Source organism: Medicago truncatula, chromosome 8 (assembly GCF_003473485.1).
Source record: "Medicago truncatula cultivar Jemalong A17 chromosome 8, MtrunA17r5.0-ANR, whole genome shotgun sequence".
Classification (NCBI taxonomy): domain Eukaryota; kingdom Viridiplantae; phylum Streptophyta; class Magnoliopsida; order Fabales; family Fabaceae; genus Medicago; species Medicago truncatula.
The window spans coordinates 4833322-4905410 of record NC_053049.1 but is presented as its reverse complement, the minus strand read 5'-3'; the positions used below and the strand labels follow the sequence as shown (position 1 = coordinate 4905410).

The following is a 72089-nucleotide window of genomic DNA, read 5'->3' as shown; positions in this document are numbered from 1 at the left end:
GTAAACTCAACAATTTCCTCAAACAAAAAAAGTCCATTTGCACATTTAACATTTTAAACAATATCGGTTTGTCTTGTTTATGATGCATTCCCCATTTAGATAACATTTATATATTTAGATTAACTGCTAGATTGCCACCTTACGGTTTCCAAAAGAAAATGCTGGCTAGTTCACTAGTTGTCTCTTTGGAAGCTTTGCCAATGCAGAAAAGGTATCATGGAAATTCATACCTAACACTTTGGATTATTCAATTTTGTTCTCTTTAATTCTTATCCTTTATGTCGTTATGCAACTACTAAATTAACATGTTCTGTAGTCATAAGCTAACTTTTTGCGTAGTTTATGAATATACGTAGGATTCGAGTCATTCGACTATCCACATAATATATCCTTACAAGTACAATTAGTGTTGTTAGGAATCTTATGTGAGTTTTTCTCATCTAAAGCACAGCTCGTTATAATTTGTTTTAAATTATTAACCTATTTTTTTTAAATAAAATAAATAAATGATTAATTTTCAATTTTTTATATCATAATATTTAAACAGAATATATATATATATATATATATATATATATATATATATATATATATATATATATATTTTTAAATACAACAACAACCAAACCTTATCTCACTAAGTGAGATCGACTACATAAATCAAATTACGTCGTAATGTTTTATTATAAATCATATTTAAATCAAACTCATTAATTTCTAAGTCTTTTTTAATAGTTTCTCTAATAATTTTTATTTTTTTATTAAAAATAAAAAGATATCAAAAAAATAAAGTAAATGGATCTAAAATATAAGATATAATGGCAAAGCACTATCTTATAACGAAAAAAAATAAAGTAAATAGATCTAAAAATATAACTTTAATTTGTCATATGAGAGACTAATTATTTTCACTCAATACAATCCATGGGAGAGCATGGGATGCTAAATTGATCTTTCTACTCTAGTAGTAATTGTTTAGATAATGGCAAAGCACTATGATCCGTCCCGTGAGCATAACTCAATTGGCAGAGACATGTATTGTTATATGCAGGGGCCGTGGTTCGAACCTCAGACATCCTATTTATTCACTTTAAAGAAAGGTGAATTCTAACCAACTACTTGACAAACAAAAAAAGCACTATGATCTGTGCCCTAGGAATTCATACAAGTACAATGGATTTTTACAAAGGATCTTCCACATAAACTCCAACGCATTGACCTTTTTTGAGATGGTTTATTAACGTTCTTTAATTGTACTTCACCACTATCAAACTTTTTTTCCCGTTTTGTTTTACCAACTATCTTGTACTTCACCCTAATCAGATTAGTTTAAAATAAAGGAACGTTCAATAGTGGAAAATCACCTAACAGTTATATAGTGTTACGATGCTGTAATTAATATAACCACTCTCATCCAAGGAAAATTAAAAAACATAAAACCTTAATGTTAGCCTCTTAAAATTTTCCAAAACTTTTTTGATCAAATCTTTTGTGCTATATATATGTTTTCATTATTATCATGTCATGCAAGTGGGCCATAAGAATAGACAAATTAGCAAAATAACAAACCTATCATCAATAACTATATTCAAATCATGCATATTGAAAAGATACTTCTACTTTTTGTTGCCTTGAACGAGATAGGATTAATAAGGTATATTAGGCAACAACAATGGGAAGCATAAAAAAGTTAAAGTACTTATTTTAGAGAAGAAAACAAATTTGGCAGCTCCTAATATGTTGTGAACATAATCACTTTGTTGAGCGATGAAGACCCTTATGAATTGTGATGGTTATTACGGTGTGTTTGAGACAAGTGTAATACCATAAACTTGTTCTAATAAGTGTTACTGGCCTCAGGCACATAGTGCTATTCAGTTCTCATCCAATGAATTTAGAGATAGCTTAACGTAAAGCATTAAAATTCAAAAGTGATGAGATAGAAAGGAAAAGCATGGCACTTGAAATTCTTAATGGCCAAGATTAAAGGTTTTAAAATCAGTATTTTCTTTAATTAAAAAAATCTAAAAAAAAATGTCATTGTTATATGCAGGATCAGGGGTCGAACCTCAAACACCTCACGTATTCATCAGACTAACCCAAAAAAAAAAAAAACATATTTCAGTTTCGTAGTTGAACATGATTCATGGAAGCACCTTGTTCCACCGCTCCGCCGCCGTAGCACCGTGGTATTCATGTTTCTTCTCTATTCTCGGTTCTTCTTGAAACAAATTTTGATGGAAACCGTTTTAAATAGAATTAAAAATTTCAAGTGTCGTGTGGTATGTATCTTGGAAGGTAACTGGATAATTGTTATTTTAAACATAGCTTATTAGTTTTCCCACAATCATGACAAAGTGCTTTGTTAACACAATGATTACTTATGTGATAGAATGACTAGAATTTAGGTACAAGATGTTACTTGCTTAAATTAAAAAGCATTTGCTCCAACATAGGTTTCTTCAAATAATTTATGTTAATGGCTTATGAGTCATCTAATTTACAATACTAATGACCATACAATATAAATTCTTAACCCTTTTTTTTTTTTTGAAGGAACCCTTTTAAACTGGTCTTCATGCCGTCATATATCATAAGAAATTATTAGTTCTAAGAGTTTTTAATTTTCAAAATTGCTTATGTAATGGGTAGGGACCCCAAGATAAACAACTCTTATATAGGATTGACACAAGCACTATTTTTAGGTGCTAATAATTTGGTTTTAAATTGCATATAGAAGCATACAACATATATTGATTTAGTTCACTGCTGCTACTTAATCAAGCCTTGATTATAGATCACATTTAGTATTTAGTCATTATTGACACGTCTTAACTCATAACATCAGCAAATTAACCGTGGCCAAAAAATTAAAATTTAAAACCTTTTGGTTTTGCTCACCTTTTTAATTTTACAGCAAATTATTAGAATTCAAGCAACAATTTTATTCCTATATAATATCAACACAAACAAAATTTATATAGGATTTTCAATTATATATCTCACAATTTTCTTTGATAACGGCGACTAATCTTCTTTGAGGAACTTGTTGGATATACAATGGATTCTTTATTTCAACCGAATTTTCTCAATTCTTCGAGGGACCTGTTGGATATATAATGGATTCTCTATTTGAACGAATTTTCTCTGTACGCAAGAGTCAGGAATGAATGAATGCGTGACTATTTATCTATAAGAACAACATATGTATGTATTATATTTTAACACAGCAGTAAGTAGTTGTTACAAATCTTTAAGTAATATCCTCTGCTGTAGCAAACAATGAATTTCTGCACTAGCATCCTGGCAATGACTAATTTGAACAGTAATAAATAACAAATTACATCCAGTAAAAATAGTAATAATATCCATAGCCATACATATAGAATAAATAACCAAAAGTTTCATGACATGGACTCTAGACAGCCACTTATATGATAAAAAGTAGTCTTTTCATTAATGTCTATCTCATACCAAAACATTCATACACTATCAGCACTTCCCAATAATTGTTAAACTTCTGCTCATGTAAGCCCTAGGCACTATATGTCTCATTCCTCAATCTGGTCCCACTTTTCATGCCATCACCTTCCTATAAATTCAATCCATTTCTCATACACCATTCTTCAGTTCTCTTATCATATCAAACTCTTAGCATATTAATTAATTTCCAACAATACCCTCAAAGTCTAATAAAATTCTAGCCATGGTTCCTAGTGAGATCAGAGGAGTCAATTATCTAACTCCTCCTGAGAATTCATTCCAAGTTCAACCAAACTTTGTCTTACCACAGAATGAAATTCCAAATTACCATATAAATAATCTTTTAGGCAGCTTACCAAACTTCCATTACCCATCATGTTTAAGCAGCAACTCAACTACTTCTGATGAAGCAGATGAACTTCAGTTTAACATCATCGATGAAAGGAAGCACCGACGAATGATATCAAACAGAGAATCAGCTAGGAGATCAAGGATGAGGAAACAAAAACACTTGGATGAACTTTGGTCACAAGTGATGAAACTCAGAACTGAAAATCACAACCTTGTTGACAAACTAAACCATGTGTCTGAGTCACATGACACAGTTGTTCAAGAGAATGCACGACTTAAAGAAGAAACTTTTGATCTTCGTCAAATGGTAGCTGACATGCAAATTGGTAACTCTTTTCCTTGCAACATGGAAGATTTATGTGAAATTCCATGCAACACATCTCAACACAAAGATGATTCCTCTAAAATTCATGATTGAGAATGAGATGAGACTATTTTCTAGTTTCCATTATAAAGATATAAATTACTCTATGTTCCTTCTTTTTAACTTTCTATGATCCATCCACCTGCTATATTTTACTTGTCCATATTCATTGGACAAGTATGAGTTTTAGAAGCATATATATAAATAAAAGCTTTAATTAGATGTTGATGTTCATTACTTGACCTTAGGGGGGCGGATATAGACATTTGATGTTGGTGTGGCTAAAATTTCAACCTCAAACTTTTTAGAAGCTTCCTTATCTAACTTCTCTATCACAACCTGTAAACTTATTCGCAAGCTCTCGGAACTATATACATACTTCGGTTGAAAAACTACCTTAATCAAGAAACCAATCCAACTGAGCCTAACTCAAGAACTTACATTCAAAATATAGAGTTAACGACGCCACTATCTCACACAAGATCAAAAACGATAATCTGGTGTGGCTACGGCCACACATAGTCATATGGTGGATCCGTCCCTGCTTGATCTTATTATAGTATCAACAAATTTTTAAGCTAACGTCCATTGTACAGAACAAATAGAAAACTTTTGTCTTTTGTGGGCCCAAGGGAGATAAGAGGAATGAGGTATGCACGTGCAATAGTAAAACAATGTATCATATGTTTTGAAAGAACATCCAAAAGGGTGTCCATTGTTGAAAAGAGTAACTACTACAGGGCCAATATGACAAATGATGGTGGAGGTTCTGGTGATAGTGATAGTGGATACCTCAAGTAGCAAAACATATAATGAATCAAAAGGGTATCCACTAAAAACATTGTGGACGAGGTTTTTTATGGTCTTCTCTGCATACCCCCCATCTTTCATTCATAAAAAACTTGATAATATCATCAAGTGGTGCAGGTGTCGCTTGAAATCACAATATACAAGGTTGTAAATAAGGTGAACACTCTGGTACCCAAGAGTTTGCGACGCAAATGCAACCATTGATGTGACCTTAATTTAAAAAAGTGACAATAAGTGCATCAGCAATACCCAATAGAGTATTCCACACTTTTCAATTTGTCAAACTTTTGAATTTCCTTTTGGAGGTGTGTGTGATCTAAAAATTCACTAACACACACGAAGACGTTTTCAGTATAAAGCAAAACTAGATATTCGAAATAAAAAACTACTAAAAGCAAAACTAGATACTGCATGTAGCACCAAGTGTATGTGAGAAAATTTGATTTTTTAAAATTGATTATTGCTATAATTGAGTTGAAGGTAAAGTGATTTATGTTTGGATATATTTATGAGAAAGTGAGTTGAAAAATAAATTTAAGTGTAAAAATTAATTCAAGAATCATAAGCTAGATTGCTAGCTTCAAGTCTAATCAATTTTTGAGGCAAAATCAATTCTACTTTGCATAAATAAACATGTCAAAATCAATTGTATAAATCTAGAATCAATTTTAGCACCTCCAAAATTGGAACCAAACATACACTAACACTTTATATTAAGTCGTGTTTAATGTCCCACATATGTTAGTGTTTGATATCTCATACCACCACCACGACACTAACATTTACGGGGGTGTATTGGATTAAGATTCTAAGAGATTTTAATAGACTTTTTATTATGAAAAGTCATGTGGTATTTAATCTCAAGATTTTTTATCGTTTAAAATAAATTTTGTGGTATTCAATCAAAAATTTTCCTCATTTAAAAAAGTCTTGGGGTATTCAAAATCATTCAAGTTTCAAAAGATTATTTAATAAATTAGATTTTGATGGAATTTGTGGAATTTTCTAGTGAAATTTTAGCATGAAAAAATATTTCATGCAAACATAAGATTTCTTAAAATTGTTTTTTCTTTTAAAATTTTAGTGTATTTCTCCCCTCTCTATGTCTTCCCTCCCGTCTTTCCTCCCTTCTCTCTCACCCTCTCTTTTTTCCTCTCATGCTCTCTCTCTCTCTCTCTCCCTATCTCTTCCCCCTCTCTCTCCTCTATGTATCTCTCTCGTAAAAAAAATAAAGTATAATAAATAAAATAGTTTGTGTTGAGAATATTGTAAGACAGAGTGTGTTATGTCTTATGATCATTTCTTTTCAACGAGTCCTTAAAATTTATAAAATCTTATAAATTTGTATATTCATTTAAAATTCTTTAAAATCTTATGATATAAATCTATTGAAATCCAAATTATAAATTTTAATAGTCTTTTAAAATCATCAAAATTATTAAAATCCTCCAAAATCTTTTAAATAGATTTACATTTTATTACTTTCATTTTTATGATACAATTGTCCAACATAGCATTGCACAAGGATATGATTTTATTCTACAAATTCTAAGATATATATCATTGATGAACGATCTAAATAACTTCTTTTGTTCTGAAAGTTATAATTAATATAGTTAAAATTAAATAAATGAATGATTAAAATAAATTAAAAGGAGATAAAACATCAAAATGAATATAATTATTGGTGTAGTAAAATATAGTCAAAAATATATTATTTTAGCTTATATAATAATAAAATATGAATTAATATGAACTCTGCTTGAGCCGTGTTTAATCGTTTCAAATCACAGCAGTTCTAGAGAATCGGCGCCGGAGATGGCGACACCGGGAATGGGAATGTTAGACGGCGGAGTACCGACGGCGCAACCACCAGGAACAGACATGACCGGAATATGCTTCAGAGATCAATTATGGCTAAACACATATCCACTCGATCGTAACCTCGTCTTCGATTACTTCGCTTTATCACCTTTCTACGATTGGACTTCTAACAACGAACAACTCCGAATGCGTTCTCATCATCCACTTGATTCCTCTCAACTCACGTACGTAATTCCCATAACCTCATTCTCAATTTTAATTTCAATTTTTTCACTCTTAACGATTTTTAGGGTTTCAGGAAAATGATTGGTATAGAATATGTGTTGAGTGAAGTTATGGAACCTCATCTTTTTATTATGAAGAAGCAGAAGAGGGATAGTCCTGATAAAGTTACTCCAATGCTTGCTTATTATATTTTGGATGGTTCTATTTATCAAGCTCCTCAATTATCCAATGTTTTTGCTGCTAGAATTGTATGTTCTATTACAATGTTTAAATTCTATGAAGCACGTACACTCATTCGATTAGGCGTGTCTCGTGTCCGACACCGACACTTGTAATTACACTGAATTATGTGATTTTTTCAAATTATTAGTTTTTTTTAATATTTGGTTTGGGTTTTTTTTAATACTGTTTGTGACATTGATCTTGTAGGGAAGGGCACTATATTATATTGAAAAAGCATTTACTACGGCCGCATCTAAGTTGGAGAAGATAGGATATGGTAAGCTCGATTTTTTTCTTTCTCTTTTGGTTTTGGGAAAATAAAATGTTTGTAACTCACGAAAACAAGGTTTTAAATTGCGATTACGTCATGATTTTTTATATGATGGAGAATCATGGTCAAATGTTGTTTAATTGCGGTTGCGTTGCAATTGTGGAGATGTTCAAAACTTTGATGTCAGCGGCCCATAGTGTGGCTGTGGACCTTTCTTAGACCCTGTATAAAAATGTGATAGAAACTTTGCAGCATTTGAAAAATTGTATTGCTGAAGCGATACAACTTTAGTAAGCAATTTTGTTTATGTAGAACCGTTATACATTTATAATTATAGTTAACAGTGTTTGTTTGGGCTGTTCAAATAACTCTTTAGAACCAAAATGAACCAAACTGATCTGCTAACGTGATTTACTAACTGAATCATGTTTAATATGTCAGTTCTCTAGCTGAACTTGTAATGCTTAGAATTCGGTGAACTGCGACCAACTGTGAACCTTCTATTGTGAAATCAAGCTTCAGGCCTTAGAACAATAACAGTAACATGAGATAATTCATATCCCCTAGATATATCATCTCATGGTGATATTAATTGAGGCATAATCTTGATAGATTGAAGTTTTTTTTCTTTTTGAATCACAAGGTCATATTGCTACTACGATGTGATGGTTAGCACTTAGCTGATACTATTCATATAATGGGACATGTGTTTCTTGCTATGTTGTTTCAATTCTACTTCAATTCAGTTTCTTCTGCAATTACTATGTGATACATAGTGAGTGGCTTTAGTTTTTGGATTTTGAAAACAATAACATAAAATTTAATCTGCTGAAAACCAGTTTGGTTCAGCATTGAAACCATAGTGCACTGAATCACATAACCAGTTTGGTTTGGTTCAGGTGAAACAATTGCAGTTTGGTTCGGTTTTCTCTGGCTGCTTTTGTGGTTCGGTTTTCTCGTAAAACCAAACTATGTAAAAGCCTAGTCTTTGTAGCTTTCCTTCCTTTTTCCATTGAAAGGGGATAGCTAGATAGGCTATTAAATTTTTGTTTAATTACTAGAAAACTTTGTTGAGGTATAGGATGTTTCATTTACGTCAAGTATGATGTTGCTATTTGCAAACTGTGGGCAAGCAAGGAAATGATGCTATTGTTACTTTGCCATTTTATTTTTCATGCATTCCATTATATCTTATGTTCTGCCTGCCAATTCACGTTCTTGTTGAAATTTTTAACCAATGATTTTTTTATTTATTGATTCTGTGCTCATTAACGGATTGTGTTTCTTCTGGTTTAGTCGATTCTGAAAATGAGACTACAATTCCGGAACCAAAGGTGGCTAAGGAGACAATTGACTTAAAAGAAATTAAGCGAGTGGATCATATTCTTGCTTCCTTGCAACGCAAGGTGAGTTGATATATTCTTTCCATTGTTTACTTTTCAAACAATCACATAGCACATCATTAGAGGTTTATTAAAATTTTAATAAAAGAGAAAGGGGATAGGTAATATTGAATTAAAACTTGTGTCTCAAGTATTTTATGAAATTGTTTATTTATGAAATAATATGAACTATTTATGGAAAATGCTTTATGTCATGTATTCTTAACACCCACAAAAGTCACGGCGATTTCCGCAAAACAAGATTTACTTTTTTCTATTTTTAGTCAATATTTATTTTTATGAAAATCAATAAAAAAACGTTTGTTTTTGTGCGATTTTTGAGGTTTATTATTCGTACTGAATAACACTGCTCAACATTTATAAACTGATTATCTTCTACATTCTGTCAAAAGTTTTGAGTAAATTAATATCCTCCTATTTAATCCTTCCAATTAATCAAAAGATCAAAGTATAAAACATGATTGTTATTCGCATGCTTGCATGGGTAAACACATCATGAATAGTGGCTTCCAATGTAGTCAGGAACGAGTTTCTACGTAGGTTCGATTGGCTGGTGAAGGGACGTAAAGTCGGGGAACGTAACACGGTTCGTAAGAACCCACTCAAGGGCAAAATTGTAATTTCTCATACACGCACACACAATCATATTAATATATAATACAAAAAAACATAGAACTCATAAGTACATTAAACTTAATTAATAAGTCATAATCAGAGATTGAAAACGAAACAGAAACAGAGTACTGGAAAGGAAGTGAAGGAAAGGAAAACAGAGTTTAAGTGAGGAAAACGAAAAAGGAAGTGAAGAATGAGAGAGAACTATGGGAAACCGGGCTACAGAGAGAACAACAGCGAGAAATTCGCCAGAAAAATGCCATGGCCGCCGTTCCTGTATTTTAGGGTTAGGTGAGGAAGATTGAGAAAAATTGAATTTCTAGGTTTTAATTAATTTATTAAAACCGGGATATTTTGACCCGACCCGGTTCGGGAAGCCCAAATCAATTTTGCCAAGCCCAGCTCGTTTTTTTTAACGTTCCTGCTTCAGGAACTCGTTCCTGACCACAAACATGGGGAAAACGAATCGTAGCAAGCTCGAAGCACGTTTTGCTGTGGGAAGCACGTAGGAACGGACGAACCTACGTGCCAGCACTCGTTCCTGACTACCTTGGTGGCTTCCATTTCCTGGCATTACTTCGAGTTTCCCGTTGTGGCTGCCATACAAGTGGTAAATCACGTCTTTTGCAGCTGCAACTTTGATGGCAATCGAAAACTGTCCTTTTACCCATCTCATCATAATCTTACTGATTAGTAAGAAACATAGAGAAAGTTAGAAACCCTTAGTCAGTCTCTCATGTTCACCGCATTGTTCTGCCCAAGCCCTGTGGTTTCCGGGCATAACATGCCACACCTGCACCCGCACCCTATTCTCCACATGCTCGGTTTTCTGTTTCTGACTGTACATCCTCTATTCTTCATGTGCAGGCCTGTCCTTTTATGTTCTGTCAAACTATTCTATTCCTAACCATAGGGCTTCTTTGAGTATTCTGACTCCTCATTGGTTACTCGTAATGATAATGATATTATCCTGTGTATTAGCTCAAGACTCGAGCATTTTGATTATGAATGCATATTTAGTTTTAAATTAACTTTTTATTTTCTAAGCAATTATATATCTGTAATATAAATTCTTTAAGCTTTATCTAAAATTTCTTTATAACAGCCTTGTTGCTGTGTGTTATCTCACTGTAGCTTTTATGGGGTTGACTGTTACGCATTTAATTTATTTATTACAACTTTGGAGTATTATAACTATGAGATTATCCCTTTCATACTAGGATGACAGTGGGATTAATAATAGCTACAGATTTTTTTCATTGTTTTCATGTTGTCTGAAGAAAAGTGAATAGTATTTTCCTAATCCTTCCTTTCTGAGTGGAAGAACATGAAGTTTTTTCTCCTTTTCACAGGGCCAAGAGATTCGATCTAGCCATAAGAACTAAGAAGAATAGAAGTCTTGGTCCATAATTAATTACTTCTTTGTTAATTCAATATGAGCCTACAGAACAATTATTTTCTCTTTGCTCTGTGTTGTCAAAAAGTTATTTGCCTGGTAAAAATTAAAAGATGGTGATCCTTTTGCTCTATGTTTCTTTTGTACCAACAAATGAGAGGTTTTTCCCAACACAGCTTGTCCTCCTAACTATAGGAATTTAAATAAGTAGTTATGATTGTGAGTTTGCTGATAAATACAAACTTAGGTTAAACGTAAAATATTATTACAATTTTACCACATTTAACTATTTAAGACTGAACAAATAGCCGATTGTAAGTGAGTTTTTATTTGCTGCTGCAGCTTCCACCTGCTCCGCCTCCGCCACCATTTCCAGAAGGGTATGTTCCACCTTCAACAGCAGAAACTGAGAAAGGCCCTGAAACTCAGGAAGCAGCTGAGTCACTAGCACCTACCGTTGATCCCATACTTGATCAAGGACCTGCAAAAAGAATGAAATTTTGATAGTTACAGGAAAAGTTGATTAATGTTTATTCCTTTCGGGAAGGCCTACCCAAAAGATGGTTAACTTTATGTTATTATTTGGTCTATAATATGTTGTTCTGTTACTATCTTCACCATGAATGTAAATATTCTCTATTAGGCTCACTGTGAGATGGTATCAAACTTTGACATTTCATTCTAGTCATTACATGGAATGATAGTGCAAGCAAAAACAATCTTAATTATCATTCGAAATTTTCTGTCCACTGAACTTCGCTACGTGGACTTGCTTTCATCTTAGTTTCCCTGAAAACTTCATTAAAATGCATTTTTGATTTTTTGTTTAATTGAGTAATGTATCCACAAGGGCATAAATTGAATTGTCTACGATTCCTGATGAGTATTAACCTTGAGGGGCTAAAACGAATGAAGAGTGTAACGAATAAATAGAACATTGAAACTTTTTTCTACAAAACTTTCAAAATGCTTTACACTTGTAACATAGGTCATTTTTGATTTTTCTCCTGTAATTTTTTTTAGATTGCATCCTTATAATTTGAATATTTTTAGTTTTAAACTTTCATGAATTTTGACGGTACAAAATTGATGATATAGAAGGGGTAAACTGAAATTTACTCAAATTATAAAATATGAGCATTTCAAAATGCAGAACGAAAACCAAACTTAATTATCTTCGGTGACCACATAAAAAGGATTAGGGAGCAATCTTCTAGATATCATAATGACCCACAAATAAGATAGAGGAAAGTGTTAAAAGTCTCGTATCGGACAAAAGATGGCATGTGTTTTCTTTGGTGGTGACTGGGATTTGAACTCCAGACCTTGCATATATTATGTCTGTCCTTACCAACTGAGTTAAACTCACACGGACAAGATGACATGTGTTTATAAGAGGGGCAATCTTCTCCTTACAAATTGGTTTTATAAAGATGAGTTAGACTTTAAATTTCTACATGGTATCAAAGTCTCTCGGTGTAAAGCCATTTTACACTGTCAAGCAATTAGAATTGATATTTTTGACACATAAGAACAAGTGAATTAAAAATGGAAGAATCCAAATCAAATCTTTAATAACTGTTTTGTTAACTAGTTCTTCTTTTTTCGGTATTGATAGCTTCCGTCTCCTATGATATTGATCCATGTGGTTCTCATCATCAACATTCTATGAAGATGCGTTGCTTAGTTAATTAAGATATTAGGACGTTGGTGGCTTTCTCATGAAATTTCTTTAATTAGTGAAGAATTACTTCATCATTGTTATTCAAATGGTAAGAATTGGTTATGATGAAATTATTTGATTTTGTTTACACTTTCATGTGTGCTCGTGTTCTGGCCCTTTCGATCAATTAAATGAATTATTTTGGTATAGTTTTAAGAGATATGATTCTTTCTTTTAAATTAACATCTCCTTGAAATTGGTATGATATCTGAGGTTAAACCGGTCCAAAAAGGTTTTAAAACTCATTTCTTCAAATCAAAATAGAATCAAATGGAGAAGCTCATCATGATCTCATTCAACAAATATGAACTAGGTTTGAAATGGTGAAAAGAGGCGGTAGTGTAGTACCTGATTATGGTGATGGAAAAGAGATACCATCAAAATGTAAAATAAGAGAAGTAGGAAGAAGGCAATTCATAGGAAAGATTTTATTTGATTTTGTTCTTTCTATTTTTAACACTTACGTTGATGTGTCTAAAAGAATAATTTTAATTGGTTGATTTGGTAAAACGTCTTTACATTGTCATAATGCTCTAGTTAAACTCTTAAAATAATTTCAACCATTTATAAGGGAAAAGATGAGAAAAGATTGATAGACAACAATGACAACGAATAAATGGGATATGGATTGGATTGCCATTTACTTTTACTTTTATTAATTTCGAAAATATAATACAACCATCTATCATGTTTAGTGTGTCAAGCGCGTGTATGTTTCTCACACTATATAGTATGTGTTTGACAACACGTTTTTAGGCTTCAAACGTGGGTTACTTTTGTCAAAAGCCATTTTGCCCATTTTCATGTTGTTTGGATGAATGAAAAAGCAAGTCTCAGAACGCAGTTTTCCTGAAGCTGAGATTCGGAACTTCTACGGAAGATTCAACAATCACGTTTTTCTCTGAAAGTGTAATTTACCTAATTACCCATGTTCGCATAAAATTCTTCTTCACTTCACCCAAATTTCCATTTGCATGTTGCCCTTTCTCTTTGGAATTCACAGCGATACACATATATCTTCCCCTTGGTAACCTTGAGACTGTCACAGAATATTGAGATGGGAAAAGAATATTCAGAGATATGGGGAGGAAATCGATTTGGTAGAAGTTAAAGTTACATACAAGAAATTGAAGGATCTATAAAATGGAGATCTTGTTTTTTCTAAAGAGATGGAAGGAGTTGCGAGCTATGGAGTGGCGGCCGTGGAATATGGAGTTGATTAGAAAATAAACTAGAATGTATCCTTTGTTGATAATTATTTTTGTCAAATTTTTTGAAAATATATAAATATTATTTTAATTGGTGCTGAAAATATAATAATTATAACTTCTTTTTTTAGGGGATTTCAAAAATAATTTTTGAAGCAATAAAAATCCATTTATTATAAGTAATAATTAAAATTAAAATGACATATGTAGTTTTAAATAAAATTAAAAGGATGCTTTAAAAAAATATAATCAAAAGAATAATTTGGTCATTTTACATTCAAAATCAATTTTAATTCAAATTATTCAAACAACATCAACTCATAAGAATCGCTTTTAAATAATTTTATCCAAACATAAATCAATTCACCTCAAACTCACTTTTAATCAAAATCAATTCTCTCAAACTCAATTATATCAGAATCAATTCTAGCCACCGCCATACCAAACACACATAGTAATTCCTTTCTTTCAATTGAACAACCGAAAGTTTAAACTATGTCAGGTAGATATAGCGGATAATCCAATCAATATATATGGCTACTTTTGTAATGTGTTGTACTTGTACCCGCCTTACACATGATAATTATTCTTTTTATCAAGTAGCCCAACGGTTAAAGAAATTCATCTAAATTAATGGAGAATTCAGAATTCAAACTCTGACCTCTGGATATATTATGTAGAACCCTTATCAAGTGAAATAAACTCACGAATTTGAATTCTCTTTTTCTCTCTCATGTTGCTATTTATACGAAAGATATAAATGCTTTTATTCACACGGGTGATATATAGATTTTTTTTTCTTCAGTCGATCCACTCAAGTGGACATTGCAAACATTCGTTCTTCTACGAAAGTGACATTGCAAACATAAAAGTTAGATATTTTATTACTTCAGTAACCGCCTATGTACACATTCACCTCAAAACTGTTTAGCTGGACATTATGATCAGAGTTTGAACTATAAATCCTTTACTAATATGTGTGAGTTTTTAATGGTATAACCATTTTGTTTATCTAAAAAACCTGTAATAAAACGATTTTATTAGGACAAATTAAATTGAAAAATGTTATAAAGACATTTGATATGAACACAAGTTCGAATTTGTAATTTTTTATTTCTTAATGCTTGATATCACAAAAACTTTCATCCCGAATGCTTCGCGACTGCACAAAACAAGCTGCCTTTTTTTTTCTTCCACCAAATCCAGAATTTAGGTGATTGAGCAGTTTAGGCACGTTTTCTTAAAGTAAAAATACGGTTCGTGGAATTCTCGGGAAAACAATTGCCGCTGGATTTAGCATTGCTCTTTTCTATTTCTGAAAACTTATGTATAAGCAAAAATATGTTTGATTGTCCATATTTTTTTGGTATTAGAAGAGGGTAGAGTAAAAAAAATAATAATAGAAAATTAAAGATTAAAAGAACATTTTGAGGCATGCAAATGTCAAAAATGTTATAAAAAATGAGACATTGAAGCTCTTTAGAAGAAGTCTCCATAACATGTAAATCAAATAGACTAAAGATAGACTAAAATTAGCTAACTAATTTGCCAATCTATTTCCTTCACGTCATGGTTGATTTGTACTTGCCAACTCATGCATTTTAGATCACGAATGCGCCGAATGAAGGTAAGAGCATTTCCATTGATTACGTTTTCTTGTCACCATGTCTACTAAAACTTTTAAGTCACTCTCCACTTGTAGGGGTGTGAACCCCTCTCTCTGAAGCATATCCATATCGATATATTTGCCTCACATCTCTGCATGTAGCGTGTCACATGAGCCTATCTTACGAGAATAACTACTAAAACAATTTTCGTCACATTTTGAAATACTAACTAAATATTTTACACGACGTCACAATTGAGTTTAACCCAACCCCATCTTCTAAACCCAATACATGCGCGATGTTAGAATCACATTGAACAACCATAATCGACATATTCACTTGCGGCCCTTTTAAGTTAAGGCGGAATCATGCCGCTTAACCAACGAACAGAAGCTTAATGTAAGTTTCTTTCTCGCAAAATTACTTACTTGGAAGAACTATAAAACCTAACCTAGCACGTGTAAGGCTACAAATACCTTAAATAGTACGTGTTGAATTGAATGAACAACACGTGTCATGTTATTGAGTTCTGAAAAGATACAAGGGCGGTTAAGGAAAACCATGTTTGAGGAAAAAACAGCTTATAATTGCAGCGCCTTATAAAACAACACGTGCAGTACTTGTTTGACTTGGTGCCACGTCATTGGACCCCACTTACTGCAGATGTTATCATATCCAACTCATTGCTGACTCACTTATCACAAAACAAATAATTCATTGTGGGTCCCACATAATCTCCAACCTTTGTCATTTTGTCTTCATGGAAGAAATCAGAATACTACACATCAAAATACAGCTATGTTCTTAGAGTTTTTGATTTGTGCTATCAGTTTTTGATTTGTGTTTAATCCAAATTATAATATGTCTATAAGTTTTTAAATTTAATTTGACTAAATTGAGTCCTTAAAAAAAAGAGTCCTCAATTTTAATTATGCATCATTTTCTGGGTGCTTACTTTACCTCAAGTTTTACTTATATGAAAGAAAAACAACTATTTCAAGACACTAATATTAATTAATCAATAAATTAGAATTAAAAGGTTAAGACAAAACATTTATTAAAAATTCTAAATAAAAAAGATACGGCCAATGAAAGAATATTCGTTAGAAAACGTCAATCTCTTAAATAAATGTGATAATGAGTTAGACATTTGATTAAACTTGACAAAAAAAAAGTGGTAATTAATGAGTTCCATCTATTGACAAGTATATAAATTAAATTAAATCTATAATATATACAATCACTCGCATGAATTAAGATATGATAATGAGCTTGATCTATGATTATTACGTATGAAAGAATATTCATTAAAAAACGTCAATCTCTTAAATAAATTTCTAAATCATGAAGGATTGATCTTTGATTTTTAGTTGAAGATACTTTCGAAAAAAAAATACGTGAATGAGTCTATACAAGTATGTTTTGGCTTAACTCTTGGTAGTTCAAATTGAACTCCTAAAAATGTACTATAATTTTGTGGATGATCATTCTATAATCTATGAGTCAAAACAGAAAATATAATCAGAGATTAGTCAATATTGTTATGTCACTTATGTGTGATGATCCTAAGTTGTTTTAGCAACCTACGTTAGATTATTAATTTTACTATAAAGTAATCATCACAGTACGTTAGGTGTAAAGGATATACTAAACATATACTCAAATTTGGATAAGAATAGATTATTATGATTATATATAAATCAAAAGATAATCACACTTGTTCTTATGGGACTCTTGTCCTACTGGAGATTTGTCAACTTGTTTGGCACTTTATCTTTGAATAGAAATTTCTAAAAAACGTAGAAGGTCGGTTTTCCTTGGTGATAAATAGTAATAAAATTATTAAGGTATCTAGAAATATAAATGTTTGTCCTAAAGATGGGAAGAAACAAAGAAAAATTTAATGTTAGGATTTTCAGAGAAGGACTTGAGAAGTTTCAATTCTCAGGGAAGGACTCTCCGGCCAATTATAAATAGCACCAATCCAATAGCCACCCCTTCATATCTCAATTTCCTTATTCTCTTTCATTTTCATTTTCTTCAACTCTCTCACCCTCAACATGACCATCCTCATTGATCAACCTGATTATTTTGGTAATTTTTAACCCCTTCTTTATTTTTAGCAAAATTTTATTTTTATCACTCTCACAAAAATTTCAATTTTTTTGGCAAAATTTATGGTTTTCCTCTCTTGTAGAAAATTTCATTTTTTTAGTGCAATATATGTTTGTTTGCTCCTCTGGCAAAACCAAAATAAAAAGTAGTTTTATATCTTGTAATTTTTGTTTTAAAAAAAATTGATTGAAAGATATTTTTTTTTTTGTTCATGATTTTGTAACTTTTTCCTTTGATTGTAATATGTGTATAATCTGTAATTTTTGGTCTCAATAATTGATCTAGATTTATATGCGATTGTGAATTTAGTGGGCCAAACAAATCTAAACCGTTGGATCTGAATCAGATAATTCATATTTTAACGTTTTAATTATAAATTCAAGAATTGGGTTGAATTGAAATTTTAAAATGTGCACAAAATTGTGTATTTTTTTTATTAAATTTCATTAATTGGTTAGTTATTATAATATTATTATTACAGGATCTGATGTCGAGGCAAAGACAGTGGTTGCTAATGAGACAGAGCTGGTGTTGGACGGTGGATTTGTTAAGCCACAGGCCAACTCATTTGGTCACACTTTTAGGTTCAATTCTTCATAACTTACTCACTATTCACTGTTTGTAATTAATTACACACTATAAAAAATAAACCCAATTGGATTTACCGATCGGATAGGAAATTTTTTTATATTTTATATGGTATTTGGATTGATCAATCTAAATAATATAGTGTTTTTTTTGCTATTGAGATGGATAAATCTAAATAAAAGTGGTTTTAAAAATAGATGATGTTAACATGTACTCTCTTCGGTCACATTTATAAGTAAATTTTGCTTTTTCATGTTCATTAAAAAAATTATGTATTTGAAATATAATATAGTTTATATACATAAATTATTTAATGAATCTAAAAAAGTACAATTTGCTTATAAATGTGATTGAAGGAAGTACTTCATAGACACAAATTAAAAAGTTAACAAAGGAACTTAAAAATGAACTTTTGTATTAAGCAATTTTAAGTATTTAAGTTTTTTTTTTAGAAGAGGTATTTAAGATTTTAAATGCACAATTTTTAAGAAGTTTTATTTTTAAGCTGTGCTTTTTAGATCCTCAATATCTCTTTAGGCCGAAAAATATCTCATGAGAGTTATCTTTCGATGATGTTAAAACTGAACAAACACCATTAAAAAGTTATCTATTGAATGATTATAGGGGTTTAAAAAGCACAACTCATTATTCTATTTCTATGTCTTGTTCTTTAGGCCAGGCCCATTAAGCTTCCTATTAGGACCCAACCAGTAATATAAGGTGTCAATTTGTTTTACTATACAACACAACTTTTCCTCTAAAAGAAAAAAGAAATACAACTATTATGAATATGAATAATGAAGTTGCAATTTGTTTTTAAGTTTGTACCACTTATTTGGGTGTGTTGGTGGTGTTATTACTCTAAAAAAATTACTCACAGATGAAATCTTAATTGGTATGTTGGTACTGCTTGTTATTTCACTTGCCTAATTCTACCGTGGATCACAAACTATGAAAAGTAAAAATGAATATATCCTCTAATTCTTCATTTTTTCACATGTTAAAAGAATTTAGTAAGAATTATCTTACATTGATAAGCTATTCTTAATCAGGGATTATGCTGCTGAAAGTGAGAGACAAGAAGGAGTGGAGAACTTCTACAGAAAAAACCACATTTACCAATCCTTTGATTTTGTAAGCATCTACCACAAATCTTTCATTTATTTTTCCTTCTGAAAAAATGTACATACAACACATTTGTCACAATTTGTGCTAGCAATTAGCATACACTTAAAAATATGAAGGTATGAAAAATGATATTAATATGAACATTATAACATATACAGGTGAAGAAAATGAGAGAAGAATATGGGAAATTGAACAGGGTAGAGATGAGCATATGGGAATGTTGTGAACTTCTGAATGAAGTGGTGGATGAAAGTGACCCTGACTTGGATGAACCACAAATTGAGCATTTGCTACAAACAGCTGAAGCTATAAGAAAGGACTACCCAAATGAAGATTGGCTGCACTTAACTGGCCTAATCCATGGTACTCTATGAAGCACAGACTCGGACACGGACACTGATACATTATGACTTCATTACATAAAAGATATATTTTTTCATGTGCTTGAAATTTAGCATATGCTATTTTTTTTTCTTCCCTTTTTGGTTTAACCAATTTGATTAAATGTAGATCTTGGCAAAGTGCTTCTCCTTCCGAGTTTTGGGGGACTTCCTCAATGGGCTGTTGTAGGTACGTGTGATGTTTCATTTATATAATATTAACGGAAACACGGACACTACTGAGCCGATATATCAATATAAAAGTGTGTTTTATTTTATTTATAGTTTATACTATAGTTTATAGCTAATATACATAACTTGCAATATTAGTCAATTTTTAGTTGAAAGTGTGATCTCTTAACATTTTCAATATTGGTATAGGCGACACATACCCAGTTGGTTGCAGATTTGATGAATCCATTGTCCACCACAAGGTAATTATTCAACTTATTTTCAATTTAGATGGAGAAAATTAAGAAGCAAATTATGGAAATTAAACACCTAACATATGTTACATTTCCATTTCTAGTATTTTAAGGAAAATCCAGACTATAACAACTCTGCATACAACACTAGATATGGGATTTACTCTGAGAAATGTGGACTTAACAATGTCATGATGTCATGGGGACATGATGACTACATGTATCTAGTAAGTCCTTTCTAAATCCAAGTGATTTTTTCTTTCTTTCTTTCTAATGTAGCATATTCAATTTAATGTGTTATTATTTCATATATAGTGAAGAAAGTTTAATAAATTTGGGTTGTTGTTTTAAGGTGGCAAAGGAGAATAAGACTACTCTACCCTCGGCTGCTATGTTCATCATAAGATACCATTCATTTTATGGTAAGTTCAACTTAGAAGTAAAAGTAAAAATTCCCTTGTCCAAAAATTCACATTAAAAGTTCATAACCAATCAAATCAATTTTGTAATCTTATTTGACACAATAATTTGTTTTGCAGCTTTACATAGGGAAGGAGCCTATAAACACTTGATGAATGATGAGGATGTTGAGAATCTCAAATGGCTTCACATTTTCAAGTAACATTCTATGATTATTATTATTAAGTCCGCAAAGAAAATATTGGTTAATGTTTTCTCTAACATTAAAATTCTTGTACTTTCAATCACTTGTAGCAAATATGATCTCTACAGCAAGAGCAAAGTTAGAGTTGATGTTGAAAAGGTGAAACCATACTATATCTCCCTCATTGAAAAGGTAAGCACTTCTAGAAAGCTTTTATTTCCATATTAAGGTTGTTTTTTTTGTTGGTATGAAATTAAGGTTGTTTTTTCCATAGTTTTTGCCTAGAGTTATTAAGTTTTTTACTAATGCATCTTTATTTGCTACAGTACTTCCCTGCAAAGCTGAAGTGGTGAAACATTGGAGCCTTGAAGTGGACAAATATTTAGCATGATAATTAGTTAGCTTATGAAGTAAAGGGAATAAGCTATTAAGTTGTGCAAGTACCTTGGATTTATATGTTTTTTTTTTTTTTTTTTTTTATGGATGAGGATTATTGTATGAATTAATATATGGAGTTTTTTTTAATGTTCCTGGAATATTCAAGACCCTCTAATTGGAATAGCTTGAAATGCTTGAGACTTGAGTAAGATAGCTTTAGATTAAAACTACGACTAATTTTTATTAAGTGGTTCTGACTCTGCAATTTATTTATAAACCAAGGTATGAGGTAATATTTAAATGCAATTATGAAGAAAATTATTTTTAAAATAACTGATAATCATTTAAGGGGTTCATCTGAGTTGGTAGGAACAATGCATATATAGTTGAGGTTTGAACTTATTTCTGGCCACTAAGTTACAGTAAGAAAGATTAAGGTTCCAATAACTATCATATTATCAAAACTAAGTTGGGCAAACTTTTTCTTTTTGTACTTTGAAAAATAAACAATAAATTTTTTTAAATACTAGTATATTCACAATTCAACTAAATAATACACTCACATTTAAGAAAATTATTAGGTAAAAAACATTTTATTAGGCCATGAATCAGCAAAATTAGAGGGAGACTATTTTTTCTGACAAGATCATATTTATAATGCAAAGAATAGTCAACATCCTCTAATTTGGAGATCGTGGTATAGTCAAGATCTTCATCACATTATTAAATTGAGGAGAAATTCTTTTCAGGCCTTCTCAATATATTTTAGCCCTTCAGATTATTTTTACCCTTATTCAGTAGATACGTCTTGAAGGGTTAGAAAGTTATCTTCTAGAGGGTTAGAGAGTTATCTTCTGTAAGACTCTTTAATATGACAGAACAATAAACAAAACTCCGAGCTATGCTATTTTGGTGTTTTCAAACCACTTCAGTTGCTCACCAAACCTACTTTTCATCTAATTTTTTTGATGTAACACTATATTATTTGCTTGGTTATGAACTTATGCATTTGATTTAAGTAATTTATGACTAACATTTATAGTTTGTTTAAGTTCTTTGTATACATGATTTTTTCTGTTTAAGTCCTCTTTTTTTGGGTTTTAAAGTGCATATGTTGAATATGGTTGTATATAGCCTATATCAATGTTAATTTATTGACATTCAAATCTTAGAGGGTCCGATACACAAAGAACCTTTGTAGTGTTCAATTTTTTACATATTCGAGAGATACCTCCCGTACACTTCGGTTTGTATCTCTCGGACGTTGGTTTAAAACCTTGTTTTTTCTTCTTCCGAGAGTTATGTCCCAAACCCTTTAGTTCGTAGCTCCCGGATGTTAACACATATAAAACATATACACTTCAACGATCGAGAAAAGGACTTAAACGAACAAATTATATAAACAAAGAAATTAAACAAAGTGCTATTGTTTGTTATAAAGTACTTGAACCAAATACATTTGTTCATAATCAAACAAATTACATAGTCTTACATCAAGAATCGGGTGAAAAGGAGGTTTGAAGAGCAAATGGCGTAGTTTGAAACACCAAAATAACATAGGTGACAATTTTGCTCACTATTCTATTATATAAAACAGTCCTCGAGGATATAAGTCCTCAACCTGCTAGGAGATAACTCACTGTTTTCCAAGCTTCCGGGTCTTATCTACCGAACATATATATTAGGGTTAAAAAGGAGTTCTGGGGGTCCTAAGAGATATTGAGGAGGCCTAAAAATAAAATTTTCAAATTGAGTATCACACCTAAAAACTTCACCAGAAATAAAAACGGATTCAAATCCTCTCTTTCCATTCACTCTTTCTCCATCCTTCCACAATTTGTGTCTATCTCTCTTTAAATCTTAAAAAGAAGATCAAGAGAGGGAATATATAAGAAAAGAAAATCAAGAGATTGACACAAATTATAAAAGAAAAGAGAAGAAGGTAGTGATTGAAAAAGATGATCAATCAGACAATTGAGTTTCACCAAGTATAAATTGTTTGGGAGAACTCAAATTCGATTCTTAGATGAGACAATATTTGACTAACCTATCCTTACCTCACGACTGAAATCTAAATTATCATAGCCCTTTTCCTTGAGAACCCTGGGATAACACCAAACAAAAGTAAAGAAAAAGAGGATCCAAAGGGACATAAATGTCTAAATTACATCTGTATCATCAATGGCCTCCTATTCATTTGACAGTGGAGGTATGCATATACACCTCCTCAGTTTTGAAAAATTGCGTATGTAGTAGTATTATTTCAAATTTATTCTATACTTTTCGAAAAAAAAAGTTTATTCTATATTTAACCCTCTACATGTATTTATAATTTTTTTTTTTTTGAACAAACATGTATTTATAAACTTGAATTTATAAAGACAATCAAATTAGTGTAATTAATTGGCTGATGTGTTAATTGTCGTTGAATAACTGTAATTGGCTAGAAAGAAAAATACTATCAATAAATAGATTGATTCAAGTAATAAAAGATTTGAGTCACTTATAAGCAAATAGTCAAATTTTCAATTTTGACTCTTGCATATGGAAAAAATTCGATTTTCAATATTAAACAAGAGTAAAAGTTGTGCATATAAATCAAATGGTTTAGAGACACGATTATCTATCACTTGTGTCATGTTGGTTCATGAACATGACTTAGTTTACATGTATAATGTTATGGTTAATTTATTAAGGGTAGAAGAATATTCAATAGCAACATGGAGAGATTGAACTTGGACCTCTTTCATAATACTCATTCAAAGAGTAATTGTAGAATTTATAACAACTAGCTTGGAAACCCGTGCCAAGCACGGGCTAGAACTACGACTATATTTTTTATTTTATAAAATCTAATTAAACAACAAATTCATTATTTTATACACAGAATATAAATAGAACACATCATTATCGTATTTTCGATTGTATATTATATACAAATATCAACGTTTATATAGTTATTTGGATTTTCGTATCGTTAAACAGGAATGATTTAATGGATGTAATATCGAAATATTAGTATTTAATGATGAAATATTTTACACGGATGACTAAAATTAATCACGGAGACATGAGTCTTTTTTTTTTTTTTTTATGTTCTGCATATAATTGGGGGTGTTGGAGTCTTGAGGTCTGCCACTACATATACAATTAATTGTCCCTACCCAATGAATTGTCTCTACCAGATGCCCTTATATATGGTTTCTTTCAAATTCCATGATTTATATAGCTGATACCCTTATATATACAAAGTTAATATCGTGCATACACTTGATTCATCTTATAAAATAAGTATTCAATCAATGTAGCAAATAATATAACAAACAACGACAAAGACACCAACTATCTATCACATTTTTTTAACTAAGCATATTATAAAATAATCCATCAACAAAAACACAACAGAAAAGGCTTAATTTTTAACTAAGCATATTATAAAATAACCCATCAACAAAAACAACAGAAAAGGCTTAAAAAAGGGACTACAAAATTGTCTTGTTCATAGACATAGACATAGGCACTCCAAAGAACATAAAAAAAAAAAAAAAAAACAGATATATAGCAGATTGTATAAAAACTGAAGCAAAACATTTAGTTGATAATATGGTCTCTGAAAGAGTACGGCTTACATTAGGAAAAATGAGAAAGATCAGATGAATACTAGCATTATAAATAAAATTAAACATAGTATGAGAATATTGGAGTTGCTCTATGAGATAATAAAAAATCTGAAGTCTCAGTAGATAAACACCTTAATTTATCAGACAATGTTAATTTCAGAGCCTAAGAGAAGGTATTGCAACTATTGCAATTGGTCATGATATTTCAATACCATAGAAATTCCATTAACGTCAGCCTGTGTACATATGAATGATACCACGTCACCTGAGGCACAAAACCATCACCTGAAGGTACATGAGACCAAAAATATTGTCAATAAGGGATAAAAAATATTACTTCATATAACATATTAGCCTCTATAACAAATTGATCACTCAGCCTATTCTTTGCACAACAATAAATGTCATTAGATTTTATACAATGAAATAAGAAGTGTGATCTCAATTATTAGTTGCAGAATTGTAGTTTATCTACATGACCAATCCATTAATCTTTCTTTACGCAACTATTAGAATGATTTCAAGTAGCAACAACCAATACATATCCAAATAAAAAATATATATTACAACGAAGTTTAAAAGAGAGAGAAAAAAATCATACCCACCTGCATCATCAGGAACGACCAGTTAAACATTCCGAAAAACATACATTACATGATTAGATCTATGTGATAACTCGTTAGAACTTGAGTTTCATATGACGATCTTGCGTATTTGGACAACATACATTGAGATGTACAATATATAGAACTTGAGTTTCATATGACGATCTTGCGTATTTGGAAAACATACATGGAGATGTACAATATATAATGGATTTATATGAGAAATTGAATAAGTTTTCAGAATATGGAGCCATATTTCTCCAATGGAAACTAATATACAAATATAAAAATAAAAAATAAAAAAATTAACCCCATAATCTATTACCATGAAAATAAAAATACACAATACATTTTTTTTGGGAGAAATAAAAATACATAATACATTTTTTATGGGAGAATGATGAAAATGATGAAAAACAAATTGTCTATATATAGGGAAAAAAAACATGTATTAATTTACAAATGAGTCATGATCCATTTTGATTGGCTCATGAAAAACAAATGAGTCATATTGTATAAATAAAGGAAGCAATCTGAAATATGAAATTGAAAAATATGACCGAAGTTAAGGCATATTGTTTTTTTTTTCTGAAATTGAAAAATATTATTGTAATGTTTTTTTTCTTTCTTATTTATGAATATAAAATATTATTGGAAGCAATATGAAATCTGAAATTAAAAAATATGACCGAAGTTAAGGCATATTGTTTTTTTTCTGAAATTAAAAAATATTATTGTAATGTTTTTTTTCTTTCTTATTTATGAATTTATGAATCCATACAATTGTGCTAATTTTTTTTCTTCCATGAATTGAGGCATATATTTCCACCGAAGTTAAAGGCAAAGAAAACATATCAATGATTTCTAAATAAGTTTTTGATTTCTTTTCAATGCATCCTTAAAGTTGATTATAATTGTCAATAAATTTTTTAATTGATAGTCACAATAAGGTCATAATGTTTATTAAAAAAAAAAAAAACCTTAACTTATGTTTCGTACATAGGGTGTGTATATTCCCTAAAAAAAAAAACCTCAAAAAAAACCATAACTTTTTTGGTTGCAATCATGATTTAATCGTAATAATCGTCCGAATATTTACAAATGATATTAATTAATTTTAATAATTTTTTAATTATTTACGACAATTCTGTCTAACTTTATCTGTTTAAAAAACAATGAATTATGCTAATCTTTTTGTCCTTTCTGTTTATGAATCCATACAATTGTGCTATTTTTTTTTCTTCCACGAATTGAGGCATATATTTTCACCGAAGTTAATGCAAAGAAAACATGTCAATGATTTCTAAATAAGTTTTTGATTTCTTTTCAATGCATCCTTAAAGTTGATTATAATTATCAATAATTTTTTTAATTGATAGTCACAATAAGGTCATAATGTTTATTAAAAAAAATAAGAAAACCTTAACTTATGATTCGTACACAGGGTGTGTATATTCCCTAAAAAAAAAAAACCTCAAAAAAAACCATGATTGTTAATAACCTCAAAACCTCAAAAGAATAATAAGAAAACCATAAAAAAACCTTTGGTTTCCATAAAAAAAATAGTGCAAATATTCGTTAAGGCAAATAATTCTAAATAATTGTTAATTATCTCGTTTTCAATGCATAGTTAAGGCAAATAATTCTTCCTTTAAAATAAAAAATATTCCTTAAAATGAATCATTGCGATTATCAAATATTATAAAAATATTCCTTAAAATGTTGGTGTGTAGATAAAGAAAATATTAAATGCAATTATGATTCTTTCACTAATTCTTTTACTAATAGGATGCCAAGTGTACTTTTAAAAAAAAATAGTACAAATATATATAATAAAGATAAAGATACTCAAAGTCACATCCAACGACTCAGTTACTTGAAGTCATCTATGGGTCATCTGAATCAAACAAACAAAGAAGATTCATGTTGTTGTTTGATAATGTTGCTCTTTACTCGAGTCACTAGCCTCTGCTAATCGACCAGCTCTGCTTCACCACCCATTTCCTCAAAATTACTAAGGCAAATTTGCTCATTTTTCCATGGAAAATTCTCCTAACCAAGCCATGTATTTCTCTATCTGATGTATTTGATTTGACTAGCATATATCTAATACATTCATTTAGACACATTTCTCAATATAATTTTTGTGATTAATTTATTTTTAAAAATTACAAACATTTATTTTTTATTTACTTATAAAATGAATATGTTAATTTTAAAAAATAAATCAATTAATTATAAACTGTATATTGAAAAATACCTAAATCAAATTTATTGCTAGGAAGGCATACATATATAGTACTAATATTTTTACGAATATTGCAAAATCCAACTGATTAATTGCAAAATCCAACTGATTAATAAATAAAAATATTTATTAATTCAAGTTGATAGAGTACATCAATATAATACAAATTCAAAGTCGTTAAAAACAAAAAAGATGAATCTCCGAACAAACTCACGACATCCAAGTTAATAGTATAAAACAACGAAATAGTTATGCCTGCAAATATGACTATATTCAAGTCTCTGGAATACTCATGTATATGCACTTGCTCAAAGCTAATATCTCAACCTGAATCAAACAAACACCACACTAGAACGAGAAATAAAAAACACACCGCACAAATACGAGAAATAAACAAACAGAGACGTGCAAAGATAAAAATTTCATAAAAACAAACGAAAGAAGACTAAAAATATGTGGGAATTGCTTATTTAACCAAAAAAGAAGGAAAAACAATTCACATGGGTGATTTTGGTGGTTAGATTCTATAATTGAGAAACAATTTGTAAACATATTGGATAGTGAAATCTACGTGAATGAAATTCAGGAAAAAGGTAGAAAGTAAGTGTGCTCCTATGGAGAGCTTGTTGAAATTGATTATCTATAACATTTTGTATTCCTTTGTAAAGAACTCATTTAATGGGTTAGAGATCTTTTTTTTTTTTTTTTTTTTTAAAATGTAGGTCATTGTTGGGTCGAATGTGGTAAACAAAATTTTGGTGTGTTGTTCCTCTACTTTCTACCCTTTATATTGTTGTTGTTCTTTGGTTCAATTTTGGTTTTGCTTTACACTTGATTGTTCAATTAGATCTAGATATGCTGTTGTTGCTTTAGACTGTTTGATTATTGATTGTTATTTATATTTGTTCCACACATATAAGTTTATTGATGTTAGTTTTGAGTTTGAATTTACAACATTAATATTTAATCGAAAAATGATTCATTAACATGTCTGATTGACATTAATATTTAATGGTTAATTTTTTGAGGGGACAAATAACTTATTAGCAGAAAATATTGAATTCGTATTTTGATAATTCTCTTTAATGGTTTCTCTTTTGCCTAATCTTAAAAATGCGCAAATCATTTGATAGATAACTCTCGAACGACATTCTTTTAAATTTTAAAGACTTGGAAAGATAATTTTCAAAAGGTTTTTTCTTTTCATGATAAAGAGCAAATAGGAATGCCAAATGAGGAACCTAATATATCGTACTCTTTGAGCAGCCCAACACAAAAGAGAGAACTCCCCGTCTAAGATTAATTGTAGAATACTCATCAACCATACTTGGTGATTTGGAGTCATCCCTGGGTCTTCTGAATCAAACAAAGAATATTATATTCTAGTGGTTGTTTGATAATGTTGCTCTCAATTTCACTGGCTAGCTTCAGTAAATTGACTGACTAATCTTCACCACCTCTTTCCTCAACATTATCTTGCTTTGCCTTCCTTATACGCTAAAATTTGCACCACACAATATTTTTCTATGGAAAATTCTCTCTCACACACACACATATAGACTAGCATATAACCCAGTCAATTCTTCTAGACGTATTTCTTAATATAATTTTTTTTGATTTATTAATTTTTGCAAATTATAAATATTTATTTTTCATATTTTTGATTTACTTATAAAATGAATATGTTAATTTTTAAAAATAAATCAATTAATCATAAATTGTATATTGAAAAGGAACTAGAGCAACTTTATTAGTATTTTGAGAAATGGAGAAGATCCTAACCCAGTATATTTGTATAAAAATATTTTGCAAAAATATTCAATCATAGTATATGATATATAGATATTTTTAAAAAAGAATATTAAAACATGACACAAATATATATATATTTTTGAAGGAAAACATGACACAAATATTATTGACTGCTTAAATTGAAGTGGAATGCAACTCTCTAGCAGTATATATGCTTCCTTGCATAGTATTAGTATTCATCATTCATAAATTGTATCCCTAATGAAGCAAACAATAATGAGAATGTTACTGAATTTTCTTTTAGCATTGCTTGGTGTTCTTACTATTTGGTTTTGATACAAGCTCAGGATCAATCAGGTTGGGTTATTAATTTGTATATAGTTGCTTTATGTCACATATCTAGTTGTTACTAAATATTATTATAGCTGATATTTTCTTTGTTCCTACATATATATTATCTCAGGATTCATCAGCATAGATTGTGGCCTACCTGAAAATTCAAACTACACTGAGAAGATCACAGGCATAAACTACATATCAGATGCAGAATTCATAGATACAGGTGTAAGTAAGAGTATATCACCTGCAGAGATGATTACTCATCAACAACAACTACATTTTGTACGGAGCTTTCCAAGTGGAGTTAGAAACTGTTACAGAATAAATGTAAACATGGGTGTTCAATATTTAATCAGAGCTACTTTCCTTTATGGAAACTATGATAATATAAATGAACCACCACAATTTGATCTTCATTTTGGACCTAATGTGTGGGATACGGTGTTGTTATCCAATGCATCACGCCCCACAATCAAGGAGATCATTTACATTCCATCAAAAGATTACATACAACCATGTCTTGTTAAAACAGGCAAAGGGACTCCATTCATTTCAACTATAGAATTGAGGACTTTGGGCAATGATTCTTATATCGGAGACTCAAAAAAACCAGTAATATTATCACACTTCATGAGATATGATTTAGGTTCCATCACAAACTTAGAATACAGGTAACAATATATATACATTGGATAGACTCAGCTGTAGTAACACATTATATTTGAATGATCTCACCAATAATTCAAGTCATAGTGAAAGCTTTTACCAAAAATGTTGCCAATACCCTAGCAACTCAAAAAACAAGAACAATCAAAAAACAAGTGTGGAGTATTTTCTTCAACCTCACAACCACAGGCACAAAAATAAGAACTGAAATTTATCATTCAGTGGTACCTTCTTATTCCTTTGTCAGAAGTCTGCTAATAAAAAATATCCAAGCAAAAAAGAGATAACCTTAGTCATACCATGTTATTCCAAATAATCTCACAAAAGGAGAATCTTTCATATTATGTGCTAACTTTATTATTTATTTACAGGTACAAAGATGATGTTTATGACCGCATCTGGTCGCCTTATGAATCAAGTGATTGGAGACGATTAAGCACCTCACTTAACAATAATGCTCTAGCTCAAAATAGTTATAAACCACCAGCAATTGTGATGACCACAGCGGCTACACCAGTAAATGCTAGCGCCCCTTTACAATTTCATTGGTATGCAGATAGTGTAAATGATCAATACTACCTCTACTTGTACTTTAACGAGGTTGAGAAGCTGGCTGGAAATAAAACTAGAGCGTTCAATATCACACTGAATGACGAGTTTTGGTATGAACCTGTGGTGCCAGCTGTCATATATACTACAACACATATGACTGGAGCCAAAAGGTATCAATTTTCCCTTATTAAGACAGAGAATTCAACCCTTCCACCCATCCTCAATGCCTATGAGGTTTATAAAGTAAAACAATTCTTACAACCAGAAACTCAACAAGATGATGGTAAGCTAGCCCTCTAGTTTATCTCAACAACATACTATCTACGTCCCTAAATTCACAATTCTCTATATTTTCAACTACTTTAATTATTTTTTTACCAACTCAACATATCCTTAATTATCTTACATCTTTTTCTGCAATATGTAATAAATATTATGATGCAAACATAATTTAATTCTCCCTCTTGAACGGTAAACTTGTAAATCAATACAAATACTCTATCGGTTCAAAATTGTATGACGTTTTGGACATATCACACATATTAAGAAATGTAATTAATATTGTGTAGAAAAAAGATATTATGAGTTGTTTTACAAAATTGCCCTTAATAAATAATATGAGAAAGATAAATGAAAAAATTGAAAGAAGAGATAATAATAAATAGTTAAAGTTATAATTGGAAAAATAACATTAATGTTGCATTGGTATTGTAAAGTGACATATAATTTAGGACAAAATTTTTCATCTAAAGCGACATACAATTTGAGACGGAGGGAGTAGTAAACAAATTTAATACTGGTGTTAACTTTCTTAATTTGTGTATTTGTGGATGATCTGTTTAAACAAATTTAATACCGTCACCGTCTTAATTGACACTTTAACATTTTTATTTTATTTTATTTCAAATTTATTTTATTTTATTTTATTTTAAAATAATTATCATTTTAGAATACCAATACCAATACATTATTTATTATTATTTTTTCACTAATATACCCTTATTTATTAAGTTTCATTCAACTTAACTACTCTATTAACTACAATTAATAAAGATATTTTAGTAAATAATACTAATTTTACCATTAAAATATACACAACTAATAATTTTCTTAAAAACTATGCAGAACCATAAAATGACCATTAAAGAGACCAAGGGAGTACTAGTATTATTAATACAAATAGTAAACAAATTTAAGAGACTTCTCATGACCCTATAGTATGGGAAATACTACCTCGTGTCTTTAAGGTAGAAGTTAAAAAGTTAAAGATAAAAGTATTTTCTTGCAGCTTGTGTATTCAATAATATATTAAAAAAGTTTAATAATTTATATTTTTAATATAAAATTTATTTCTTATTTCCTTTTATAGTTCCTTAGCTTGTTTCCTCTTACAAGATTTATGTGCAAATTGACTTTGATTCCTTTTGAACTGTTTTTTGAATACAATATACTAGTTGATACTATCACAAACATCAAGAAGACTTATGGGGTGGCTAAAAATTGGCAAGGAGATCCATGTGGCCCTGTGAAGTATATATGGGAAGGCCTAAACTGCAGCGTTGATGGATATAACCCCCAAGAATCACATCTTTGTAAGTCTACTATCCCTTGAATAAGCCATGTATAAATTCAAGGGTTAATGGTGCTTTACTCCTTGTAATATAGGTCATTTTTGATCTTCCCCTCTGTAAAATATTTTTTTTGATTTACTCCCCTGTAATTTTTATTTTTTTTGGAATACCCCCTAATAGGTCATAAAAAAAAGACCTATTAAGGAGGTATTCCAAATTTTTTTTTTTACAGGGGGTAAATCAAAAAAAATATTTTACAGGAGGGAAAACTAAAAATGATCTATATTACAAGGGGGTAAAGCACCATTAACCTTAAATTCAATTATTGAAATTATATTTGGAAATGGAACCAGGAATTTGTCTTCAAGTGGACTCACAGGGCAGTTAACATATCCTATATCAAAGCTCACTATGTTGCAGTACTTGTGAGTACCTAATTTCATTTGGTTAAATATATAGCGACCTATGGTATGTTTGGATGAATTGTTTTGGCTTTGAGGGAAGGCTATTTTTCTTTTTTAAGTTAAGGAAGCTATTAAATATGAATAAATCAAGTTTGATCCATATGTTATATGACTATCTATCATATTATTACTTAAATTTTTTAAAATATCAAACATATACTTTTTTTTTTTTGGATCAAAGCTAGAAAAATAAAATTGCTAAGCAGGAGTAGGCTTGAACTAAAACAAATCTCAACTAAAACAAACATATATGCAAAGAAACAACTAGCTCCTAGCACATATTAAGAAACATCTCCTGACAGTCAAACATATTTGGGAATGCTTTTTATGAGACCCTTTTTGGAACGAGTTTGAATGTGCTCACTACTTATGATGCCATCAGAGCCTTTGCCTATTGCAGAGCTGCTACTCTTTCTTGACTTCCTGCTGGACTTAGGTTGGTGATGAACATCTGGTTGTGCCTCCAAGTACTTCAAAGCCACAGGGTGCATATTCATCTTTTCACCGTCAGTGTCATGATCCATAGTGTCATCTATTGTGTGGTCAGAGTCCTCCACATCGCCCCAAAATTTACTAAGAATTTAGACACTTCTTGTTTAATATATACTTAACCCTCTAAAATGCTCAATCCAAACATACCCTTAATGTCTGAGGCTCCCACCATGTAAAGTCTAGGCATCGACGCATACAACCTTACGCCTGCAAGCGGGGAGTATGTTTCTAGGATAATACCTATTTAGTTAAATGATGGAACCAAATCCATTCAATCTGAAGACCAGTCTCTCTATATCAATTGAAGATTCAAAATTGTAACTCTGCATATAAATTGTTCATTTCAGGGATTTATCAAACAATAGCTTACAGGGATCCTTACCTGATTTTCTGATACAACTGCAGTCACTAAAAGTCTTGTAAGTCCCATATTGATGCATCAAATGTAATTTCTTTGATTATCAGTATAAAACATAACCCGGGCATTACGCCTGCAAGCGGGGAGTGAGTTTCTATGATAAATCTCATTTGGTTATATGATGAAACCAAACCGGTTCAGTTTGGAAATTATTCTCTCTTTATTGGGGTTTCAAAATTGTAATTCTGCATATAAATTGTTCATTTCAGGGACTTATCAAACAATGGTTTAAACGGTCCTTTACCTGATTTCCTGACACAACTGCCATCACTAAATGTATTGTAAGTCCCATGTTGATAGATCAAATGTAATTTCGTTGACTTTTAGTATAAAAGATTAAAAAAAATGTTATATTTATTTGTCATGTGTTAGCAGAAATGTGAGAAAGAACAAACTTACAGGGTTAGTTCCAAGTGAACTCCTTGCGAGATCAAAAACAAGTTCACTATCACTGAGGTATGCCTTATACTCAAGAAACTCACATAATATTCAAGAAAAATAAAGATTTGCAATAAAGCTTTTCAGTATAAAGTTAATATGTTAGTTAATTTTTTATGATAACTATAGAGCGAATTTGTGCATATAATTATAAGCTCATTTCACTCATTTTATTTTCCTGTAATCTTAACAACAATCAATTCAACAATAATAATTTGTGTAGATAAAGGTTTGAAATATCAGAATGCCATTACTGTTGTAGCAGTTTTATCAAATAGTTTAATTCTTAATTCTTGCTTTTATTTTTTCTAACTGTTTAGCTTTTGTTTAAATTGTTCAATCATTAGTGCAAAAATTCGCCAATTCTGTCCCAAAAAAAATTCATATATCACCAATGATATGATAAATAATATCTAAGCACCTTTGACTTCTTTCAGTGTAGATGATAATCCTGATCTTTGTATGACGGCACCATGCAGAAAGAAAAATTTAACTGTACCACTTATTGCATCATTTTCTGCATTAATTGTTATCCTATTGATTTCTCTTGGATTTTGGATATTCAGAAGACAGAAAGGTACTTATTTGTGACATCATTTTTTGCTCAATAATTTAATGAGCATTTCTTTAAAATCATGCGTAATTTTTTCCAAATCCTTGCATATCATCATTCAATTTTCTTTATCACTGCTGTAGTTACGTCTTCAAATTCTAAAAAAAGGGGTTCAATGATATCAAAGCATGAAAGATTCAGTTATACTGAAATTCTCAATATTACTGATAACTTCAAAACCATTCTTGGAGAAGGAGGTTTTGGAAAAGTTTACTTCGGCATTCTACAAGATCAAACTCAAGTAGCTGTTAAGAGGCTTTCGCTATCATCAATGCAAGGTTATAAGGAATTTCAATCAGAGGTTAGCCATTGTATTCAAGTTTTAAAAAACCAACATACCCAATTTTGATTTTAGTTAAGTAAAATTTATGTGCACCTCACAAATCAAACAAGACACCTTGGTCCTATTATTGGTGTGTTATTTTTTATTCGCACGCCCTTTTTAGTTTGTGTGCAGATATAATTCTTGAGTTTTTTTTTTTTTTTTTTTTTTTTTTAAATATTGGCTTTTGAACCAACAATTTACATTAAGAATCATGCATTATTTTCACGGTTAACTTTGTTAGATACAAAATTTAAAATGCAGGCACAACTTCTAATGATTGTTCATCATAGAAATTTGGTCTCTCTCATCGGATATTGTGATGAAGGTGAAATCAAAGCATTGGTTTATGAATACATGGCCAATGGAAATCTCCAACAACACTTACAAGGTAATTGTTGAGTATGACTCATATATAGACACAAAAGACGGGCAAGGGGCGGCGGGACTAAGCTAGCAGAGCATCAAGAAGCTCCCTTCGACCCTGCCCATGCGTTTTTCCCGAACGTGTGTTAGGCCCAACTGTTGTTGTAGGTGACTGGGGCTGCATCCCCCCCACCTCGGTACGGTTCAGAGATATATTGTTGTAATTTGGACTGTAGTACTACATATATTGTGTTATGTCTTGTAACACTTTAAAATCTAATTCCCTAGGGTAATATACAAAAGTATAGCTGCTCTATAGTCGTAGAGGTAGGCATAATTGACCGAACTGCATAAACAACCGATCATGCTTCATTGTTTACGATTTGAATTTTTTTAATATTCAGTTACTAGTTGATGTTCTAACAATAATTTATATTTTGTTCGTAAGTAATTTAGCAATGTCAGCATCCATAATAGATTTGGTACAAGAACCCTTTTTTTTTTTCATTAACTAAACTGACAAAACATTAATGGAGGAGAAATACAAACCTAGCCTAGGTAAACTTTTTACTACACAATAGTTTATCGTAATAACAAGGATTTTGAGTAAGGCAGGGTCAAGGCAATATTCAGAGTTTCAAGACTAATGCCTATAATTTGCATGCAGCGGAAACTTCAAATATCTTAAAATGGAATGAGAGACTTAACATTGCAGTTGATGCAGCAAACGGTAATGTACTATTTATGGCAACTTCTTTCTTGTATAGCCTACCCTTACATTGAACTCAGTGTGAATTTTTCAGGATTGGATTATCTGCATAATGGATGCCAACCACCTATTATGCATAGAGATTTGAAGCCGTCCAACATATTACTAGATGATAACATGCATGCCAAGATTGCTGATTTTGGTCTAAGTAGAGCTTTTGATAACGATATTGATTCTCAAATACTCACGCGCCCTGCTGGTACACTTGGTTATGCTGATCCTGAGTAAGTGCTAATATAAAAAATCGAGTTAGATTAATTAATCGTATTATAGCATTTTTGCATAATTATTCATTTCTAGCATTGGATTTTATAACTTTGACAGAAATCCTTTTTAATTAAAAATTATTGTGCCAAAAACTTGTTTAATACAATTTTTGCGTGCTTGGAGTTGCGAAAAGATGATTATACAAAGATTTCATTGGCCAGAATTATGTAACAGATAGTGTGCAGAAAGTTCTTTTGCTAAAACATTTATTATTGATTGAATTTGGATGCAAAATTTTGATGCTAAATAGCAGAAATAAATTTACCAATGTGCTTCTTGTTGTTCTTGGTCAATAATTTGTGTAATCCAAGAATAGATTGAAAAGAAGCAAAACATAATAAGCTTAAGGAGTACTTATGCAGTTTATTTGTTTCTTTCCTTAATAGATATCAGCGAACGGGAAACACAAATAAAAAAAATGATATCTACAGCTTTGGGATAATTCTATTTGTGTTGATAACCGGGCGTCAAGCAATAGTAAGAGCAGCTGGAGAAAATATTCACATACTTGAATGGGTTATTCCCATAGTTGAAGGAGGAGATATTCAGAAAGTTGTTGATCCAAAGTTGGAGGGTAAATTTAGCATCAATTCATCAAGAAAATTTCTAGAGATTGCCAAATCATGCATTTCACCAACTTTAGCCGAAAGGCCGGACATAAGCCAAATATTGGCAGAACTGAAGGAGTGTTTATCTTTGGAGATGGTTCAGAGACACGAAGAAAGCGAAAACGATGTAATTGAAATGTCTTCTTCATCATTTCAATCAGTAACCGCCCCCTTTCCTAGGTAACTACCATATGTCATTTCTTCCACCTATTCACTGTCCCTCGTTTGTACAAAATATATAATAATAATTTGTACTTTTGAAGTTTCATGGAACAAATTAAGGATTATAATCTCATCATATATATAAAGCATTGCTTATCATATATATAATTGATGGCATGCCAATTAAGAATGTGTAACTAAAATCTTTGTAAAATTGATTGAGATGTGTGAGAGTGAACTACTCTTTTTAGCAAAAGCTGGTAATATCTCTCTATTATACGCATCAAATCTCTTGTCTATAATGTCCAAATACATCATTAATCATTGTTTCCATTGGATATTCACAATAACATATCTCTTGCACATGATTTTAATTTCTAAAAGATGCTGACTAGCTTGTCTCTCACCATTAAGATTCTATCCGACATAGTTTTTTGAGAACTGTTGAAATTTTAAGTGATCCTTGACTATTCCTCGTGTATGATATTTCGCATGTGGACATGGACATTGTATCTTCAATAATTCCATCCTCAAAAGCAAAATCTAAAAATTTACTTAAGTCAGTTAAGTATTTCGTATTTTGTCGTTTCTTACTAATTCATGAATTATTCATAATTAACACAAGATTAAAAGTTATACCTACTACAAATTAGAGATAAAACATATATTTCAGAAAACAAAAGCAAATCAAAGAAATCTTGCACAAATTGACCGTTGAGTCCTAGATAGTCTCTTGACATATCACTCAGCAATAGGGATATCCTGTTGTAAATCTGTTAATGGGAATGGGAAATGTGAGCCCTGGACCCTTGCGAAGACATTTCGTCCTGCTGCAAAACCGCTTCTACCATTCCACTTTAGTTTAGATATGTTTGGAGGAGGAGGTACTTGTTGAATAGGGGTGGTAGGGGTGGTGGTGTGTTGGACCATGAAACAGTGAACCTATCTCTAGGATTGAAGACTTTTTTTATGTAAAATGCTTCAGGCTCTTCAAAATGCTTATTCGGATGATCTTTTGGTGTCCTTGGACATCATTGGATTTGAACTACACTCATCTTGTCCTTGGTCGTCATTAGGATTTGAACCAAGGTAAGAGAAGGGAAAAATCGATAAACCAGAAAGTAAGATTAGAAAGGAAGGATAAAATACCTTTTTGGTGGCCGATGATACACCCTTGAAGAGTAATCATGTTGAAAGGATTGACAAAGGGATCCTGATGAACAAGAAAAATAAGCTATCGAAAAGCTTAAACCTTCTTTATGCCAATCCTATCAACCTATTAACTTCGGCTACATTAAGAGGATTTTGCTGATGCTTGGGACCACATATTCATCACCAAAGGAACTATGCTGTCAAATTCCAAATTTCTTAGCCACACTCTAAGGATTGTAGTATTCTTTTGAAGTCTTGTTATTCCTACTCTTCGGTTGCAAACTATAGAGCAAATCCAAGATGGACCACATTCTTTTAATAAGACTGGGTTCCAATTGGCTAAAATTTTGGGCAAAGAAGATGGATGATTCACCACTGAGAAGGCAAAATTATTGTGGGCTAGTGCTCTCCCTAATGCTTGTCCCTCTTAAGGAATCAACCTGGGATCAAATTTATTATCCAAGAATTTCAGGAAACCTAACCGAAACTAAAGTCAGAGGAACCAAATCTAGGGGTCCACTCTCATTCTTTTTATTTTATTTTTATTTATAAAAAGCCGAGTTAGAATTGTATACAAAAAACGGTATACAGTGGACATACTTAAAGACCCCCAAAGCTATAATCATGTTGGATTTCAATAAGGGAACATATAGTTTCCTGAACGACTGCTATAGAACCAATATAAACAAAAAATTATGCTCCATAAAAGCAACGTGGATGGAAATGTCCCTTGAAAAAGTAAGCCTAGAAGGAGAATGGGAGCAGGGGCGGATGTAGAGTGAAACATGGTTGTATCATTGGTTGCAAGAGCCTCAACCCGTAATATAAAATGTCTAGATCCGCCCCTGAATGGGAGTATCATTGATTGCAAGAGCCTCAACCCGTATGACCTACAAGCCAAGTAAGGCAGCCTTCTCAATAAGATTATGGATATGCCCCAAAGGAAGATAAAAGAGTTAGCACTTACGGTGATGTTGTTTATGATATTTTAGTGGCCTAATGCAAATCTACAATATGAGATCTAACTAATAAATGTATAAAAAAATTTGAATTCTCAATGTATGAAAATAATTTGCTTGTTAAGTTATAAAGAAAATATTCTTTCAAAAAAAAAAAAAAAGTTATAAAGAAATTATCATACTTCATACAAAAATAGACCGTTAATTTTTGTTTTTTATTTTTAATTTTGGGACCCAAATTTTAGACTTATTTTTTTGGGTCTAAGACGGTCGTCCTCTTCGCTCTGTCTCTGATACGATGTTAGGAGAGGATGCCATGCTCTGCTGAACTTCACGTGATAGCATGATCATCTCCTAGATACACCATCTCCTCCAAACATAATCTTTAGAAACTTCAACCCCATAAATCCAATCCAAATAATCACAAGATATGTTCTGAACTCACTCGACTTTCTTTTGAAAGTAAACCAATTATAATAAAAAGGAAGTTCAGAGATGGCAGGTTCGAAAAAAGAACGTCTTAGAAGTCATGTCATCGGCAAGTCTGATAAAGAATGCCTTAAAAAAGACCAAGCTTCCTTTATGCATCTTTTAGTTTAGTATCTCCAAACCTAAAAAAGACTGAGCTTCCTTTCTACATCTTTTCAACACTTAGTGTGTCTTTGGTTTTGCTGCGACAATAATTCAGTTTGTTAGAATTGATTTTTATTTGAGGTGACTTTAACTTAAATGGACTTATATATGATACATTAAGTAAAATTGCTTCTTATCGATTTATGTTTAGATAGTTTGGATTGAAATTACTTTTGGATGGGTAGTTATCAAAATAGGTTTTAATAGTAATATTTTTTATTTTTTTTGCAAAGATCAATCCGCTCAAGGTAATTGAAATTTATTTAAATGATATTGAAAACTATATTTCATTTCCATTTATTATTTATTTCGTATTAACAAGAAGAATCATTAATTTTATAAAGTAATGAAATGAACAATTAATAACAAACATATTATCTAAAATAATTAAATTAAATTAACATGATTAGTAAAATTAAGTACCTTAATAGAAATAAAAGAAATAAGCATGGCTGATGGCTCTGCATAAGAAATAATTTGCCATAGTAAGTTAAGTCTAAAAAACGTAAGTATGGGTCACCGTTCAGACATATGTAATAATAAAATAGACAAACAAGCAAATAGTATTAAATTATTGTCCAACAAAAAGATGTGGAATATATTCGATTTTGCTCAGAGACATCTAATACGAGCTTCAAACTAAATCAATTGTAGAGTCTCTGAATCAAATAGCCTCTAATGAAACCAAACATTGTAGAATATTTAATATTTAGTGTGTGTCTCATCCAACCCCGGAAACATTGTAGACATGTTATATTGAGAGACATTTCCTAATATAATTTTGTGATTAATTTGTTTTTAATTATAAAGAGTCTATCCAATGACTTTACTTTTATAAAGTTTCCCAAAATATTCAAACATTATTTTTAAGTAGATAGGAATAAAACACTCATTTTTATCCTTATATACTTGAAACAAACGCCCCATTAATGGGATTTAGTTTTTGATATTTGGTTTGTTAATCCTCCGGTCTATGGAGGAAATGTACCCGAGTAACTCAAGTGTAGTCGGGAGATAAGTAAAGTTTGATTAATAATTGTTTCTTCCAGAAATCGAATTCAGTTTTTCCGAACGACGGGTGTGTGTCTCTAATAAGATAAACTCCAAGGAAAGGAATCTGACGTAAATAACTAACAGCATTGTGTATAAATGCTTCCTTGCATTATCATTTATACAAGGATGATGATAATGTTACCCCATTTTCTTACTATATTGCTTGGTGTCCTTACTATTTTGGCTTCGATACAACCTCAGGATCAATCAGATTTGTTTATGAGGATCTTCAAAAACAAATCAGGTTTGTTTATGAATTTGTCTATACCTGCTTTATGTCACATAGTTGTTACTAGTAATTATTTTTGTAGATGAAGTTATCTTAATTTGTTCCTCAATTTATATGTATCAGGATTCATTAGCTTAGATTGTGGTCAACATGAAGATGTGAAATATTCTGGGTTGCGGACAGGCGTAAATTATATTTCAGATGCCAAATTCATACATACTGGTGTAAATAAGAGGATAGCACCGCCACCTATTATTCCACAGGAACTACAACATGTGAGGAGTTTTCCTAGTGGAGTTAGAAACTGTTACAGAATAAATGTAACAAGTGGTACTAAATATTTAATCAGAGCTTCTTTTTATTATGGAAACTATGATAATCTAAATCAACCACCAGAATTTGATCTACATTTTGGAGCTAATGTTTGGGAAACAGTAAAGTTCACTAATGTATCAGGCATCACACTCAAGGAGATCATATACACTCCATCACAAGATCACATACAACCATGTCTTGTTAACATAGGCAAAGGGACTCCATTCATTTCAGTTTTAGAATTGAGGACTTTGACAAATTCTAATTATGTCACATACTCACCTGATTTAGTATTATCACTTTTCAAGCGATGTGATTTAGGTTCCATCACAAACAGAGAATACAGGTAAGATGTAGTCAGCATATTAATTAGCTAACTTCAATATTTATATAAATAAATAACAAGAAAGTCAAGTACTGACAATTTTTTTGGCCATGTACAAACAACAGGTACAAAGATGATGTTTATGACCGCATCTGGTCGCCTTGTGAATTATCCAGTGATTGGAGACAATTAACCACCTCATTTAACATCAATGATCTATTTCAGAATGAATATAGTCCACCTGAAATTGTTATGAGCACTGCTGTTGCAACAGTAAATGCCAGTGCCCCTTTACAAATTCAATGGAATGCAGATAATGTAAATGAGCAATACTACTACTACTTGCACTTTAAGGAGGTTGAGAAGCTGGCTGGAAATGAAACTAGAGCATTTCATATCACATCAAATATCACAATCAATGACAAGTTTTTGAATAGACCCGAGATACATATATACCGGAAAGTAAGCACCATATCGAGTGCAACACCTTTGGTTGGAGCCACAAGGTATCAAATTTCTCTTTCCAAGACAAAGAATTCAACCCTTCCACCCATCCTAAATGCCTTTGAGATTTACATGTCAAAAGACTTCTCACAATCAGAAACTCAACAGGATGATGGTAAGCTGGCCCTTTAGTTTATCTGAAAAACATTCTACCTCCGTCCGTTAGTATACGACCCTTTTAATATTTTTTTTATCAACATACCATGCTGAATGTATAAATTAATTCTCTCTCATTATAGGTAAATTTATCAGACAATGCTAATAGTCAATAAAGTAAATACTACTATAAATTTTCTTAATTTCCACGATTTTGTCAACAATATACTATATTTAAAGACATAGGCAGTATAGGAATTTTTAGTGTCATTTGTGGTGTAAAGTAAACTATGTGCAAATTGGATTTAAATCTTTATTGAACTGTTTTTTCAAATACCAAATAATAGTTAATGCTATCACAAACATCAAGGATGCTTATGTGGTGGCTAGAAATTGGCAAGGAGATCCATGTGGTCCTGTGAATTATATGTGGGAAGGCCTAAACTGTAGTATTGATGGCTATAGCATTCCAAGAATCACATCTTTGTAAGTTTACCATTCCTTAAATAAACCATACATAAATTCAAGAACTTCAATTATCCTCTGACTTAAAAGTATATATGGAAATGGAACCAACAGGGATTTGTCTTCAAGTGGATTAAAAGGGCATATATCATATTCCATATCAAAGCTCACAATATTACAATACTTGTGAGTTCCTCATCTCATTATGTTAAATAAAGGGTGGCCTTGATCGGGTGTGTTCAAGCGGAGGATTTGTGAATGTTTAGGGAAGACCTTTTTTTCTTTTCTAAGTTAATGAAGCAGTAAAATATTTCTAAAAGATATTAAGTGTGATTGAAATGTTATATGAAAATATATATTATATTGTTAATTCAACTTTTTCAAAATCTGCATTTAAATTCTTTCCTTTCAGAGATTTATCAAACAATAGCCTAAATGGTCCCTTACCTGATTTTCTGACGCAAATGCGATCACTAAAAGTCTTGTAAGTCCCATGCCGATGAATCAAACGTAATTTCATTGATTATTAGCATAAAAGAAAAAAAAAGTTTCATATTTATTTGTCATGTGTTGGCAGAGATGTGAGGAAGAACAAACTTTCAGGGCTAGTTCCAACTGAACTCCTTGAGAGATGTGAAACTGGCTCACTATCATTGAGGTATGCTCTATACTTAAACCTACAAATATGTCAATTTCAATAATCTGTCTACCATTGGCCAAAGCTACAAATATGCTCTATTTGGATATTAGATTCACCACTATTAGGGAATTGGTTGGTATGAATGAGGTAGAAAAGTAGGGATCATTTGGTTGGGATGTTGGAGTAAATATTATTCGAACAATTAATTACTAACATTTATCATTCAACAAGGGAAAAAAAAACCATTTTGGTCATGATTTGTGATACATTGTCACTATATTCTTGAATATGTATCTAAGTTTCAAACAAATCTCTCTGTGTATCATTTAATAATAACTAGATTGAGACCCATGCATTGTGCGGCGTAATGATGAATTGGAAAGATATATACCCAGTTGTTAGGAAAGTTGCAACTCCTGATAAGATTAAGACATTGTCTCCTACTAAACCTAGCTTGTTAAAATTCAACCAAACTCTGGACATGTCTGAAATCAAAGCAACAAAACAAACTGGTAGCCATAATAGACAAAATTTAAGCAATCCAGTTTTAGAACCATATAAGATCAAAAGCAAAGATTATATACAATAATCTTTTAACATCACAAGAAGAACGAATAAAACCCATTCAAATACTAAACAAACTAACTAAAGACACATTATAGGGCCATAATTACTAACAAAAGATTAAAAGGTCCGATTCATAGAATTTTAGAGACCAGTGTGATGATTTACTCTATGTTTGTATATATCGTAAAGTGTATTGGTGTAAACTTACGTTACTATTTTATATGTGTTGTCCATTGTCCATTAAACAAAATAGAATATAATCTAGTAACTTAAAAGTTTGTCTTATACAAATATCAGCAATGATATGATACCTAATATTTTAGCATAAATGTCTTGTTTCAGGGTAGATGATAATCCTGATCTTTGTATGACGAAATCCTGCAGAATGAAGAAATTATCATTTTTGTTTACAAAGAGGGACAAAGCCCAAAGTGGAAAGAAGAACTTGATAATACCAATTGCATTAATTATAATTCTTTTGTTTTCTCTTGGATTTTGCATATTCAACGGACAAAAAGGTATTTCTATAATGATATTAGTTTCCGCTCAATAATTGAATGATCATTACATTGTGTTGAAGTCATAATCAAATTGTGTTTGTGGTAGAAACCTAATACTAGATGACAGAAAAAGGGTTTTGCCTCAATCTATATAGCCACACTCATGTGTAAGTTTTTTCAACATCCTTGCATTTTCATTCAATTTTCTTGATCACTGTAGCTACGTGGTCAAATTCTAGGAAAGAGGGTTCAATGAAATCAAAGCATCAAATGTTCAGCTACTCTGAAATTCTCAATATTACTGATAACTTTAAAACTGTTATTGGAGAAGGAGGATTTGGAAAAGTTTACGTTGGAATTTTACAAGATCACACTCAAGTAGCTGTAAAAATTCTTTCAACATCATCAAACCAAGGTTACAAGGAATTTCAATCAGAGGTTTGTCCTTGGATTCAAGTTATTTAGAACACAATGTATTCAATCATGATTTTACTCAAGTAATAGTTTGTACATTTTTCTTTAAGAAGTCAAACTAGCCCACCGAAGTAATAGTATTTACATTAAGAATCCTACAATATATTCCATATTTAACAGTAACTCAAAATGCAGGCGCAACTTCTAATGGTTGTTCATCATAGAAATTTGGTCTCTCTCATCGGTTATTGTGATGAAGATGAAATCAAAGCATTGATTTATGAATACATGGCCAATGGAAATGTTCAACAACACTTATTAAGTAAGATATGTTGTCTTTATTTGCCATAGTTGCAGTTTTGGTTTCCTTATTTTTGATCTTTCACAGAATTGGTCCCCCTTTAAAAATAGGTCCCTCAGTCTTATTTTTATTGACGTGCCAAGAAACTTAATCCACTTGGATAATTTCACATCAGCAGGTTTTATGTCAGTAAATAAATCGTAATCCACTTGAAAGAATTTATTTTTATGTTTTCATTGTAAAGAGTGCTTATCTAAAATTTCAAGACTAATGCCTATCTATTTGCATTCAGTTGATGCAAATATTTTAAAATGGAATGAGAGACTAAAAATTGCAGTTGATGCAGCACATGGTAATGTGCTCTTTTTGGCATGTTTCTTGTTTCTTCTACCCTTTTCATTGCACTAATTTGTTAGATTTTCAGGATTGGAATATCTGCATAATGGATGTAAACCAGCTATTATGCACAGAGATTTGAAGCCTACCAACATATTACTAGACGAGAATAAGCATGCCAAGATAGCTGATTTCGGCCTAAGCAGAGCTTTTGGTAACGATATTGATTCTCATATATCCACCCGACCTGCTGGCACACTAGGTTATGTTGATCCTGCGTAAGTACCACATGCCAATATAAAACAAAAGTTGCTTTGATTTCAATATTTTGTGGCATATAATTTGCATGAATATTCACTTCAAGACCATAACTAAACCTTAAAAAATTGGGTAGATGAATCCTCTCACTTATTTGTTGCTTTATATTCACTTTTTCACCCAATACTAGACTTTTAACATACACTTTACACACCACAACTTCTTTTAATTATTAAATGATATGCTACTACATGATTATGGCATGAAACCAATCAAACAAGAGAAAACCAGGAGATGCACCATCCAAAACAAGTAAACTGAACAAAATCAAAAAATCAATAAAAACAAGTAGCAATACTAAAGCAGGGAGGAAAAAACGAATATACTAAGATCAAAGACATGCAATAGAGTTCCCTTAGTGAGTCTTTTGCTTCACACTATTAAGAAACAACAAAATCCACAAGCTCCTTTCACAGTCTATTTTACTCACTTAGCTTTGATCTCTCAATCTTTCTAATTTTCTTTATCACAAAGTAGACAATTTATATGAAATTGCCTCACATATAAACCAATTATGCTGTACCATAAAGAATAACTTTTATCAGTTATAGCTAGTAACAGTTGTAACTAAAATAATTAATTAATGACATGCTGTAAGAACTTTCCTTCCCTAATGATGCAACATCTATTTATATCTAGAATGTGAAATTCTACAACATTTTTGCTTGTAACAAATTTTTGAAACACTACTACTAGTTTACTAAGATTTATTATAGATTGGATGTAATTTTGTTTTAGGAAAGTTGACGTAAGTTTATCAATGAGCTTAATAAAACTTTTTGGGTACTACATAAATAATATATTGACAAAATGTTGTTTATTTTTATAATATGTATAATCAAACATTAGATTAAAAAGAAACAATATTTTAGATCAAAACCTCTCATTTAGTTTATTTGTTTGTTTTCTTAATAGATATCAGAGAACAGGAAACACAAATAAAAAAAATGATATCTACAGCTTTGGAATAATTCTATTTGTGTTAATCAGTGGTCGTCACGCAATAGTAAGAGCAGCTGGAGAAAATATTCACATACTTGATTGGGTTATTCCTTTAGTTGAAAGAGGAGATATTCAAAATGTTGTTGATTCAAGGTTGCAGGGTGAATTTAGCATCAATTCAGCATGGAAAGCTGTAGAGATTGCCATGTCTTGCATTTCACCAAATGCAACAGAAAGGCCAGACATGAGCCAAATATTGGCCGATCTGAGGGAGTGTCTATCCTTAGAGATGATTCAGACAAATGATGGAAATACGAGAGTTAGAGATGAATTTGTTTCAGTAGCTACGGTTTCCGAAACCATTGTTTTAGCTAGATAACCACCATTTATAATAATATCCAGTGTCACTCCAAATGTCCTAGTACATTAGTCCTTGATGTATTATATAAAATAATTAGTATTCTTGAAGTTTTCTAGAAATAAAAAATTAGTATGTCAACTACTACAATATGAGTGATGGTTAACTAGAATCACTATTTTTCTCCTAAACTATCAGGTAGAATAATGTGCATGTAAAAACAAATATGTTGTTAGTTCTTACTCTAAACAGCAAAATTGGATAAGTACGCATATTTACTAATTATGTGTCGACTTACAATGTCACGATGAGCGATTGATACCTAATTGTCGAAAGTTTTTTTTTTTTTTTTGTAGTTACTAGCTTTTCAATTAATGTGTTATTATTATTATTTTTTTGAATCAACATAATATATTGAATCAAACCCGGCACAAGACCTGCTAAATGGGTAGGCCGGCAGTACAACAAAGGAAAACGAAAAATACGAAACTCCTAAGACAGTAAACAGCTGCTGTCACACAGAAAACAGCAAAAAACCGGAACTGCAGCGCCTGCACAATACCCAGCAGCCCTACAGCCGAACCAACAAAACCAATACCACAATTGCTGTTCCTCCAATCTCACTACAAGAAAAATGGGGTATTTCTATCGGTGTCTAAGTTTGTAAAAAGAGCTTTTTAAAAACAAAAGAAGTCAGTACAAGAAAATATAAATGGTGCTGCCACTCGTTTTAAACTATGAACAGAATGCTTGAGTAAACAACCAGTTTTCTTCCTTAAATTACACTTTGATTTTCTTGGCTGGACATCCGCTTATATTTCACTAATGGAGAAAACACAACACCCACATTATTGAGATTCTGATGCTGCAACCATTCGAAGCTCCAAGATCCGGACACAATAGGCTTCTAACACATTAATAGACACGAACTAGCTCGACCACACCCATGATGAGTCTGTTCCTTTAAAATATTTACGGTTACCTAAGAATAATCCACCTTGTTACCATTTCCTGAAGTTTAAGCTGAATTTGACTTCGCTCCATTAGAAGAATTAGCGTTGCCATCCTCAACCTGCGTAACAATTGGAGCTACATTTAAAATATTCCCATCAATAAACTGATAGTTTGGATCGAAATCACTTTTGGATGTGTAGTTACAAAAATAGGTTTTAATTGTATTTTTTTTTTCTAACCAATCGTAACATCCGCGTACAACTGCAGAGATTAATCCGATCAAGGTAATAGAGTACTGAAATGATCAATTAATAAAAAATATATTATCTAAAATAAATAAATTAAATTAACATGATTATTAAATTTAAGCACCTTCATACAAATAAAAAATATAAGCGTGGCTGATGGCTCTGGATAAGAAATAATTTCCCATATAGTAAGTCAAGTCTAAAAAACTTAAGTTTGGGTCACCGTTCACACATATATGTAATAATAAAATAGACAAAGAAGCAAATAGTATTAAATAACTGTCCAACAAAAAGATGGAATATATTCGATTTTGCGCAGAAGCATCTAACACGAGCTTCAAACTAAATTAATTGTAGAGTCTCTGAATCAGTTAGCCTCTAATGAAACCAAACATTATAGAATATTAATACTCATAGTGTGTGTCTAATCCAACGAACTACGAGTCTTCTGAATCAATAAATGATTCAAATTGTTGTTTGATAATGTTGCTCTTAATAAACTTCGGAAACATTGTAGACAGATTATATCGAGACACATTTCATAATATATTTTTGTGATTAATTTGTTTTTAATCATAAAGAGTCTATCTAATGACTTTACGATTATAAACTTTCCCAACATATTCAAACATTAGTTTTAAGTAGTTAGGAATGAAACAAACATTTTTATCCTTATATTCTTGGAAAAGTTATTTCCTAAAATAAATCTAATATACTTGAAACAAATGCCCCCTTCATAATAGTTCTTTTCGTGTTAGCCCTTCGGTTCGTAGGAAAAAGAGGTCTTAATAATTTAGATTTCGACCGAGAGGTAAGTAAAACCTGAGCGTAAACAAAAGAGGTCTTAGTAATTTAGATTTCAACCGAAAGGTAAGTAAAACCTGAACGTAAACTATTCTACCGATGCGAACTCTGGTTCTGCTGAACGATACATTTAATGTCTCTAATGAAATTAACTCCAAGGAAAGGAGTCTAAAGTAAATAACTAAAAGATAAAAAATTTGACAGCGTTGTGTATGTAGATTGAAGTGGAATGTGACTCTCTAGCAATATAAATGCTTCCTTGTATTAGCAGCATTCATACAAGATTGATCAGAATGTTGCTGCATTGCATTTTCTTTCGGTATTACTTGGTGTCCTCACAATTTTGGTTTTGATACAAGCTCAGGATCAATCAGGTTTGATTAGGAATTTTTCTATAGCTGCTTTATGTCACATTTTTGTTACTAGTAATTATTATTGTAGCTGAAGTTATCTTAATTTGTTCCTAAATTTATATGTATCAGGATTCATTAGCTTAGACTGCGGTCTACCTGAACATTTGAGCTATTCTGATATAAGCAGAGGCATAAATTACATTTCAGATGCCAAATTAGTAGATACAGGTGTAAGTCGTAAGAGTATAGCACCTACAGAGAATATTATTAAACTAAACTATTTAAGGAGCTTTCCTAGTGGAGTAGGAAATTGTTACAAAGTATATGTAACAAGTGGTACTAAATATTTAGGCTAATTATTCATGAACACCCTTTTTTCATACCACTCTATACACACCCTTCATTATTCAATCACACACTGCTATCTGTTTAAGTGGGTCCCACAAAAAAAAAAACACAATTTGTTTGACTCTCTCTCTCTTCCATCTCTTTCATCCACCTCTTCTCTCTCAAATTGTTTTCCCTTCTCTCTCTCAACGTGCTCTCTCTTTCTCATCTCTCAGGTTTGTGACGGCGTGCGACTTTGGTGGTGATGGACGGAGTTTTGTGTGGTGGTCGGAGAGGCGTGAGGACGGAGGTAACAAAGTTGACGGAGATGAAGACGGCGACGGCGGAGATACCAGTTTTGAAAGGAAAGGATGGGAGATAGTCGTTTACATAGCCGTCACCGGAAAAGAAGTGGGGGTTGGTGGCGGTGATGGTGAGCTTTGGGGTGAGGATGGTGTACGACATTGGAGGGTGGGTTGGCCGGTGGACTTGTTCGAAAAGGGAGAACGGCGGAGGGAGAAAGGAGAAAGGAAAAAGAGAGAAGGAAGAGAGTGACTGAGGGAGGGGAACGTTTCAATTTCTATAAAAAAAAAAAAATTGTTTGAGCTGACACTCTTTTATGGCAGGTGAGAGGTGTAGAGTGGTATCATGCCATGTAAGGTTGTTTACGTATCAGCTCTCATTATATTTAATTAGAGCTACTTTCTATTATGGTAATTATGATGATTTAAATGACCCTCCACAATTTGATCTTCATTTTGGAGCAAATGTTTGGGATACAGTAAAGTTCACAATTGCATCACTCACTACAATCAAGGAGATCATTTACACTCCATCACAAGATTACATACAACCATGTCTTGTTAACACAGGCAAAGGGACTCCATTCATTTCAGCCATAGAATTGAGGCCTTTGAACAATAGAGCTTATGTCACAAACTCAGTATTATCACTCTTCAAGCAATATGATTTAGGTTCCATCACAGACTTAGAATACAGGTAAAAAGAATAGACTGCATGGAATCAGCTAGAAACATAGTAATTAGCTAACTTTGATATTTATATAAATAAATAACATCAAAGTTAATAATGTCACATATTTTTGGTCATGTACAAACAATAGGTACAAAGATGATGTTTATGACCGCATCTGGTTTCCTTGTGAATTATCCAGTGATTCGAGACGATTAATCATCTCACTTAACAATGATGATCTAGATCAGAATGAATATACACTACCAAAATATCACAGTTTATTATAAATGACCAATTCTACTTCTGTTTGCACTCTATACTATCACCTCAAATATCACAGTTAATGGATCCGAGATACATATATACCAGAAAGTAAGTACCTCTTGGGCAGGACTTTTCACTGGAGCCACAAGATATCAATTTTCCCTTCCATCCATCCCCCTAAATGCCTTTGAGATTTACAAGGCAAAAGACTTCATACAATCAGAAACTGATCAAGATGATGGTATAAGACCCTCTTAATATATTTTCTTATTTTCAACTGTGTTTTTTTTTATTTTTTAATCAGCAAATAATATTAGGCACGGCTAGCACAAGGAGCACTTGACCGGCAAGGAGGAAAAAGAGTACAATTAGGCACCACTAAAATACAGCAGTGCTCCAACAATTACACAACTCAATAAAAAACCCCCTATTAACCCAACTCAAAAAACGAGCAGGCACTAACACAAACAATGAACAACAGAACCCAAACAGAAAAACACCTAACAAACAGACCAACTACAATCATTCCTAAAGAAGCAGCTTAGAAGCTAACTGCCTACACCAGAACCGAAAACCAGCACCGCAACAGACTGTTAAACCAGAGAAACACGACTACAGAACAACCAGAAGGCCACCAAACAGCCACACAGCCAAAGAAGCCAGCATCACCGCAACAAACAATCCTTCAGATTCCAATTCCACTCATAAAACAAAAACGCGTACGAATTCAACCTACCCAAAAACCATCTCCAAGACAACACCTTAACAGATTCCAACAGCTCCTCCACATCTGTCACAACATTGTTGAAAATTCTGTCATTCCTCGCTTTCCAAATACTCCAAATTGCAGCATGCCAAATTAATCTACCACCCCTGCGCAGCTTTTTGTTCAAAAACTCACCATTCCAACATTGCCACATAATAAACAGATTAGGAGGAATTAAAAAATTAAATTCCAACCACTCCATAAGCTTACACCAGACCTTACCAACCCCTTCGCAATGAAGAAAAATATGTGTTGAATCTTCAATCGAATTATTGCACCAAACACACTGTAGAGAGCTATCCGGTGGGAGCGAGTTTCTTATAGCAAGGTTGATCTTTGTTGGGATTCTATCGTGAAGAAGTTTCCAAGTAAAAACCACCACTTTCGACGGTGCCGGGCTCTTCCAAATATGCGAGAAAACCTTCCTCGGGAGACCATCAAGATCTTCCTCCCTTATCATCAATGTTTCCAATTTAGAATACATTGATTTTACCGAAAAAGCACCTTCCTCATCCAACCTCCAAATCCAATCATCCCCCTCCTCGCCCAAGACAAACCCATTCAAATCCTCGAGCAAATCATGAAGAAGTAAATCCTCCCACACAAAAAGGTCCCTTCTCCAACTAAAAGCCCACCAACCTCCAAGACCGTCTCTCTCCCATAAATCTTCAATAAAAGCCTCTTTCTGATTAGACAAGGAGAACAATCTTGGATATTTCACCCTAACGGAACTATTACCCGTCCAAAACCCATCCCAAAAGCTCGTAGTCCGCCCATTACCAACCCTCCGCAACACCTCCGAGTTAAACCAATTAAGCCCATCTCCATCTCCCAAGTTGACAACATCCTTCCACCACCGAGATGCATAGTTAGGACAATTAGCACCCCCCAATAATAAAGGTTCACCAACACCCTGACCATATTTCTCCCTAAGAACCTCCTTCCAAAACGAACTCCCTTCATGCAAAAGCCTCCACCGCCATTTTGCTAAAAGGCTTAAGTTCACCACCCTAATATCCCTCACCCCCAAACCTCCATCCCCTTTAGGTTGACACACCACCTTCCACTTCACCCAATTAATGCCCCTACCACCCTCCACACCACCCCAAAGGAACTCCCTTTGAATTCTCACCTCTTTCCTCCACACTTTAGAAGGCATTTTCATAAATGACAAATAATAAATAGGAATGGAGTTCAACACCGAATTAAGCAGCACCACTCTCCCACCAAGGCTAATGAATTTATTCCCCCAACTAAACAATCTATTTGTTAGAAGATTCAACAAAGGTTCCCAAGTGGCCACTCTTCCCGGATTCGCCCCCACCGGAAGGCCCAAATAGTTAAAAGGAATGCAACCTTGACTACAATTCAGAAAATCACACGCCATATTCATAAACTCGGCCGTGACATTAATACCCACCAAACAACTTTTGAAAAAATTAACTTTCAACCCAGAAGTCATCTCGAAACCTCTCAATAAGGCCTTGAGTATCCAAAGATTCTCAACCGTAGCTTTCCCAATACAAATGGTGTCGTCAGCATATTGAAGATGTGAGACAACCATCCCCTCACTCCGGAACTTAAACCCTTCATACATCTCCAATCTCACCACATTCCTCATCAAGCCACCAAATCCTTCGGCTACCAAAAGGAATAAAAAAGGAGCTAACGGATCACCTTGCTTAAGACCTCTTTGGATATTAATCTCTTCCGTCGGGCTACCATTGACAAGAATAGACATACTCCCCCCACAAACACAACTCTTCATCCACCCCACCCACTTAGAACAAAAGCCCATCCTTCTCATCATATACACCAAAAAACCCCAATCCACCGAATCATAAGCCTTCTCAAAGTCCACCTTAAGCACCAAACTCTCCTTCTTCGACTTCTTAGCAAAATCAACCACCTCATTCACCACTAAAACCCCGTCCACCAAGTTCCAACCTTTAAGAAAAGCCGATTGGGATGATGAAATCAACTGTCCCATTACCTTTGCCAACCTTCTCGCCAACACCTTCGAAAGAATTTTATAAAGACACCCAAGCAAAGAAATGGGACGAAAATCCTTAAAAGCCAAAGGGGAAGAAATCTTTGGAATTAAAGCTACAAAGTAAGCTAACATACTCTTCGGTAAAACCTCATTAGCGTGAAATTGATCAAACATAATTCTAACTTCATCCTTTATCAAATACCAAAAATTCTTCACAAACGCAAAGTTAAAACCATCGAGACCCGGGCTCTTGTTCCCATCACTTTCTTTCACCACACTCTCTAATTCTTCCATCAAAAAAGGAGCCACCAAATCCTCATTATCCCCTACAGACAAATTAGCAAAAGAGACACCATCAAGGTTCGGTCTCTCCCAAGCCGAGGCCTCCACCTGCCTAGAGAAAAACTCCACCGCTTCTTTTCTAACCTCCATCGGAGCTTGCACCCATCTATCTCCCACCTTAACGGCCTTGATAAAATTACGACTATTTCTCAAATTAACACACTTGTGGAAAAATTTAGAATTTCCATCCCCATCCTTCAACCATTTAGCTCTTGATCTTTGCACCCACATCAAATGCCTTGCTCTCAAAAGCCTCCATAGTTCAGATTATAGTGACTCAGTGGAAGGAATTCCAAATGATAATATGTTGCTTAAACATTGTCTAAAACAGAGGCACAAGCGTAAACAAGGAAAGGGGAATTTCAGTTTGATAGGGGCTCCAAAATTTGCGTGTCTTTCTGAAATGTCTAAACAGAGGAAAATAGATAAAAAGGGTGTGTCCAATACGACAGTGTACCAAGGTGGCTCGATTCTGTTGCGAAATGATGGTGCGTGTTCCTTCCCCAACAGATTAATTGAAATATATATCATCCTCCAAAGACATACCCCCATGCTTCTTTCCTTGAAAAGTCTTCTCTAAACCTTCCTTTTGTCTCGTCATCATTAAATGAGAATTGGCCTTAGGAACCGTAGGAGCAGAAGGAGGGTCCCCCATCCGTACAGCAGTATGGATAATTATTCTTTTTATCAACATATAATGATGAATGTCTAAATCAAAATAATACTACAAATTTTCTTAATTTCCGTGATTTTGTGAACAATATACTATATGTAAGGAAGGAGGTATTATGAGAATTTTAAGTGTCATTTGTGGTGTAAAGTAAACAATGTGCAAATTGGCTTTAAATCCTAATTGAACTGTTTTCTGAATACCAAATGCTAGTTGATACTATCACAAACATCAAGGATGCTTATGGGGTGGCTAGAAATTGGCAAGGAGATCCATGTGGTCCTGTGAAATATATGTGGGAAGTCCTAAACTGTAGTATTGATGGCTATAGCATTCCAAGAATCACATCTTTGTAAGTTTACAATTCCTTAAATAAACTGTATGCATAACTTCAAAAACTTCAATTGTGCTCTGACTGAAAGAATGTTTGAAAATGGAACCAACCAGGGATTTGTCTTCAAGTGGATTGACAGGGGAGATATCATCTTCCATATCGAAGCTCACTATGTTACAGTACTTGTAAGTTCCTAATCTCATTCTGTTAAATAAAGGGCGGCCTCTGGTATGTTCAGAAGGAGGATTTGGGAATTTAGGGAAGACTTTATTTTTCTTTTCTAAATTAATGGAGCAATAAAATCTTTCAACTTTTACATATTGTTAGCTCAACTTTTTAAAAATCTCAAATATATACTAAATATACACAGTGCTTTATGCCTGCAAGCGGGGGAGACAGTTGCTATAAATCTCATTTGGTTAAATGGTGAAACCATATGCATTCAATAAGATTATTATTCTCTCTTTATTGGAGATTTAAAATTTTAACACTGCATTTAAATTCTATCCTTTCAGAAATTTATCTAACAATAGCTTAAACGGTCCATACCTGATTTTCTGATGCAACTACGATCGCTAAAAGTCTTGTAAGTCCCATGTTGATGAATCAAATGTAATTTCATTGATTATTAGCATAAAAGATAAAAAAAAAAAAACTGTTGTATTTATTTGTCATGTGTTCGCAGAAATGTAGGGAAGAATAAACTCTCAGGGTTAGTTCCAAGTGAACTCCATGAGAGACATAAATCAGGTTCACTATCATTGAGGTATGCTCTATACTCAAAGCTACGAATACATATTTTCTATAATTTCTCTACCATTTTCAAAGTAGATCCTTATCCATCATTTTCCTTTCTCAAATTTCGATTTTAGATTCCCCACTATTACGGATTTGGTTGGTATTGAATGAGGTGGAAGAGAAGGGATTTGGGTGGAAGACGTTGTAAATATTTATCTAACAATACTAACTACTAACATTTTTCATTCAACAAAAAAAGTACTAACAATTGTCATTTAACAAAAAAAAAAAAAAAACAATTTTGGCTGTGAATTAGTTGGACGTTGTAACTATATTCTTGAATATATCTTAATTACAAACAAATCTCTAATTGTACCTTTTTGATAATAATTTTATGAGTTTTGATAACATTACTAACAATAGATACATTTAGATCTACATTTGTAATTGATATATTCAGAGACTATAGTGACAACTTCACACACATTAAGGACCAATGTTGTTGTTTACTCTTATGAATTTAGTTCTGGATGAGGAAGAAGAACCAAGAAATTCAATCCTTCAGTTTCGTCCAGACAGAAGTGTCACATTCATGTCTACTAACAAAATAGAAGATAATCTAGTAACTTAAAAGTTTGTCTTATACAAATATCATCAATGATATGATATGATAACTAATATTTTAGCACCTTTGACATTTTTCAGTGTAGATGATAATCCTGATCTTTGTATGACGGAATCTTGTGGAAAGAAGAATTTTTTTGTACCACTTATTATTATTGCATTAATTGTAATGCTTTTGATTTTTCTTGGATATTGGATATTCAGAACACAAAAAGGTACTTCAATGGTTTCAGTTTTCGCTCAATAATTGAATGATCGTTACATTATGTTGAAGTCATAAACAAATTCATTATGGTAGAAACCATGTAGTTACTTGATGACAGAAAAATGGTTTTGTTCCAATCTCTATATCCACAATCATGTTTAAATTTTGTCCACATCCTTGCTTAATTATTTTTATTTATCACTATATCCATATTCATGTTTAATTTTTTTCAACATCCTTGCTTATTTTCATTCAATTTTCCTTATCACTTCAGCTACGTGCTTAAATTCTAAGAAAAGGCGTTCAATGAAATCAAAGAATCAAACATTCAGTTACGCTGAAATTCTCAATATTACGAATAACTTCAAAACTATTACTGGAGAAGGAGGATTTGGAAAAGTTTACATTGGCTTTTTACAAGATCACACTCAAGTGGCTGTAAAAATGCTTTCAAAATCATCAAAGCAAGGTTATAAGTAATTTCAATCTGAGGTTAGTTATTGGATTCAAGTTAATCAAACCACAACATATTCAATTATGATTTTATTCAAGTAATAGTATTTAAGTTAAGAATGCTACAATAGTTTCCATAGTTAACTTTGGTAGATATAATATTAACTCAAAATGCAGGCGGAACTTCTAATGATTGTTCATCATAGAAATTTGGTCTCTCTCATTGGATATTGTGATGAAGGCAAAAGCAAAGCATTGGTTTATGAATACATGGCCAAAGGAAATCTCCAATAACACTTAATAGGTAATTATGTACTGTCTTTCTCTTGCTTAATTGCAGCTTTGGTCTTCTTATTTTTCTCCGTTCACGGAATTGGTCCCCCTTTAAAAAATATTTTGTTGGCCCCACTGTCTTATTTTTATTGATGTGCAGGAAACCTAATCCACTTGGAAGAATTTTTTTCTATGTTTTCATTTTAAAGTGTGCTTATAAAAAATTCAGAGACTAATGCGTATCTATTTGCATGCAGAGAATTATACAAATGTCTTAAAATGGAATGAGAGACTCAAAATTGCAGTTGATGCAGCACATGGTAATTTTCACTTTCTTGTACGTTTGTTACTTATTCTACTCTTTACATTGAACTAATTTGTTGGATTTTCAGGATTGGAATATCTGCATAATGGATGTAATCCACCTATTATGCATAGAGATTCGAAGCCTACCAACATATTACTAGACCAGAATATGCATGCCAAGATCGCTGATTTTGGCCTAAGTAGAGCTTTTGGTAACGATATTGATTCTCATATATCCACCCAACCTGCTGGCACACTAGGTTATGTTGATCCTGCGTAAGTACAAAATGGCGATATAAAAAAAAAAGACCATATTTCAATGTTTTGGGGCATGCAGTTTGCATAAATATTCACTTCAAAACACAATAACTTATCTTTGAAGTTTGATCTCTCAATCTCTCTAATTTTATTTATCACAAGGTAGACAATTTATAAGAAGAAGCCTCACATAACACTTAAAACTGAAATAACCAATTAATAACATGCCGTAAGAAACTTCCTTCCGAAATGATGCAACATGTGTTCATATCTTGAATGTCAATTCTACAACATTTTTGACTGTTACAAATTTTTTAAACACTACTATACATGTTTACGAATTAAGTTTTATTATAGATTGGATGTAATTTTGCTTTAGGAAAGTTGAGATAAGTGTATCAATGAGCTTAATAAATCTTTTCGGGTACTATATTAGTAATATTATTGACAAAAAAGTGTTGTTTATTTTGACCTATAGTTTGTATAATTGAACATTAGATTGACAAAAAAGAGTTGTTTATTTTGATATAATTTTGTTTGTTTGTTTTTTTTAATAGATATCAGAGAACAGGAAACACAAATAAAAAAAAATGATATCTACAGCTTTGGAATAATTCTATTTGTGTTGATCACTGGTCGTCAAGCAATAGTAAAAGCAGCTGGAGAAAACATTCATATACTTCAACGGGTTATTCCCATAATTGAAGGTGGAGATATTCAGAAACATTTTGATCCAAAGTTGGAGGGTAAATTTAGATTCAGTTCAGCACGAAAAACTGTAGAGATTGCCATGTCATGCATTTCACCAAATGCAGCAGAAAGGCCAGACATGATCCAAATATTGGGAGAATTGAGGGAGTGTCTATCTTTGGAGATGGTTCAGAGAAATAATGGAAACACGAAACCTAGAGATGAATTGGTTTATGTAGCTACTGTATCAGAAACCATTCCTTTAGCTAGATAACCACCATTTATAATTATATTAAGTGTCACTCCAAATGTCCTAGTACATTACTCCTTGTGTTATATGCAATAATTTATATCTTGGAAGTTTTTTAGGAATAAAAAAAAAGGTCAAGTAATCATTTTTCTCATTGAATGTATAATGAGAAACCACAATAGTCCTCAATGTAGTGAAATCCTAAAGTAGTCCTAATTGGTACCTTGTTGATCAAAATAGTGTCTCAAACATAATAACAACCAAAATAAATTAAAAAGAGTTTTCAGGTTTAGGGACGTCACGTATTATTTTGACCAACAGAATGCACAATCAAAAACTATTTTCTAACTTCGCTAAATTGAAGGGCTATTGTGACTATTCGTTATACATTCAAGGATCAAAAGACTTTGTTTTTAATACACCAACTTTTACTTTTGGTACTTCTAAAAATTTCATTCGAATTTTGATCTAATTAAATTTTCTGTTATCAATTTTAGCTACAGTTTATTTGCAGAATTTCATGGTTTATGTTCAAAGTGACATTTTTAATTTTTTTTTGACAAAAGTGACATTTTTGATAATATGTCATTGATATAAACTTCAAATATAATTAGTTAAATAATTTAATTTTTTAATCTTTTTTTATTAATTTATCTATAATTTCACCAACTGATAGTTATATATAATTTTTAGGCTAAATTACACATTTGACCTTTAAGTTATTTTTAGATTTCGCTTTGGTCCCCCTACACCTCTTTCTATCATTTTGGTCCCTTAAGTTATAGACATTGTATAATTCTGTTATATATTTTGTTGTTTTATTTTAGTCCCTTAAGTTATAAATGTTGGACACATTGGTCTCTTAAGTATGTTCACATGAAATGTGCTTGCGGGTAGGAAAAATCCTCAATTACCGAACGAATGTATCCTACGGATTTTTTCACTTTACTTGCGGATGTACCTTTTATGCGGATCCTAAAATCCTAAGGAAACAATTAACCACGAAGGTATCACCTGGGAGTACAAATCCTGGCAAAACCCGCAGGAAACATGTTTCCTGCGGAATTTTCATCCAAATCCGAAGGTATTTCTGCAGGAAAATCGAGATTTTCTAGTAGTATAGTTCCACTAAAAAAAATATTGTTGTCAAACTCTAAAGTGTCATAATTTAAATTGTATATTAGTTACAATAAGGGTTTTATATAAGAAGATTCACAATTGCAATCTGGGCCGCAACATAACTATTCTTTATGTTGCAGAAACAACAAAACCACAACGCGACCACAGTTGAGGTCACATCGGCAGCAATAGACAGCAACTCACAATATATCAAGAATCACGACGCGGCTGTAACAGTTAACGCTACCACCTTTTAAAACATTGTATAGTTCCGCTAATAAAAACATTGTATAGCTTGAAACATATCAAAGAGGATGCGGACAAAGTCAACACTGTCTTATTCTCATCATTCTCCTTACCACAATTTGTTTAGGTTATTATTTTTTTTATACTATTTCAACTTAGAAATGTGCGAGAGGAAGGAAAGTATGAATATGAGACCGTTCCTTATTTTTATTGGAGATCGTCTACTTGTTAGTGTCCTCTCAACAAAAAGATAATAATTTACTTGGGAGTGTGTGACAGGTTGTGTTCTTTATAATTAAGCAACGTCTTTTATATATAACAGTTGCATTTGAAAGAAGAAAAACAAGAATATAATTTTAATCAACTAGGATATAAATAAATGAAAATTAATTTAAAATAAAATAATTTGAGTTGAAATAAGATATATTAATTTATTAAGGTATGACTTACATTTTTTATAAATAAAATTAGGTTATATCTTACTTAAAATTTATGTAATGAATTAATAAAATATGGGTGTGAAAATCACTCGATAGTTGCTGATTATATTAATTACCCAATGGTTGGTTGTTTATCAATTTGCCAATGAAGATCCTTCAAAAAAAATAATTCAATTTGCCAATGAAGATGTTTAGAAAATCTACTCTCTCCATAACTTAATAAGATTTTTTATTTTTTAAGTCACATAATAAGATGATAAATCAAAAGAATAAAATAAAATTGTGTAGCAATTGAACAATTTTTTTAATATATTAAATATTAATTATTGTCACAAATGTATACCAGAAAGATAATGACTTGAGTATTAAAAAAATAGGGTTAATTTGTTTTTTGTCTATATAAATATTTTAATTTTTTTTAGTTCTTCTAAAATTTTCTTTAACTTTTAGTCCCTAAAATTTTTTTCATCACCACTTTTGATCCATACTTTTAAGTCAACTCATGTGTACTCCCTCCGGTCACATTTTTTTAACAAAAAACAATTTTTAAAGTTCATTTAATAACTAATATATCCAGTCTATATTTAAGTCAGATAATTTAAAATTTTGATTTTTTTTTTCCGGAGTCTTGTTAGTACATTGTAGAATTCTATCAAGCAAAGGTTTAAACCTTTTTTAACAGCGAGATGAATTAAATATGAATTTTAATGTTTTTGGCGCTAAAAATTAATATTTAATTCATGTTAGGTTAAAAAAATTATATTTTTTCGTGAGAGGTTTTTATAATATTCTAAAAATTATTGCAAAAACTCATTTAAATATATGAATGATACACATGACAAATTAATTTTAATTCATGTTATGTTAAAAAATTCTATTTTTGTATGAGTGATTTTTATAATATTCTAAAATTTATTGCAAAAAACTCATTAAAATATGGGAATGATACACATGACTTGAGTTAAAAGCAAGAACCAAAAGTGTGGATGAAAAACGTTTGGGGGACTTTTTCGAAGAAATTTTTTAAGATGACTAAAGAGAAAAATGAAAATATTTATAAAACCCGAAAATATATTTAACCCAAAATAATATAAGTACTACGATACGAACAAAATACAAGAATATTTTAAACAGAATACAACCAGCAAAAACATCTAGAAAGAAAATGAATTTTTATTTAGGAATTTAAAAGAAAATGAAGGAAAAGATAGGGGGGAATGAAGGAGGAAGAATAAGAAATTTTATAATCAGGAATTTTAAAATAAAACCGGGGATCCAATTGTCCTAAAATATTTTTGTAAGAGACCTAAAGGTTTCTTATGTTAGTTTTAAATACTCATGAAACAAGGTAGATGTTGAACTATATCTTTTTTTTTTTTTGAAGAATGTAGAACCATATCTGTTTTTTTGAGAGGAGAAGCATATCTGTTCGTCTCCCTTTAAATATGATGGGAAAATATAATTTATAGTAACTCTTGTGAGACACGCCCCTTGTTAGTAAGGTCTTCACATTTGTTTGCTTCTCTTTAAATATGATATGATATGATAGGTAAGAGTTCTCCATGAAGAAAGTTCTACATTTGTTTGTAGGAGAGTTTGAATAAACGAAACTTGAGTAGACTTAGTATTAACCATAACCATATCAATAACAAATGTGGATTCCATTTTAAATTTTACCCAGGTAAGATTTAGTTTTTGGGCGAGCATGATTCCCGAATGTAGAAGTATAATTAAGCTTAGAAAATTTTTGAGGACAAAAACTCGAAGAAAATTTTTAAAGTATATTTTTTAACATAGGAATTTTTTTAAAGTATTAAAAAGTAAAATTTTAAAAATTTGGACTAAAAGTTTAATTAAGCAATATAAACAGACAATTTTATTTGACTAGCATTACTAACAAATACTTTGAGATGCGTCTATAAAAAAAATGACTTTTAAAAGCATTTCTTAATATATTTTTTTGTGATTAATTGATTTTTAAAAAGTAAATCAATTAATCAAGAACAATATATTGGAAAGTACCTACAACAAATTTATTGCTTGGAAGGTATAGATGATGGAGACATACTCTCATTGGTTAAGATCGGATGTCAACTCTACCTTACAGCTGACTATATTCGTTTAATAATATTTTAATACTTTTACAATTTTTCTATATGCGAGAGGATAACTGGATAAGTACAGTTGCAAGCATTTTAATTTTTTTTTTTGGACGCAGGATTTGAAATTTAATTGAAATTCATTTCTTATCTTAAAATGCTAAGTTGCATAAAAGAAATTCTAAAAATGACACTAATAATTTTTTTTTTAAGATGCTAAACAAAATATTTAAAAAACCAACACACGTCCTCTAGGTGTGCCAAAGGAAATTGAAGTATTCAAAGATTACAAAAAGACGATCCACATATACTACCACAAAGTAGTTAAGAAAAATAAAATTATGTCACAACATGAAAAAATAAGAAAAGATTTAACCTCCAAACAAAATACTTAAAATTAAAAACAGCATATAATATTAAAAGACAAATGAGACTTGTTGGAAAAACCCCAAAGACCTCCAAACGGAAGGAAATGCTCAAATAATGACACTAATATAATTAACAGCAGCTCCTCCAAAAAAAATATATAAAAAAACTACTCTCCTCTTTCATAGATGCTTAAAGTACACTACTCTCCTCTCTTATGTTAGAATATACAATCCCCTATTCTTTTATGTAAAACATATTAATAAAGTATTTTTTAAGATGCTAACACACTTCAATTACTCCATTCTCACCTTTTATGTTAAAATATACACTTCTCTCCCTAATATTTTAATTTTAATTTTTAATAGTAAACCAATGAAAGTATAACCCACAATTCTTGTAAAAAAAGAAGAAAAGAAAGTATAATGCACAATTGAGGATTAAAAGAGTGCGTTTTCATTTTATTATAATCAAAACTCGAATACATATATTTGTAATTTAAGCATTTTTTTTAGAAGCGAGTATAATTTATTTTAGGTTTTCATAACATAATAAAGTAGATGAGTGTAATTTAAACTTTTCTTAGGGAGCACGAACTTTTCTGAATGGTGGATTAAAAAAAAATAAAAATATATATTTATGTTTGTTAAAATGGATTAAAGTGTAGTACATAAATAATTTCTTAAAGGAGAAAATTATAATTCAAGCATTTCTTAAAGAAGTCGGTATAATTTATTTTAGGTTTTTATAACATAAGAGATAAGGTGGGTGTAATTTAAGGTTATAAGGAGGCGAATATGATTTACTCATAAAATAAAGGCAGTTGTTTACATAAATAAATTGAAGCGAGATGCAACTCTCTAGCATTATAAATTCTTCGTTGTATAGGAATATCACTCATCAATAATATAAGCAAAAAATGATGGGAACGGTACTGCATTTTCTTTTGGTATTCTTTGTTTTAATAAAAGCTCAAGATCAATCAGGTTTGTTTATAAATTTGCTTATAGCTGCTTTATGTCACATATTAATCACTAGTAATTATTGTAGTTGAAGTTATATATCTTAATTTGTTCCTCAATTTATATATATCAGGATTCATTAGCTTAGATTGTGGTCTACCTGAAAATTTGAACTATTCTTCATCGAAGACAGGCATAAATTACATATCAGATGCCAAATTCATAGATACTGGTGTAAGCAAGAGGATAGCACGTACAGATAAGTTTTCTCTACAGCAACTAGAATATGTGAGAAGCTTTCCAAGTGGAGTGAGAAACTGTTACAACATAAGTGTAACAAGTGGTACTAAATATTTTATCAGAACTTCTTTTCTTTATGGAAACTATGATAATCTAAACAAGCCACCACAATTTGATCTTCACTTTGGAGCTAATGTGTGGGATACAGTGAAGTTGTCCTCCAATGCATCACTCTTCACATTCAGGGAAATCATTTACACTCCGTCGCTAGATTACATACAACCATGTCTTGTTAACACAGGAAAAGGGACTCCATTCATTTCAGCTATAGAATTGAGGCCTTTGAACAATACAGCTTATGTCACATACTCAGCTAAATCTGTATTAACCAACTTCTTCCGATTAGATGTAGGTTCCATCACAAACTTAGAATACAGGTATGAATAGGTTGCATGCAGGTAAGAATACTTTTAGTCTCCCCATGGTATTTTTTTGGTCCTCCACCATTTTTTATGACGTGGTATCATCATTAATGATGTAGCAGTGATGTGGTACAACAACTCTTCAACCTCCACCGCTCCACATAGCTCCTCCGACACCCAATCCTCGATCTTCGTCTCTCAAAGAAGCTTCGAGATCTCATGGTTGTTGAGCTTGAGAAGCTTGATTTTGCAAAGGCAGCACCGTTTCAATTCAAGATCCTCAACTCAGCTGTGCCACAAATTATTAATGATGATGTCATGTAATAAAAAAATGGCCGGGTACAAATAAATCATGCTAAGTTTTTGTCAAAATTGGACCAAAATTCTCGTAAAAATTGGGAACGAAGGTTAATTTTTGTCAAAATAGAGGGATCGAGATTACATTTAAATTTATTAATTAATGATATCAAAGTCAATTTATTGATAATTTTCTTGGTCATGTACAAACAACAGGTACAAAGATGATGTTTTTGACCGCATCTGGTTTCCTTACGGATTCATTGATTGGGCACGATTAAGCACCTCACTTAACAATGATGATCTAGTTCAGAATGATTACGAACCACCAGCAACTGTTATGAGCACTGCTGTTACACCACTAAATGCCAGTGCCCCTTTACAATTCGAATGGGGAACAGATAATGTAAATGACCAATACTACACATATTTTCACTTCAATGAGGTTGAGAAGCTGGCAGAAAATGAAACTAGAGCATTCAATCTCTCAGTGAATGGAAATCATCGGCATGGACCTGTGATACCAGGATACCGGGAAACATATACAATATTTAGTCCAACACCTTTGACTGGAGCCAAAAGCTATCAAATTTCCCTGACTAAGACAGAGAATTCAACCCTTCCACCAATCCTCAATGCCTTTGAGATTTATAAAGTAAAAGACTTCTCACAATCAGAAACTCATCAGGATGATGGTAAGTTAGTCCTTTAGTTTATATGAAAACCATACTATCTTCATCCCTAAATATAACAATCTTTTGGTATATTTTCAACTGCATTCTATAACAACGACTACGATGAAAACATAAACTAATTCTCTTTCATATATGGTTGTAAAACATTACGAATAGTCAACAAATTTAAAATATTTAGGGACGAAGGTTGTATATGAATTTATAGAGTAATTTATGGTATAAAGTAATCCTTTTTTTTAATACGAAATACTAGTTGATACTATCACAAACATCAAGAATGCTTATGGGCTGACTAGAAATTGGGAAGGAGATCCATGTGCCCCTGTGAATTACGTGTGGGAAGGCCTAAACTGCAGTATTGATGGCAATAACATCCCAAGAATCATATCTTTGTAAGTATACAATTCCTTAAACAAAGCTCACTATGTTACAATAACATTCCAAGAATCATATCTTTGTAAGTTTCAAAAACTACAATTATCCTCTGAAGTTATATTTGGAAATGCAACCAGGAATTTGTCTTCAAGTGGATTGACAGGGGAGATATCATCATCCATATCAAAGCTCACTATGTTACAATACTTGTGAGTTCCTAATCTCATTTGATAAGTAAAGAACAAACTAAAATATATTTGGATGAAGACTTTTGGAATTGAGGGAAGACCTTTTAAGAATAAATCAATGATCATCGATCATGATATTACTCTTGCAAGCGGTTAGTCAGTTTCTAGGATAAATCTCAATCAAAGCGGTTAAATGATGAAACCAAATCCACTCGATTAGGACATGATTCTTTCTTTATTGTAATTCTGCATCAAATTTGTTTCCTTTCAGGGATTTATCAAACAATAGCTTAAGCGGTCCCTTACCTGATTTTCTGATGCAACTGCGATCATTAAAAGTCTTGTAAGTCCCATGTCGATGAATCAAATGCAATTTCATTCATTATTAGTATAAAAGATAAAAGAAAAGTGTCATGTTTATTTATTACGTGTTAGCAGAAATGTAGGGAAAAACAAACTTACAGGGTTAGTTCCAAGTGGGCTCCTTGAGAGATCAAAAACAGGTTCACTACTACTGAGGTATGCCTCATACTCAAAGCAATATTAATTCACATTATATTCAAGAAAAAGACAGATTTTCTAAAAAGCTCTTTATAACAATAAATTCATTCAAAAGGCTTGAACTCAATACCTTACTTAAATTATGTGAATCTTATAGTTTCACTCGGAGCAAGATAATGCAAATCTACCTATTATATTATAACTAATTCCTAAGAACCTTTGACTTCTTTCAGTGTGGATGATAATCCTGGTCTTTGTAAGACTGAATCATGCAAAAAGAAGAAGAAATTGTTTGTACCACTTATTGCATCATTTTCAGCATTTATTGTAATCCTCTTGATTTCTCTTGGATTTCGGATGTTCAGAAGACAAACAGGTACTTCTTGAAGGACATAGAAATGAGATCATATTCGCAAATTAAGGATATGTAAATAGGGGTGAACTCTTCAATTTGATTTTAGTTAGTTCCTCGAGGACTTGTTTATATCATGAATGGTGTAGTGTAGTAATCCATTGGTTTGCATGTTCAGCTTGAGCTTTCATTAAGTAAATTTTATAGTTTTATGTTAGAAAAAGGGTACTTAATCATTTATGAAATCAATTTTTTTCTCCTAATATTTATTAGAGTCAACTCTCCGTAAAACTTAAGCTATTCAGTGTTTTATACCTGTGTCATCTAGTGTATAAAATTTATTTCTTTTCTGCAACGGATTTTTTCCCCCCACATTCTTGCATATTTTCATTCTATTTTATTTATCACTGATGTAGTTATATCAAGTTCTAAGGAAAGGGGTTCAATGAAATCAAAACATCAAAAGTTCAGTTACACTGAAATTCTCAATATTACTGATAACTTCAAAACTATTATTGGAGAAGGAGGATTTGGAAAAGTTTACTTTGGCATTCTACAGGATCAAACTCAAGTCGCTGTTAAGATGCTTTCACCATCATCAATGCAAGGTTATAAGGAATTTCAATCAGAGGTTAGACATTGTATTAAAGTTAAAAAAACAACATATTCAATTTTAGTTTAGTTAAGTAATATTTAAAACGAGAATCCTGCATTATTTTCAGTGTTAACTTTGATAGAGATAAAATTTAAATATTAATGCAGGCACAACTTCTAACAATTGTTCATCATAGAAATTTGGTCTCCCTCATTGGATATTGTAATGAAGGTGAAATCAAAGCATTGATTTATGAATACATGGCTAATGGAAATCTGCAACAACAATTATTAGGTAATTATATTTGATTGGCATTGTTAGAATTTCATATGCTTTCGTTTTAGAAACCTTTCTGTTCAGATTTCAATTCAAATGCCTATATGCATGCAGTGGAAAATTCAAAGATCTTAAATTGGAATGAGAGACTTAACATTGCAGTTGATGCAGCATATGGTAATGTATTGTTTATGACAAAATCTTTCTTGCATTATGTACCCTTACATTGCACTTAGTGTGGATAATTTTCAGGATTGGAGTATCTGCATAATGGATGTAAACCACCTATTATGCACAGAGATTTGAAACCATCCAACATATTACTAGATGATGATATGCATGCCAAGATTTCTGATTTTGGGCTAAGTAGAGCTTTTGGTAACGATGTTGATTCTCATATATCCACACGCCCTGCTGGTACATTTGGTTACATTGATCCAGAGTAAGTGCTAATATAAAATGTCAAATTTGATAAACTGAATTTCAATAGTTTTTTAATATTTACTCTGCATAAATATTCATTTCAAGCAGTAGAATTCATGACTTTTTTACGATTTTTAAATTAGTAAATTTATAGTTTAATACAATCTTAATTAGCTAGCTTATAGTTGCAAAATAAATGAATGCACAAAGATTTTAGTGCTAATTAATTATATGACAGGATAGTGTGCAAAAAGTTGTATTAATATGTTTCATTTCCATAGATAATTGCATATACTAGTTTCTTACTAGATTGGGTGTAATAATGTTGCAGAACAGTTGAGATTAATTTACTATTGCACTTCTTATTCTTTCTAAATAAAGCTTTTTGGGTTTTTGACAAGTTCTTGATACTAGACAAAATATTTGTTTATTTATGTCAATAATTTTTAAAATGAAAGAAAAGAAGCAATTCATAAGCATAACAGTCACTAATGCAGTTTAATTGTTTTTTTCCATAATAGATTTCAAAGAACCGGAAACACAAATAAGAAAAACGATATCTACAGCTTTGGGATTATTCTATTTGAGTTGATCACTGGCCAAAAAGCACTAATAAAAGCATCTGAAAAAACCATTCACATACTTGAATGGGTTATTCCCATAGTTGAAGGAGGAGATATTCAAAATGTTGTTGATTTAAGGTTGCAGGGTGAATTTAGCATCAATTCAGCATGGAAAGCTGTAGAGATTGCCATGTCATGCACTTCACCGAATGCAATTGAAAGGCCGGACATGAGCCAAATATTGGTAGATCTAAAGGAATGTCTATCTTTGGACATGGTTCAGAGAAACTATGGAAGCACAAGAGCTATAGATGATATGATTTCTTTAGCTACTGTATCTGAAACCACTCTTTCAGCTCGATAACCACCATTTATAATGATCTCTTTGTCCTATATATCCAGTGTCACTCCAAATGTCATAGTAAATTAGTACTTGTTGTATTACATATAATAATTTGTATTCTGAAAGTCTTCCAGGAATACAAGGAGTTGTGTGCCAACTCCAATAGATTGAGTGATGCTTAATTAGAAGCATTGTATTTCTCCCAAACTATCAGGTAGAACAATGTACATGTAAAATTAAATAAGTTGTTAGTTGTTACTCTAAATACCAAAATTTGATCCATGCTTATATTCTGACTTACAATGTCACGATGACTGACTGATATCTAATTTTTGAAAGGTTCTTTTATTTTATTTATTTTTTTAAATTTACTAGCTTCTCCAATTAATGTGTTTTCTATATGAATGAAATCATTATGAGGAATTTCTATCAGTGTCAAAGTTTGTAAAACGAGCTTTTTGAAGAAAATGGAAACAATATACAAGAAACTATCAAGGGTTCAGCCCTTCCAAATACAAAGGCTTTAGGTTAGACACTGCATGTGAGATAGTTTATGATTTACTCTTCGAGCTACACATTATTGGTTATGTGGTTGCAGCTAGGGGTGGGCATGGTTCGGTTAACCATCAAAACCGAACCGAACTGAACCAAATTGATAAAATGGTTCGGGAAAATTGAACCGAACCGTTTAAAGTTTGGAAGTAACCAAACTGAACCTAAGTTATGGTTCGGTTAACCATTTGCTTACCTATTAACCGAACCAAACCGAACCAAAATAAATATTTTTTATCCAATGAATAAAACCACTTTTATTAAAAAAAATAACAAATTAAAATTAAAATCTAGAATAGTTTATTTCTTCAAAACAACTTATCTTATGCAAAACAACTTATTAATATCTCTTTTAAAAAAAAACGGCTTATTTTATGCAAAACTTCTCTAAAAAAACAGCTTATTTTAAAACAACTTATTTTATGCAAAAAAAAACTTATTTTTAAAAACAGCTTATTTTTGCAAAACAACTTATTATAAAAAACATCTTATTCAAAAAAGTTTATTTTATGAAAAACAGCTTATTACGATCTCTTTTTAAAAAATAGCTTATTCAAAACAGCTTATTTTATGCAAAACAACTTATTTTGTGAAAACAGCTTATTTTAAAAAACAACTTATTTTAAAAACTACTTAGTTTGGAACAATATTTAGTTGAATCTAGCACAGTGGTGCAATTTAAACTCATAACAAATATTTTGACGGTTTTAACTAGTGATGTTTGCAGCGGCTTCTTATCTAAAAAGTGGAAACTACAGATGCAGATCATGACAAAGCTAATTAGCTTATACTCAAAGTTTAGCTTGTGAAGCAGCAAAATAAATTTAACGGGCGTGAGCAATGCTTTAATGCACGGAAAGAATTTTATAATTCGATGATCATTACAAAAAATTTGTATTTGTAACTTTACTAAGAATAATTTTTTTAGTTCAACGATATATTTTTACGGTTAAATGACCTATTTGCAACACTTATGGTACATAATCTTTAAATTCTACAATTACTGCAACTGCACATTATAATGCTAATCAAATTGACATACAAAATGACACATTTCATAATAATCATTAAGTTTTGAAACATTATATAATAAGCTGTTTTAAATATAAGCTGTTTTTTATAATAAGTTGTTTTGCTTAAAATAAGCTGTTTTTATAATAAGTTGTTTTGAATAAGCTTTTTTTAAAATAATCTGTTTTTTAAAATAAGTTGTTTTGCATAAAATAAGCTGTTTTAAAATAAGTTGTTTTGAATAAGTTGTTTTTAAAATAGATAAGGCTAATGGTTCGGTTTGGTTCGGTTCGGATAATTGTGGTTACTAACGGTTCAGTTCGGTTAATGAATTGTTATCAAAATAATGGTTCGGTTCAAGAATTGGTTAAATGGTTCAGTTAATTCTGATACGGTTCGGTTCGGTTAACCGGTTCGAATTGGTTTTTGGTTATTTTTGCCCACCCCTAGTTGCAGCTTAATATAAATTAAGTTCAATTTTTCATTTGTACTTGTTCTCTAGATTCACTTTTTGATTTAAGGAGAATGATCCAAGTAAAGCGACTGAAATCATCAAGAGCAGTAAGAAAAATTTGTTGCCATGAATAGAAGGCACTGAAATTGGAAAACAAATATCAAAGTGTAAAAGTTCATAAGGATACAAAGTTTTACTTGAACTAACATTATATGGTAAATTTCGATGTCTGACAAACATCACA

General features: G+C 31.6%; 6 protein-coding genes, 1 long non-coding RNA gene and 1 pseudogene across 9 annotated transcripts; 7 read left to right on the top strand and 1 right to left on the bottom strand.

Annotated features, from left to right (window-relative positions):
* Positions 1–3487: 3487 nt before the first annotated feature.
* On the top strand, positions 3488–5145 carry LOC25500370 (basic leucine zipper 43). Its single transcript, XM_013588775.3, has one exon. The coding sequence runs from the start codon at positions 3707–3709 to the stop codon at positions 4250–4252; it is 546 nt and encodes a 181-aa protein (XP_013444229.1). The 5' UTR covers positions 3488–3706; the 3' UTR covers positions 4253–5145.
* A 1608-nt stretch (positions 5146–6753) lies between these two features.
* On the top strand, positions 6754–11742 carry LOC25500369 (mediator of RNA polymerase II transcription subunit 6). Its single transcript, XM_013588773.3, has 5 exons — positions 6754–7056; positions 7131–7305; positions 7487–7556; positions 8847–8956; positions 11307–11742. Exons 1-5 carry the CDS (start codon positions 6827–6829, stop codon positions 11466–11468), a joined length of 747 nt encoding a protein of 248 aa, XP_013444227.1. The 5' UTR covers positions 6754–6826; the 3' UTR covers positions 11469–11742.
* A 5576-nt stretch (positions 11743–17318) lies between these two features.
* LOC25500368 (inositol oxygenase 1) lies at positions 17319–21311 on the top strand. Its single transcript, XM_013588771.3, has 11 exons — positions 17319–17596; positions 18099–18201; positions 19258–19339; positions 19492–19696; positions 19844–19903; positions 20095–20147; positions 20243–20365; positions 20491–20560; positions 20678–20756; positions 20853–20934; positions 21069–21311. The coding sequence occupies exons 1-11, from the start codon at positions 17563–17565 to the stop codon at positions 21093–21095; spliced, it is 918 nt and encodes a 305-aa protein (XP_013444225.1). The 5' UTR covers positions 17319–17562; the 3' UTR covers positions 21096–21311.
* Positions 21312–23301: 1990 nt separating this feature from the next.
* LOC25500367 (putative leucine-rich repeat receptor-like serine/threonine-protein kinase At2g19230) lies at positions 23302–37534 on the top strand. Its single transcript, XM_039828751.1, has 11 exons — positions 23302–23329; positions 29613–29702; positions 29809–30355; positions 30722–31185; positions 32357–32494; positions 34728–34862; positions 34982–35209; positions 35561–35617; positions 36254–36316; positions 36390–36579; positions 37009–37534. The coding sequence occupies exons 1-11, from the start codon at positions 23302–23304 to the stop codon at positions 37412–37414; spliced, it is 2346 nt and encodes a 781-aa protein (XP_039684685.1). The 3' UTR covers positions 37415–37534.
* A 2170-nt stretch (positions 37535–39704) lies between these two features.
* On the bottom strand, positions 39705–42572 carry LOC112417488 (uncharacterized). The gene is made up of 3 exons (XR_003007995.2): positions 42156–42572; positions 40560–40597; positions 39705–40174 (listed from the first exon to the last, which is right to left on the bottom strand). It is a non-coding gene; the product is annotated as an uncharacterized lncRNA (long non-coding RNA).
* Positions 40989–47628, top strand: LOC25500366 (probable LRR receptor-like serine/threonine-protein kinase At1g05700). 2 transcript variants are annotated; one of them, XM_013588769.3, is made up of 13 exons: positions 40990–41433; positions 41542–42079; positions 42184–42677; positions 43006–43144; positions 43238–43309; positions 43536–43607; positions 43701–43781; positions 44673–44848; positions 45051–45268; positions 45440–45566; positions 45838–45897; positions 45970–46159; positions 47115–47628. In XM_013588769.3, exons 1-13 carry the CDS (start codon positions 41286–41288, stop codon positions 47518–47520), a joined length of 2721 nt encoding a protein of 906 aa, XP_013444223.1. In that variant the 5' UTR covers positions 40990–41285; the 3' UTR covers positions 47521–47628. The 2 variants fall into 2 exon arrangements, with proteins under 2 accessions (XP_024629140.1, XP_013444223.1); XM_024773372.2 differs by lacking the exon at positions 45838–45897 and having other exon boundaries at positions 40989–41433.
* Positions 47629–49604: 1976 nt separating this feature from the next.
* LOC25500365 (putative leucine-rich repeat receptor-like protein kinase At2g19210) lies at positions 49605–59423 on the top strand (annotated as a pseudogene).
* A 4977-nt stretch (positions 59424–64400) lies between these two features.
* Positions 64401–70152, top strand: LOC25500364 (probable LRR receptor-like serine/threonine-protein kinase At1g05700). 2 transcript variants are annotated; one of them, XM_013588763.3, is made up of 13 exons: positions 64401–64582; positions 64692–65235; positions 65734–66212; positions 66466–66604; positions 66725–66796; positions 67047–67118; positions 67214–67294; positions 67510–67652; positions 68045–68259; positions 68391–68517; positions 68614–68676; positions 68752–68941; positions 69444–70152. In XM_013588763.3, the coding sequence occupies exons 1-13, from the start codon at positions 64516–64518 to the stop codon at positions 69847–69849; spliced, it is 2598 nt and encodes an 865-aa protein (XP_013444217.1). In that variant the 5' UTR covers positions 64401–64515; the 3' UTR covers positions 69850–70152. The 2 variants fall into 2 exon arrangements, with proteins under 2 accessions (XP_013444217.1, XP_024629142.1); XM_024773374.2 differs by lacking the exon at positions 64401–64582 and adding an exon at positions 65343–65559 and having other exon boundaries at positions 65125–65256.
* The last annotated feature ends 1937 nt before the right edge of the window (positions 70153–72089 follow it).

Coding starts and splice junctions, on each gene's coding strand:
- LOC25500369 (XM_013588773.3), top strand. CDS start 6,827: ATGGCGACACCGGGAATGGGAATGTTAGACGGCGGAGTACCGACGGCG. Junction 7,557..8,846: donor GTTGGAGAAGATAGGATATG/GTAAGCTCGATT, acceptor CTTCTGGTTTAG/TCGATTCTGAAAATGAGACT. Junction 8,957..11,306: donor TTGCTTCCTTGCAACGCAAG/GTGAGTTGATAT, acceptor TTGCTGCTGCAG/CTTCCACCTGCTCCGCCTCC.
- LOC25500368 (XM_013588771.3), top strand. CDS start 17,563: ATGACCATCCTCATTGATCAACCTGATTATTTTG. Junction 19,340..19,491: donor TTTACCAATCCTTTGATTTT/GTAAGCATCTAC, acceptor TAACATATACAG/GTGAAGAAAATGAGAGAAGA. Junction 20,561..20,677: donor AAGATACCATTCATTTTATG/GTAAGTTCAACT, acceptor TTTGTTTTGCAG/CTTTACATAGGGAAGGAGCC.
- LOC25500370 (XM_013588775.3), top strand. CDS start 3,707: ATGGTTCCTAGTGAGATCAGAGGAGTCAATTATCTAACTCCTCCTGAG.
- LOC25500366 (XM_013588769.3), top strand. CDS start 41,286: ATGCTTCCTTGCATTATCATTTATACAAGGATGATGATAATGTTACCC. Junction 43,310..43,535: donor CTCACAATATTACAATACTT/GTGAGTTCCTCA, acceptor CTTTCCTTTCAG/AGATTTATCAAACAATAGCC. Junction 44,849..45,050: donor CATATTCAACGGACAAAAAG/GTATTTCTATAA, acceptor TGATCACTGTAG/CTACGTGGTCAAATTCTAGG.
- LOC25500364 (XM_013588763.3), top strand. CDS start 64,516: ATGATGGGAACGGTACTGCATTTTCTTTTGGTATTCTTTGTTTTAATA. Junction 64,583..64,691: donor AAAAGCTCAAGATCAATCAG/GTTTGTTTATAA, acceptor TATATATATCAG/GATTCATTAGCTTAGATTGT. Junction 67,119..67,213: donor CTGCGATCATTAAAAGTCTT/GTAAGTCCCATG, acceptor ACGTGTTAGCAG/AAATGTAGGGAAAAACAAAC.
- LOC25500367 (XM_039828751.1), top strand. CDS start 23,302: ATGGCCTCCTATTCATTTGACAGTGGAG. Junction 35,618..36,253: donor ACAACACTTACAAGGTAATT/GTTGAGTATGAC, acceptor ATTTGCATGCAG/CGGAAACTTCAAATATCTTA. Junction 36,317..36,389: donor TGCAGTTGATGCAGCAAACG/GTAATGTACTAT, acceptor TGAATTTTTCAG/GATTGGATTATCTGCATAAT.